The following is a 72,089-nucleotide window of genomic DNA, read 5'->3' as shown; positions in this document are numbered from 1 at the left end:
TCCATTTCACAGATTTTATTGTCATTTCTATTTTCTAGAAATTGGAGGATGGAGAGTAAAAATCAGAGCCACCGACAGAGCCCACAATAGGTCCCAGAGACAGCCATCCTGAGCACCCATGGCCACGCCTGTATGGTAACTACCTCTTTGTGAAAGGTGTCCTCTAAGGTCTTCTACCCAAAGTGTGGTCCTTGGATCAGCAGCTTTGGAACCCCTGAAAGTGTGATGGAAATGCAGAGTCTCAGGCCTCATCTCTCTTCTAGTGAATCAGAACCTGCTTTTTAACAAGGGATGCAGGACATCTGTATGCACATTAAAGCTTGAGCAATGCACTCTGAGAGACTCACTGCCTTGTGTCTGGGAGGGGAGTGGATAAAAATGGGCTTCCCAGGTAAGCTTAGCCAGTTGGAGGAGGCTGTGAGGTCATTTGACTGCTGCAATGCCTACCTGTTTGTTTGTTTGGATTTCCTAACACCTGACAATCAGAAAATTTTACAACTTCTCAGGCTCTCAGAATGGTATCTGGGTAAACGCATCTGACTTCTAGTCTGGAAGCCCTTATTGTCTGCAGACTGACCTCTGGGCATTGCCTTGAGTCCTGTGCATTTGATAGTTCTAAGGTGAGTTTCTGGGCCAAGTCCTGTCCACTCATCAAGCCTGATAAGGGATGAGGATTCAGTGATTCCAGATAGGGTGAGCCACTCTCCTAATTGATTCAAGATGCTCAATTGTGTTTGTGGTTACTGGATATCATAGGGCTCATTCTCCACTTATCTACAGCTCAGTGACTGACATCCTCAAGATGGAGAAGTGGCTTGATGTGTTCCTCCAGCTGCATATCTTGTCTCCACTGAACCCATTTTCCTTCTTGCAAAGTTGGCCAAAGCCTTGTGAAGCCTCTGCATGGTAGCAGACAACACGCTATCCTAGGCAGATCCACGGGAGTCAATTTTTGGTGGAAGCTGGCCTCAGATAGGAAAGGAAATTGTTGACTTTCCAGGTGCTTTGAGGGACTTGCTGGCCATGAAGGTCACTCTCAGGACTTGAAGGCACTAAGACCTAGGGAGCAGGCACCCAGGCTACTACAGCCCAGCTGGTGAGTCTGGCCCAGTTTCTCCATCTCTGATAAGCTACTCAGGCTGTCTTTTTTTAGTTCTTTAGATTTTCCCAACTCATGGGCTTCAGGCAATCAAAACCACCCATGTCACGCCTTCTCCTAGCTACAAAGTACCAAGGGGTGGCAGGCACAGCACCACCCCAGAGCACTATTCCACAGGCAATTTGCAACCCCTTAGCTCCATCCGAAGCTGCTGGTGTGGACAGCAAAGAGACACACACATAGTGGCATCTCTGAGAGCTCTAAGGCTATCCAGATTACCAAGAAGGATGGTTATAATAGGGTGAGAGGCTGCATTTCTCCAAACCTGGATGGTGGACATATGCCATCTTTTCACCCTACATGGTGACTCCAGTCCTGCAGTTGTCAGGAGCTTATAATGGCCCCATACCAGGAACTACATTGTGTATGACACCACCAGCTATCCCCTGACACATGGAAGGGAGTATCAGAAGAGGAATGTCAACATTGGTTCTTCTTCCTTAATTCCTGAGTAATTCTCTTCTTGCCCAAGGAAGCAGCATAGGGACCATTTGCCAGACTGCTTTCTTTGTTGATCTGTTTCTTTAACAGAGTTAAGGGCTTGGGCCAGACTTTGTATTAGGTACTACAAGTATAGCAGTGAACATGCAGACATAGTTCCTGCCTCATGGAGTCTACAGCTTGGTGAGGGAGGCAGACCTTAAATAAACAATCAGAAAAATAATTGCATAATTAAAATTGTGACAGAGAAAACACACAGAATGCTATATACAATGATTATTGGTAAACTAGCTTAGACAAAAAAGTCCTGATATGTAGCATTTGCCAAGTTCCAAGGAGTAAATACATCCACCATGGTTGATTTCAAGCTACCAGAAGTTGCCAGCTTACAAAATTCCAGAATATTTAGCAGTCAGCTCCCGTTAGCCAGTGTGAGCCAACTCCAGCACAACACTGGGTCATATAGAACATAGTAGAGAGGGACTGAATCAAGTTATGGTGGTTAGAACTTTCCTTATGAAGTGAAATTTAAGCTGAGCACTGCAAGATCAGCAGTAGTTAGCTAGAGAAAGAATGGGCAAAATACTTTCCAGGCAGAAGAAACAGCTTGTGCAAAGACTTTGAGGTGAGAAGGAACATGGTGTTTGAAATAATGGAAGAATTCAAATGTGGTGGAGATTAGTGGACCCCCAAACCAGGCGAGTTAGATGCTACTATTATTAACCTCATTTTAGACATAAGGAAACAGAGCTACAGATGGGGATAAGTACCAAGTAACTTGCTCCAGGTCATATAACTGCAAACTGGTAGAATATAGAGCTGAATCTAGCCAATCTTTCTCTAGAGTCTGCCATGTTATCACTACTTCCTGCTGCCTTTCAGCTGAGGCTGGATAAGTAGGCAAGGTCCAAACTATGCTAAGCTAGTGAAATTTGGGGCTTACTTTTAAGAACAATGTCAAATCCATGTCCTCAAGGCATCTCTCTAGGCTGGCAGTTCTTAACCCATTTGGTTAAAAGACCATTGTAAAATCTGATGTCAAGTATATACTCATCATAATGAATATGTTCAAACACGTACACAATTTCCATGTGGTTTCTGAGGGTTCACAGATACCCCGAAGTCCATTTATATCTCTGCAGTTGTCCAAAGACCGAAGGACAAGAACCTCTATAGGCTGTAGCTTCCGCTCCTGCTTACCTCTTGCCTGCTCTCTATCTTATGTATTTTGGATCTAATTCTTTCTATATGCCTGCCAACTTACAAGAAACTTCTTGCTATTCTAGGAACAAAAGATTTCATCTTTTATTGGAGTCCTGGGGCTATGGTATTTAAAATACCTCTAGCAAGAGTGTTGGGCTAGGAATATTGAGATGCTGGTTTTCGATTTTCATCCCAACTTGCTTCCCGACAATTTTATCCCCTGTTTCCCTATCCACTACGTGGAAATGTGTTGGCACCTATGTTTAATGCTCTCCTTGAAGACCCATAAACTGGGACATCCTTTGTCAAAAATATGCCAAAAATATTCATGAGTACGTCAATAATTCAATTTCCAATAAGTCCACTTTGTATGAATTGAATTATATTTCAGAGTAAATTCTAATATAATTATATTTTGCTCTGCCTTCTTCAGTAAATGCTCTTGAATTCAAGAGAGATATTGAGAAGAGTGTTGTAAGACCTTTGAAAGAGTGTCCCATTTAAGTGCAGAGTGTTACAATTATAATGATAATAATTTTGCTGCTATTCTATCATTGATCCTGACATTGTCCCTCCTATCCGTTCCAACCAGCGATTTTCTCCCTACCATCCAAAACAAGGAAAGAGAACTTTAAGTCAGCTACAGACAGAAAAATAGATCTTTGGGGTACTGTCTGTCGTGACAATCTTATGAGGTAGAGATAGCTTTTGATACCATCTCACATAAATACAGTGGCTCACATCAGTTCAAGAAAGCTCTAATTCTAATTTTCTAATATTCTAACAATTCTAATATTTCATTTTCTAATATTCTGGAATTTTGTGAGTTGACAACAGTTTTAGGTGGCAAAAACCAGTGGGATAAAAATATTTTGATCAGTCAGGAATAAAATACTGAGGAAGGAAGACATAGAACTGGATGCTATAGGGAAAATCAAATGCCTCTTTGCCCAACAGAAACATATAGTCTGAACAGACTATCTGGGAGGCTTTGAGCCCTCCTAAGGGTACAATCTTGATAAGCACTTGCCTTAGCTTGGACCACTGCAAGATATACATGAAGCAAGCATATGTTGACAAACAAACAAATGAATAAATGTTAAGGTGCTTCCTAGCTTAGGAAGATCACTTTCATGAGAATTCCAACCACTTGTGTCCAGGTTAGGAGAAAGGAAATTTCTCTCTGATGACCCTTTTGGAACTGACATCTATAAGGAGCAAGAACTAAAAGATGAATACTTATGTTCTCTTCTCTTCTTCTGGCCTTCGCCTCTGCTACTCTAGCTTCTTCTCTTGATTTGGTAGAAGATAAGCCGTGTAAAATATTGCTCAGTGGATCCCCAGTGATTTAGTGGATCTGAGAAAATTAAAATCATTTTCTCACAAAAGCTCTCATCTGAAAAAGCGACATTTGTCCATCTCCTCGCTTTGTGTTAGTCACTATGCTCAGTGCTTTGCCCACATTCACTCATTTAATCCTTACAACAATGTGAGGTAGGAAACTAACACTCAGAGAGTTTAAATGACTTTCTCAATGTCACACAGGACTTACGATTCCTAGACCTAAGTACTTTTTACTATATGAGAGGAATCCTTAAGAAAAGAATGTAGTGTTTGGTGCTCTAGGACATTTCAGTTGATGCTTGTCCTGAAGAGAAAACATACTTATCCCCTAAGATGAAAACAGTGGTAATGAAGAAAAAGATGACTTAAGTGCTCACTTCTCCTTTTGAACTTCAGATTTATCCACTCATAAAATGATTCAGAAGGAAATAATTATATTTTAAATGTTTCTTAAAGGGATTACATGTCAGATATGTTTGAAGAGGGCTCACAGCCTAGTAACAAAGATTTCAACTTTATCCTGGCACCAAAGACAACTGGATTTTAGGGAATTCTCTCCAACCACATCCCCCTATATTTAGTTCTCCCGCCACCCACAGATACACTCCATCACAAAGGAGCACTGATGCTGATTTCTAAGGTGCTGAATGGCTCAAGTGCTGACTGAATAAAAGGTGCTGGTGCAGGGAGAGAGAAAAATGCAGTGTCCAGAGCCTTGAGTCTGAATATGTGCAAAGCCAATAATCAGAGAATAAATATCCCTTGGAAGTAGACTGTGATTTAGCAAGTTTAATTTTTTCTTAGTAAAAAAGATGAGAGAAAAATGAGACAAGAAATAGAAGAATGAAGGATGTAGGGTCTAATTAGTAAAAACAATGTCAATGAATGGAACAAGACAGAAGACAAGTAGACATTGTGGATTTCTGACCTTATGTAGGAAGTCTTCCCATTTGTCTGTGAATATGTCTATTTTCGCTGGGACTGAGCAGCTGGTCAAAAGGGCAAAGAATCCCAAGGAACTATTGGTCTGCTCTACCAGCTGTGAAGCCTATAGGAGATACAGCCAGTGCTCTGCCTTATTCCCTGTTATTTACCATTTCCAAAACAAGCCAACCTCTCTTGTAAGTGCCAGGAACTGTGATTCTTTGCCTGAGGACTTTCTCTCGCCACTCTGCCTGCCCTCTAAGACTAGAAGGGTCAGGGAATTGATGCTCCTAGCTGCACTCAATTAACCTTTGTCTAATGACTCATGGGTGTTAATGAATAAATTCCCCAGACCCCTCACTCCTTGGGAGGATAATTCTGAATTTCTTGTTCTACATTGGAATTAAGCTCCAGTTCTTCACAATGCTAACTGTTGATAACTTATTCTTTGTTGGCTTCTTTTCCTCCCCGTCTCAATTTCCTTCTCCTTTACTGGTTTTATCAGAGATCACCTGATCAACTACTTATTCTGGAATCCCTGCCTCACGGTCTACTTCTGAGTAAACCGAAGATAAGGCAGAGCCTATTTCCAAGATCTCACAGTTGGCCAGTATGAATTAAGACACCCTCTAGAAGGTACAAGTTTGAAAGCTCATGCTATGTACAACCAAGTGGGGCATCCATATTCCCAGTGGTGAGGGATCATTCCAAGTTCCAATACTAGGCCAGTATTTTGGCCACTGATTCTTTGGACATTGTCTAATAGCACATAGAAGTATGACAGATCTGTGAATTTTTTTTTCCTTGAGAAACATTTAGGTTTGTCTTTGTAATATATCAAGCCAAAAGGAGGAAAGGCGGTTCAGAGAATTAGCCATGAGTTATGGAGTATAAAATGCCTTTCAAACCAGTCATTTTAAAATCTATTACATTGTAGAAGTCTGATCTGGGCGAAATAAGATGGGTGGTTTTGTTATTAGAAAACTGACACTCCTATCAGAACAAGGAGCACAAGCAATCATCAAGAAGCTATAACTCTCCTCTGGTGTCCTTTATCTTCATCCCTCAGGGCTTGGGTTTAGAGGATGGAGGGAGATAGTCTTTGGGCCAAGGATAGAATTCAAGTGTTAGCCTTGAACTACAACTCTATTTGAGGTAATTTATGAAGGAAATTAACATCATTGCTTTCCTTACTCTCATCCTACTCTACTGTCTCCTGTAGACTATTTTTCCAATATTGGCTTTGTTGTGCAAAGTGAACAGTGGTGAATTAAAGATGCTCACAAATTATTTGCTATTCTTCTCATTAAGAGGTGGAGTCTAATGCCCTCCCCTTGAATCTGGGCTCGCATTACTGATGCACTTGATAACTAGAAGTGATATGGGACTTCTGAGTTTAGGTGATTTAGAAGGTTTGCAGATTTCATCCAGGCCTCTTGGAGTACTCCCTCTTAGAAAACAGCTGCCATGTTTTGAGGAAGTCCAAGAATCCCATGGAGAGGCCCACGTGGAGAAGAGCCAAGATATTCAGTGGATAACCCTGGCTGAATTCCAAGTCAACTATAAGAAGTACTTGAGCAAGCCATCTTGGAAGTAGATTTTCCAGCCCAGATGACATTTCTTATCCTCATAAGCTTTTCAGAGATAAGCTGTCTCTGTTTAACCTGACTGAGAAAAATGCACATTAATAAACAAAAAAAATTATTTTTATTATTTTAAGTCACTAAGTTTTGGAGTAGTTTGTTATATAGCAATAAGCTGCATGCCAAAATAGTAAACAAAAAGCGATACCACACTCCTAAAGGGATTGTGGAGATTATGCCGCCAACTGAAAAATAAATGCAAGGATGATGATTCCCACCATGTCCCCATTTATTTCTCATATTTGGCCTCTGCAGAACATAGATGAATTTTGAAGAATGATAGTGGATTTTTAAGATTTCAATCAGGTGTTGGCTCCAATTGAAGCTGCCGTTCCACCTGGTTGTTCATTTCGTCCGAAAGGAGAGATGGCCAGAGGTATGAATTTACATTGCTTTATGGGCAATGGCTAAGGGTTTAAATGGATGATTAGGGACTTAAAGGAAACATGATTGGAAAATCCGTGGCAAGAAAGTCTGGGGAAGAAGTATATGGATAAAACTCCCTGAACGGGGACAGACTAATCCATGTGAATTCCACATGTGGTTTCATTGATGGAAAAATCAACACAGCTCCTGGTACTAGGTAAGTAGTATTGATCTGATAGATGCTTATTTCTCTACACCTGTTAATAAAGACAAGGCATTGGCAAATTATAGCCCATGGGCCAAATCCAGACTACTACGTTTTTTGTAAGTACAGTTGTATTAGAACACAGCTACATTCATTCCTCTATATATTGTCTCTGGCTGCTGTTGTACTACAACAGCAGAGTTGAGTATTTATGACAAAGGTGTTATGTCCCACAAAGCCTAAAATATTTATTATCTGGATCTTTACAGAATATGTTAGCTGCCCCCAGGTAAAGATAATCAGAAGCAATTTGCTTTCAGCTGGTATAGTCAATAATATACTTTCACTCCACACTCCTAGTCATGATCCAGTCCACAGGGACTGTAATTGTCTATCCATTCAACGAGACATCTTGCAGGTACACTTTGTTAACGATATCATGTTGACTGTACCTGGCGAGCAGGATGAAGTAACTATCCTAGATGTGTTGTTAAGATACTTGCATGCCAGAGGGCAAGAAATAAATCCCACGAAATTCAGGGGCCTACACCAAGTGAAATTTCTAGAGATCTAGTGGTTTGGAGCATGCCAAGATATCACTTCATGGTGAAGAACACGTTACTGCACCTGACTCCTCCTACCACTAAGAAAAAGGCACTATGTCTCATGAGCTTTTTTGGATTTTGGAGGAAACATATACCTCACTGGGCCTGCTAGTCCAATCCATTTACAAGTAACAGGAAAAACTGTTAATTTTGAGTGGGGTCCAAAACAAGAAAAGTCTCTGCAATAGTTCAAGGCTATCATGCAAGCTCTTACATCTAGATCCAGTAACTTCCATGGTGCTAGAAGTGTATGCGTTGGATAGAGATCCTATATGGATCCATTCACCTGATAGGTGAATCATAGAACTGGCTTTTAGAATTTTGGAGCAAAACTGTGGAGGTTTCTTCAGAAAAACTATTCTTCTTTTAAATAGCAGTTTGAAATTAGAAGTTTGATCATGGACCATCAAGGTATAATGCAACTTGAACTACCTGAAGAACTAAGTGTTGTCAACCCACCAAGCCTCTAAGTATGGTACAAATAACAGCATTCCATTATCAAGTGGACGTGGGTTATATGAGATCAGCTAGAAGTAAGTTGAGTCAGCAAGTGACCCAGATACCCATGGTCTCTATTCCTGCTATCATACCTCCTGGAACTCACACTTTTGGCCTCACTGGAAGTTCTCTGTGACCAGTCTACTGAAAGCACAAGATTTGACCTTGTTTACAGAAAGTTTTGTGTGATATCCTGGTATCATCTGAAAATGAATGGCTACATCACTATAGCTCCACTGTGGGGTGGCCCAGGAGGATCATGGTAAAGGAAAATTTTCCCGGTGGGCAGAACTTCCAGCAGAGGACCTGTTGTTCATTCTGTCCCAAAGGAGAGATAGTCAGACGTATGAATCTACGTTGTTTCATGGGCAATGGCCAATGCTTTACATGGATGATTAGGGACTTAGAAGAAACATGATTGGAAAATTGGTGATAAGAAAGTCTGGGGAAGAAGTAAATGGATAGAACTCCCCGAATGGGCACAAAATATCCCACTTGGTTGCTTAACAAAGCTCAATCTCAGCGTAAAAGGATCTTAATAACAGTCAAGGTGACCCATTCTGTGGACCCCTGTCAAGTTTCTTTCTCTAGTCACTTCTGTCCTTGACCAAGGGGTTAAGGGAGAAAGTAGCCAGGGTGGCAGAGATGGAGAGTATGCATGGGCTCAGCAACATGAATTCTCACTCACCATGACTAATGTGGCTATAGCCACTGCTAAGTGTCCAATCCACCCAAAGCAGAGCCCAACACTGAGCCCCTAAAATAGCACCATCCCCAGGGAATCAGCCACCTATCTGATGGTAGGTTAATTACATCAGACCAGTTCTATCACGGAAGGGGCACTCTTTTGTTCTTGCTCCGTAGAAACCTAGTCTTCATATGGATTTGCCTTCCCTGTCTGTAATGCTTTTGCCAAAATCAGTATCTGTCTTATTCACCATCATGGTATTCTTATGTCTTATTCACCATCACGGTATTCCACAATGCTTTGCTTCTGACCAAAGAACTTATTTTGCAGCAAATGAAGTGTAGCAACAGGCTCATGATCATGGAATTCACTAGTTTTACCATGTTATCCAGCACTCTGCAGTAGTGGAGTGGTTCTTTGGACAATTCGGTTACTGTGCTAGATGAATGGAAACACTTTGCCGGGCTAGGGTAATTTCCTGAAAAATGCAGTAAATTCTCTAAATCATCAACCAATATATGTTGCTATTACTCCTTTATCCAGGATTCACAAGTCCAGAAATCAAGGGGTGGAAATGGAAAAATCTCCTCTCACTGTTACCCCTAGTGATCTACTTGCAAAATTTGTTCTACCTCCCCTGCAACTTTGGACTCTGCTGGTCTAGAAGGCTTAGTTGCCAAGGGAGAGATGCTTCTGCTAGGAGATCCAGCAATGGCTCCATTAAACTGGAAGTTGATGCTGCCTACTAGTCACTTTGGGCTCCTCACACTAAAGAACCAACAGACAAGAATGGGGTTACTGTACTGGCTGGAATTGGATTATTACGGGACTATAGGAGTAAGAAGGATGTCTGGACAAAGGGCACTTCTTAAACTCTCATGTTCTGTATCAAAAGTAAATGGAAAACAACCCAATGCAGGCAGGACTGCCAAAGGCCCAGAACCCTCAAAAACGACACTTGGGTCACCTCAACAGGCAAGAAACCATAACCAGGTGAGGCGCTTGCTGAGGACAAAGGGTATATGGCATGAGTAGTGCAAGAAGGAAGTTATAAACATCAGCTATGACCACACGATCAGTTGTAGAAATTAGGACAATAAGAGTTATGAACATTTCTTACTTTGATGTAAATATATTTGGTTGTATATTAACCAATTCTTTTTTTCTCCTCTATCTACCATATAATACAAAATGTGGCAAAGGTAGTTATCCTTTATATTAGTGTGCTTGGGCTACCATATCAAAGTCCCACAAACTGGGTGGCTTAAAACAACAGAAATTTATTCTCTTACAGTCTGGAGGCTAGAAGTCCAAAATCAAGGTGTCAGCAGGGTTAGTTCCACTTGGAGGCTCTGAAGGACAATCTGTTGCATGCATCTCTCCTAGCTTCTGGTGATTTCCAGCAAGTTCTTTGGCTTGTAGATTCATCACTCCGATCTCTGCCTCCATCATCATATGACATTCATTCCTTTGTGTGTTCCCAAATTTCTTTCTTTTTATAAAGACACCAGTAATTGGATTAGGGCCCACTCTAATCCAATATGACCTTTTTAAAACTTGATTACATCTGCAAAGACCCTATTTCCAAATAAGATGACATTTACAAGGTCTGCGGTTTAAAACTTAGAAAACATATCTTTTTGGCAAACATCAATCTATAATATTCTCATATCTCAGTATTTACACTACATGATATCAAAGGATCTTAACCAGAAGAGGAATGAACATCAGCCCAAAATAGAAAAAGTAATACATGGTGGGGGGAAAAGTGAAAACACTTTTACAGTGTTTTCAACAGTAAAAGTGATAGTTGCATCTTTTTAGGTGGAAAAAGCATTTTCTAATGTCTTTGTCTGGGAGTTATGTATGGTTAAAAGAAGCGTAGACCAGTGTCAACTTGGCAATGATGGCCTACGGTGGTTTGGTACAGTATCAACTTAGCTAAATCAGCAACTACCTTTCACAGAATTCCCTTTCCTGTTTCACACTGGGTTAAGTTTAGCTGTAGGAAAACTTTACACGAGATTTGGAAGGCATAAATGAAGCAGCAGCCATTACACTCTGAAGAGGGCACCGGGCACTCTTGCAGCGAGCACATGTTGTCACCAACCTGGTCACTCAGCTTGACTTAGGGCAGCAGGTGTGACTGAAGCTCCTAATGCTCCTTCCAGATCTTCTCCATCAGCTTCACAAGTCCTGTTCCAGGTGTATGTTCAGATCCTTCTCCAAGGTCAGGCACACCACAGCAGTTGGCAAAAGGCAAAAGTGGGTTCTAGTTTCTCCAACTAATTCCAGTTCTTCCTTGCTCTCCTCCACTTCATGCCCAGGTTATTTCCCTATTAGCTCTGCTCACCCCCCGAGACTTCAGCCCATCATCAGATATAGAGGCAACACACTCTCACTGATTTCTTCACTAGAGCCCATATATGTCTAATCCCTAGAATAAACCCCTCATTCTATATCACCCAGTGTTCTGCTTCTGATCAAACCCTGATACGTGCATCTTGTGCCAAACATTGACAAAGGTTGTCATAGAGGAGGAAATTAAGAACCATGGAAAGCATTGGCATTCATAGTCTACCACCACCATAAAGACAGGAAGTCTCCTATAGGCAGGTTTAATTTTAGACACTGTTTTCTAAATACTTTATCATTGTCCATCCTTCTGGGGGCCAGTGCTTACTTGTCATTTTTGGCCCCCTCTTATGCCTACATCCATATATAATAACTATTTCCAATTAGAGGTTGAAACCAAACATCAACCCACATTTCCTGAGATTGGATGTTACGTGTTTGGGGAATAAAACATAAATATAATGTGTTGTGGCTTATTTACAAGAGTTCATTCAGAAATAAGGTGATAGCCACATTGCTTGATCTCTATTCAATTTGGCTTGCCAGACTTACCTTCCAGAAGATCTAGTTAGAGCAATTTATTAACATTCTATCTTAGTCAATTTCTGAAGTGTAATTCAGGTCTTAATTCTTTGTTCTGATACAATAGTCCCCTCTTATCTGTGGTTTTACTTTCTACGGTTTCAGTTACCACCAGTTGACCAAGATCTAGAAATATTAAACGGAAAATCCCAGAAATAAACAATTCATAAGTTTTAAATTATGCACCATTCTGAGCAGCATGGTGAAATCTCACGCCCTCTGGCCCAGGAGGTGAATCATCCTTTTGTCCAGTGGATCCACGCTATATATGCTATTTGTCTGTTAGTCACTTAGTAGCCCTCTTGGTTATCAGATCGACTCTGGCAGTATAGCAGTGCTTCTGTTCAAGTAACTCTTATTTTACTTAATAATGGCCCCAGAGCACAAGAGTAGTGATGCTCGCAATTCAGATATGCCAAAGAGAAGCTGTAAAATGCTTCCTTAAACTGAAAACGTGCAAGTTCTCGACTTAATAAGGAAAGAAAAAAATCATATGCTAAGATTGCTAAAATCTACAGTAACTTTTATGACAGTATACTGTTATAATTGTTCTATTTTATTATTAGTTATTGTTTTTAATCTCTTACTGTGCCTAATTTATAAGTTAAACTTTATCATTGATATGTATGTATAGGAAAAAACATAACATATAGGGTTCGATATTATCCAGTTTCAAGGCAACCATTGGGGGTCTTGGAACATATTTCCCACGGATAAGGGGGAGACTACTGATAATTTTTCATTTTTGTTTTACTATAACATACAATTTTCTGTTTCCCTTATTTTATTATCTTTTCAGAAGGTCCTCTTTCCTATTTACTGTCAACATGTGATTGCCAGATTGTGTACATTTCTGCTTTCCTGTTTCCCCTTGTATATGTCCTTCATTTGTCAGCTCCCCTGCCCCACCTCCCACCCTGCTTGTCCTTATGCAAAAGCAGCTAACATAAGCTCTTCATGAAATGTGGACTCTATATCCCAGTTAATCTGCATTAATTGGAAAAGTATTAACTGTTGAAATAAATATACTCAGAGGAGTTGGAGCTGCTCTTCTGTTCAACTTAAGGTAACATTGCCAGTTGTATCTGTTTTTTTTTTTTTATTAGATATATTACAGATTCATTCTATTAAATCATTAGATTCATTCAGCATGAAACAAGCCTTGCTGAACTCTCAGAATGATGCATGCATTGGTCAGTCAGAATCTCTGTCTTCTCAGAAAGACAACACTCAGTTATTTCCCAGCTCAGCCTAGGCGCCTTGTGAGGCCCAGGAACCTGGCAGTCTGTTTTCTAGAGCAATGGCTTAGTTAATCCATGTTATTTTCATGACGTGGTTAACATTCCTCATGAAGAAATGGAGGCTAAGTGACTCAAAACAGATTAGCAAAAAAGACCTGTGGCTCAGAATTCTTGGTATGCTGGCTGGCAGGATTCCTGTCTGCTCCAGGACAATCTTCTCCCCAAATCATAAAGTTTAAAAACCTAAATCATTTCCATATAGCTAAAAAAGAGAAACTGTATTGATTCTTCTCCTTCTTTTGTTAGAAAAAAAAAAAAAAAGAAAAGAAAAAGAAAGAAAGGGAATAAGCCTTACACTCTATCAAAAATTTAACATTTGGACTTAGAATAAACAAAAAAAATGCCTAGTAAATCACCACATATTTTAAATCACTAATTACGTATCCACACGACTCCTTAAATAAGCTCTAGCACCAAGAAAATTATTAGTCTGAAGAATAGAAGGCACCATAAGAGATTTACTTTTCACCTGATTAACACTTTGTAATAACCTAAAATAATTCAAAACAGCTTTCAGTGAATTCCTGTTAAATTCAGTCTCCACTTTCTTATAAAAGTTAAATCACTACTAGTAGAAAAGCTATTTAAAAAAATAAATGTCAAAAATATTTCGTTGTTAACATCTGTAAGCAAATGTTCACAAAAATATTTAAGTCAAATATAGTCACATAGAATTGGACATGCCAGAATTCTTCAACTCTTTTACTCACCCCAGGCAAATTTCAGTTTCCCATGAGCCTCTCCTATGGCCAAGTCCCTCTAGACATCCATTGTAATAGAAACATTAGGAATATGTTCTTCCCCTACTCCCACCCCACTCATCTGTGGATTGGGAACCCATGGAATACCAGCTATGTATTAACCAAGTGTGATAGAGAAGCCGTCTTTATGAAGCTGAGTTCAGTTTGCTGGCAAAAGAGTAGGAAATAGCAATTTGCTGCAGTGCACACTACGTGGTTAATGTTACTAGAGATGTCAATTGAGCAAGTGACAATGGGGAGGGGGATCATCAAGACCCCTAAATGGCAGATTGTCAGAAGTATTTATCAGATAGCCAATGGGGAGATCACGGAATTCTAACCAGTCTGACAATGAGCTGATCACCAAAGCACAAAGGCTGGTATAGAACCGCCTCATACCTTTAGGGCGACTTTACCTGAGGCTTCCCCAACGTAAGAGGGATGGCATTTGCAAAAGCGGACAGCAGGGCTATGAGACGGGCTGTGAGAAGAGAGGGGGTGATGACTGGGCATATGGATATTGGAGCTCTTTTGCTTTCTTGCTAATTTTCTCTGCTTTACACGGAGAACAGAGAATGTGTTCCCTTCCTCATTTCTCTTTCCCCATTTAAAAACATATGTTTATTTCCAATTATGTTACATGTACAAGTTACCGGACGTAGGAGATGCATGAACCTGAGTTGAGGAAAAGAGGAGGAAAAAAGACACATCCCAAAATAAGTTTCATTTATATAATGAAAATAAATTTTTACACAATCAACAGAAACACACCAAGTTATTTTTTTTGCAAAAAATATTTTTAAATAAATTTTTGTCTTTTTTTTTACATTCTGATATACATATGTAACAAGGTGTATGGCACTGTAACCAGATTCAAATCCAAAAAAAATTAAACAAAGGAAAAAGGTGGGAAGGAAAGAAATTGGTTTTGTTTAATTCTTTTCTATCTCCAAGCTGGCAAATTTGCACTATTTGTCTATCATCCGGCTGCCAGCTCACACTCATTTGCACACTCAAAACACCATATTATTGCACAAGAAGCCAGTGAAGGCATATGGTATAATGGTCAGTTCTTGCTATTTCAAAAAATCTCTTAAACCCAGAGAGAGGGGAAAAAATAATCCAGAGTATGAAACACACAAAATCAACAGTATTCTTTGTCTCTTTAAAGATTGTGAAGGGTTCTTAGACCACTCAAGCTGCCCTGATCTTCTCTTTGCACCAGTGAGCACAACAGGGCTTGGTTTGGTTGGGTTTTTGTTTTCTGTATGGATGGCCCAGGCAGATCCCAGGCCTTCATGATTCAGTGTCTTTTCTACTTACTTTTGGTTCTTTTTAAACGGTTTAAAGTATAGTATCGTCGGTCTATGAACCTGCACAGACTATTTAATCATAAACTCTACAAATAGCTTAAAAGGAAAAGGGGAAGAAACAAGTTTTATTATATTTTTATTATTGGCTTAAAAAAATTACTTCTTTAGCCTCCCTGCTTTATCAGTTCTTGGGAAGTAAATCTCAATGGCATCAAAAGTTAAATTCTTCTCACACTTGTTAAAAATAAAAAGTTTTTAAACAAGTTTTTTTCTGTTCACAAACTTTACCCCCATCTAAAAAAAGAAAAAAAAAGAAAAAAGAAGGAATCCATTCTCCTTCCTCTTCATCTCCAAATGGAGAACAGTAATCCTTTCCATCCAGACTATTATCACACAACCGTTTCCACGCCCATCAGCTTTGGTGTAAGGATTCTCGGTGTCACACCGTTGTTTAAGTCTTCCTCAAACTCCAGCAACTGCCCCATGAAGTTAAGGTTTGGGGAAATAATTGGTCGTTTGCCTTTGACAAATTTATAAGCATCAGTCATGGTCATCCGAGTGTGCTTCATCAAGTAAGCGATGACGATGGTAGCAGAGCGGGACACCCCAGCCTGGCAATGGATGAGAAGTCCTTTCCCACACTGGTGAGCTTCCTCTGGAAAAAGGTAGAAAGGCAAGAGGTGAAGGGAAGGAGAAAGAGAGATGGAAGGAGAGAGCTTAGCTTTTATCTACACTTGACAATGCCATATTTTGTAGAGAAAGAATAAATTAAAATGGTTTCAAACTCAAGTATAATTTACTGGTTGACTGTGTATGTTTATGTCACAACCTCCAGAACTGGCTAAAAACAATATTAGCATGAATAAGAGGCTACATTTCTACATTTAAAGAGAAGACTAGGTGAAGAAGTCATTCATAGTAATAGATTACTTCACAATCGATGGCAGCTAACTGAAGCTAGAACTACAACACAACTAACTTACATGTTAAGCAAGCTACTGATTAAGTAGATCCTTCTGATTAAGGATCTTAATTCCAATTGCCAGGTTGTGTGACTTATCAAAACTAGTGTTGTAACAATGTCTCCCCAACCTGTGATAAAGAAAAAAACATTTCTTGCTTTATACTGTAGAATTGCTCTGTACAGGAACTGGTATTACATGGGTAAGAGTTTCAGTCTTAGTAAGCTCTGACCAAGGTTAAAGGAAAAAAACTCAACTAGAGAGTTACCATGTTCAACTTCTCACCAGAAAACCCTAGTGTAGCAACGTTGGCTCAAGACTTATGATACTCAGGCATAGGGCATCACCTACATCTGAACTGTTCAACCCCCTCTGTATCCACATATGCCTTTCCAACACATCAATGATGTGGAAGATGGAGGAACTCCAGCAAGAGCTCAGAATCCCGAGCAACTGAAAGAGGCAATACGTTATAAGTTTTCAGATATATTAAAAGCTGATAAGAATAGCTTGTGGGCACTACCTGAATGGATTCTTAATGACACTTCTAGACTAGAAGGCATCCCAAAGAAAGCATCTCTGAAGGAATACCAATTAGATGAAGGGGATGGAAGGAGATAGAGTAAGGAAAGTAGTGATCTAACTTAAACTACTCCTATTGGCTACCCACCAGTGGACCAAGAAAGGAAGCATCATGCAAATTTTCATCCTAAGAATCTATAGATTCAGCTGACTTCTCACAGAGAATTGTATTTTAAGAAAACATCTCCCTTTTTCAATTTCGTGTCTTCAGCACACATATTTATCGACCTCCACATCAAGACTGGGAAGAGTGGTGATAAGAAGATGAGCTGCAAAGTGCTAGGTTTGACCCCCAGTTTCACCACACACTAGATGAATAATCTCGTGTGAGTCACGTTAATTTCTCAGATCGTCAATCCTGCTGTCTGAATAATGGGAATAATACTAACTAATGAGGCTCAGGGAAAATGGGAATAATATCACTCAATTCACGAATAAATAAAGAGGCATAGTTAAACCCTAAACCTAGACTCTGCTTAGTTTATATTAGACTCTAAGTAAATGTTATTATGTTTACAAAACTCGTTGTGCTTTCCCTAAAGCAAGACTATAAGATTTCATTTATCCAATGATCTCACAATGAAAATAAAATTGTGCCTATGCATGCTGTGACACTGTATTGTTGATCAGATTAAATACTGTTTATTTGTTTTGTTTTCCTTCTAAAAAAGGAGGTACGCCTGAGTAATCTATAAGGAATGTAGGTGCTTTGATTGAAATCCTCTTAGAACAAGCATATCTTATGATACTCATTAAATGGAAAATATTTTCCTAACTTCCTCCAACTGGAATTAAGTCTGATAAAATTGCAGTCATAATATCAATCAGGAAGTTCCTCATTTATTGGGTGACAAATATTTCTTCCTCAAGGGCTCAAGGTTTAGTTCAGATATTATTAGTAAAAAATATAAGGTATCTATGCGTCCACAAGTGTTGCCAGTTGGGAACTAACAGAGTTTCATAGACACTGTTGCAGTGTATTGTAGAAAGGCCTCTGGCCTGGGAGTCAAGAGCCCTGGGTTCTGGTCCCTTCTCTGACACTAAAATTCCTGGGACCTTGGAGAAGTCACTTTACTTTTCTCAGTTCAGTGACCACTCAGATTTTCCTCCAAACTGAATATTCGATGGTCTTGCCTTGAAGGCAAAATTAGCAAGGAAAACAGCTGAACAAAGCAACCAGAGCTGCCAATTCTACAGCAAATCCACCAAACCCAATGGCTATTAACCCAAGACTTTGTTTTCTGACAAAGGAGTGCCAAACACTAGTGTATTCTTCCTGATACAGAAGCCAGTAATGACCTGCTGCAATATTTAGGAAAGGGACTGGGTCACCTCTTTGTGGTAATAAAGGTTGGAGTCACTTGAAAAAAATTGTGAGTATCTGCTCGGTGCCGAGTGTTCCCAAAATGATCATGTGACCATTACAACAGTGCAAGGCTATACCAACAGCAAAAGTTAAAGGTGGAGGGCCGGCCCCGTGGCTTAGCAGTTAAGTGCACGCGCTCCGCTACTGGTGGCCCAGGTTTGGATCCCGGACGCGCACCGACGCACCGCTTCTCCGGCCATGCTGAGGCCGCATCCCACATACAGCAACTAGAAGCAACTAGAAGGATGTGCAACTATGACATACAACTATCTACTGGGGCTTTGGGGAAAAAAAAAAGGAGGATTGGCAATAGATGTTAGCTCAGAGCCGGTCTTCCTCACAAAAAAAAAGAAAAAAGTTAAAGGTGTATTAGGGTTAGGCTGTCAGTTGCCTCCACCTGGAGATAAAAGCGTGCCGTTACCAGAATTTTCCTGCCTGGAAACTATGCAGGTTACTCAATTTGATCTTTCCTCCTTCAGTGCGTCTGGGGTAAACTGTGTAAGGGAATCCAGCACCATCTCACTAGGACCCACATTTATGCCTTTTGCTCCCCAATGTTTAAGATCTGAGACAAAGCAGGTGGAAGGGAAAAACAACTCACCCCCCCACACTCACTTCTCTCTCCTCTGCACTGATGTGATGCATAAGGATGTTCACTACAGCATTGTTTCCCTGAGAAAGGGTCTTCAGAAGCAACCCTTCAGCCTCAACCTCATGTAAAGAGGCTACACCAATTGCAAATTAACTGAACTCAAGTTAAGGAAATGAAATCCCCTCCTATGCTGGATGAATAAGTCTTAGTACGGCGCTAGGGAGGTGTGGGTGAGTTTGGAGGTGGTGTCATAGTCACTACGTTTTCCACAAGGTGCTGAGGGACACTAGTAGACCAGATAGCCACAGCACCAGCCCTGCCCTCCAACTTCTTCCTTTCCATCAATTATTCTGAAATCATCTTATAGAACATATCAACGCTAACCCCTACCACTTTTTCACTGAGACCTTGAGGGACCAAGATTTCTAGCTGAACTGATCCCAACCAAGTAGGATTACTGTTCCTTTATATCCATCCTAATGGCTCCAATACACTTGATGAACCCATCAACACACTTGATGAGGAGAATAATTTGGCTGCACCAGGTGGCAGAGCCCGAAAACACCCCAGAGCAGCTTTTTTTCCAACACAGGCATAAACCTTGGACTTGATATCAAAGCAGAAGCCGGTGGGGAAAGGAAAGGGGAAGATGCGAAGTCCCCACAGGAGATAGTTACCAATGAACTCAAAAGCCTCTTCAAAGTACTGCCGCAGGTTCTGCTTGTTGCTGTCAGTGGCCGGCAGCCGCTTGTAGTTGAACAGGCCTTTCTCGTAGTGGTAGAGGGGCAGGTGAGTGGTGACGTTGATGATGTAGCCGATGTTCAGCCGCTGCATCGTCTCCAGGTCCTGAGCATCCTGCTCGTTGCCAAGGAACAGGAAGGGCAGGATGGGCGTCAGCTCTGCGTTCTCGATGTCGGGGGTGGCGGGGATGGACTGAGGTAGCATGCTCGAGGCCGCAGACGCACCGCCCCCCACCTCCCGGCACTCTTGGAGCTGGAGGGAGTTGTCACAGAGGTTTTCATGGTTCTGTTTAAAACTGCTAAGTCCACCTGGAACAAAAACACAGAAAACGAGAATGACTCTTCCTAGAACTTCGGAGCTGGCTGAAAATGCCACTTTCCCCATAGGAATGAGTGTGTGTTGTTACTTATATACATTTTTTTTTTTTATAAAATCAAAACAAAAATGAAAGTCCATCTGGAGACTAGGACAAGCTTCAGAGTATATTGACGGCATGCAGTACTTCGGAAATGTGCTCTTTATGCAAACTGGGGCATGTTCCTCTGGAAAGAGCTCCATGCAGCATCAGGAGATTTCAGCAGCAGCAAATTTGATCCGCCTCAAAGAGCCACATGCTCGGTGGCCTATATAGAACCTTGCACTTTGGGAGCTGAGGAAGGCACGGATGACCTCCTCGGGCAGAGAGCTTCTGCCAGTATCTCAGCACGGTAGGCGTATGTCTTGCATCCTTCATAAGCTCACCTCACCCAGAATGACAAGTTTGGTCCCAATACAGCAGAGTGGTTACAAGCAGGGACTTTGGGAGAACCAGATGACCTTGGCTATAATCCCAGTTCCACCACCTCCTGGCTCTGTGACTTGGCTAAGTTTATTTCTCGCTTTGTGCCTCAGTTCCCCCATCTGCGAAATGAGGCATCTACCTCTTGGTGTAATTGGGAGTCTGGAATAGAGTAATACATGTAAAGTGCTTAGCCCTTTGCCTGGCACACCATATCACTCAGCAAAGATCAGCTGTTTTTATTAATATTATGTATATTATTTCCCACAGGTGGAAGCAATAGAGGAATGCTTGGAAAAGAGAAAAATACAGGGAGGGGTGAGGTGAGCTGACCTTATGATCTATTTTTGATATTTTCCATGTAGGTCCCTGACTTTGTCATGTAGGTTGACTTTGGCAACCCTGTCTTCCAGTTGAGAGCGGCTCGGTTCCTTGTACCCTCCTTTCTGAGCCTTGCGTGTACATAAAACCATCAGGAAACCTCTAACAGATCTGCGAATACACACCTTTGAACGTAAGGTTCTGCTCTGCCTCTTAAGAATTATGAGTCTAGTGTAAAAAGCCTAAAACTGCACCAGTTTCCCCATTTTTAAAATGCAAAACTCCCCCTCCACAAGTGCAGCGTCACTTATGAGAATATATCTTAAGGAAATCAAAGATATTCAGCTAGATACATAAGGATGTTCACAACAGCAGTATCTGTTTTATAGAAAAGGCCAAGTGAGAAACAAAAACAAATATTTTTAAAACGGGAAAAGTTATTATATTCACCCAATGCAATATAATGTAGCCGTTAAAAGTTGTAAAAAGAACATGAAAGAACTAAAATATTTCTGTTTAACATTAAATGAAAAAAGCCAAATCAAAAACATTCACTCTGATGAAAAAGCTGAAGGACCAGGCAAAAAAAGAACACTTCTTTAATTTAGGAAATGTATGGATCATAGTTTATTGTTTAAATTTTTCCTTTAATATTTGTTAGATGCATCACACAGGTGGATAGACCCAAAGGATTATTACGAGGGTTAAATTATACAATATACATGGGAGGGCTGCGAAGTTGACATTATTACCACCAAATGGGCTCTAATTCTAATAAAACAGAACTAGATACACTCGGGCCTTCCCTTTGAAAAGAGGGGCAGGTTGGAGATGTCCTGTAAGTTGAAAGCCACCAGAACACAACATTTACCCCCATAGACAGATGCCTTCCATCTGGCTTGATAGTTTCAGGAGATAAAGGCAGGAAACACAAAGTGTGAACAGGATATGGGTGTGTTGAAGTCAGGACAGGAAATCTATCTGTCCACTAGTTTCTGAACCCAACATATGTCCTTCTCCATTTCAAGTCTCATCTTTGGCAACCACAGCAGGAAGCTCCACATTGTAACCCAGACTGAGTCTCAGGACTGTTCATAGCCAATACACACAGAGCCAGCCATGTACACCAGGGAAGTCATATTCTCACTAAGGTCCCTCAGAGACCCAAAGGTCATTCTAAGGAGGTAATATTCCAATCACTTCCTTCATCTGTAAGTGTCAAAATCCATCTTTGCTTTTTCAAAAGTAAAACAAGAGCTCTAAATTTATTTAATTGATTTCTAGAATTAAACTCTCCTCTTACTTATTATTAGTTTATTTTGATATGAAATCCTAGTAATAAAGTTTAGGCCCAAAGAGATCATTTTTAAAGTAGGCAGAAGGAATAAGAAACTAGCAAAACTTTACCAGTGAATACTCAAAAAAAAAAAATTTTGAATTACCCACTGCCACCATCACAGGCTCCCCAGAAGGGACTCCGAAGATTATTTTAAAATCTGCTCAGCTTTGCCTCAATAAAATCCAAGTAAACAGTTCCACACTGATCCTGTGATGGGAAGCTAATTCACTTTTTTTCTTAAGACAAAGGCTGTTGCTACACTTTTCCATCTAAGAAGAGAGGAAAGAATAAAACAAACTCGAAGTCTGTAAGTGGTGGGGAGAGAGGGAAAAAAAGAAAACCTTCTCTCTGTTCTTATTTAGGGTACTCAAGCTGTAATTTGTCTTAAAAGCAGCTAGTTTAAAAAAATACATGCCAGAAAACCTCACACACAGAAAAAAGCAGCATCCAGCTTTTTAAAATTCTGTCGCTACACCTCCTTTGCCGATGACATCAGCTAGAGGCTCCCCACCTGCCCAGTTGCCATAGCAGTTACACAAAGACATACAATGACATCAGTTGGCATGATATCAGCTCTTTGAGTGCAAACAATACAAGAAGAACTACTTTGTTTAAGGCCTTTGGTGCAACTGTGTTCTGGGGAGCCAATGACGTAATGCTAACAGGTGGCATGGGCCTTCCATTTGCCTAATGGGGGAAAAAAGCCCATGGGGGGAGGGGGAAGGAAATTTGAGACAGACAGACACAAAATGCTTCGAATCACAGGGGGTGCTCACGTGCAAAATGATGTGTATATTGTATGTTTAAGCCATGTGGGAACTCTGCTCATAGAAAATTTGGAGACTGAGCAAATAGAAAAGGAAATACTATAATTCAAACATATTAGCTGGACGAGGAAATACTCATTGAAGAGTATGAAGATACAGTCTCCTGTTCAATTGCCAGTCTGTTGATCAACTTAGGCATCAGTTCTCCTTAAGAGTTATGCGCATCCACAGATGGCGGTTAAAGAACTCTCTCTGGGGACAGTGCTTAAAGCAAAAGGAAGCAGTAGAATCTCACAGTGGTAGTTTTTTAGAGAGATGTCTGTAGGGAGGCTTGTTTTCTTCTCTTAGGGGTTTGGAACTGGAAGCTGGGAAGAAGGGCAGGGAAGGAGTAGGATTAATATGATTTTTTCTTCCAACTACTTTCCCTCCACCGTACCCCACCATACACCATTAGAGGCTGAACTGACTGATCACTTAATAAGGAGCTTTGATTATTTCATATTTGTTATTACTATATAAGAACATTACAACATGATAACTAGCAACTGAAGTAGAGGCCGTGTAGCGTGTGGTGAAGAGCAGGTTAGAGGCAGACCCAGGCTGCAACTGGGATTCGACTCACAAGAGCTGTGCGACTGGGTGCAAATCACTTCCCCTCGTAAACCCTCAGTTTATTAATCTGTCAAGTGAACATAATATCACCTACCCATAGAGTTGTGGTACAGGGAGCCTATGCAAACATTTTGATATATATCCAGGCGTTTGATACGCAATGTCTTATTACCCCAACATCATCACTGTCGCTGTCCTCGCCTCCACTTGATCCGTGCACACTGCAGTCCCTGAGAACCCTAAATGCAGTGCAGCCAACCCGAGGCCAGACTGCCCGGGTCTGAATCCCAGCACTGCCAAAACCTCCCTATGAGACCCTGCGCAAGTTCCTTACCTCTTGGTTGCTAGTCTCCCCATATATAAAACAGGGATAATAATAGGACCTACTCCATGCTACTGTGATGAGGATTAAACTTGTTAATTAAAATAAAGTACTTCGAAAACAATATTTAGCACATATTAAGCACTTTTTTTAAATTAGTTTGGGAAACTACCATTTTAAAGGTCTAAAAAAAAATTCTGCTTAATATAAAGTCTCAATGATAAGTAAACTACTGTTCTAGAGTTAACTTTTAAAATTTCATTTCAAAAGAACTAGGAACCGAGGTATCTGAGCAGTTTTAAAGTTTAAATAACATACTTTTATCATAAAGAAAGCAACAGCTCTTTAAACAAATATATCTGATTTTATTTTGTTTGTCCTAGCTTTCCCAATAAAGACTGCATGTCTTTGGATCCCTGGTTTTCCAGAGGAGGATTGAATGTTTTAAATAAAACTGCTCCCCTCCCTGCCTTCCCTCCCCTGTCCCCCAGACCCCACCATGCTGAGTGATCTCCTTAGGCACACAATTACTTGTAGTTATCAGTGTAAATATTTTCCAGGCATGAGCAACTGATGCTGGGGGCAAACATTTCCAAATCTTATCTCAAAACTAGGTTCTCTGCCAAAATGAGTATGGTTAGCGTGTTGATTCTGAATGGCAACAAAGAATACCCAGGACCTCTAAAGAAAAATACGTAGAAATATGACTCGCCAGTTTCTTCCAATAGGAGGTCAGTTAGGTGACAGTCCCACCAAAGCAATGGATTCTGGTTTTAGTGGGAACTTTCTCTTTGTAGATGTGTTTCAGCTCCTGTGGCTGTTTTGGCTACCGCGGTCTGAGAAACAGAAGAGCCCTCTGTAATGAGATTCAGAAGCAGTCTCTGGGTGGTGAATTAAAGAAACCCCATCCAAATGCAGAATCGATAAGCAAGAGAATTGCACATTCTAAAGATGGACAGCACTTTTGCACACAAGCTTTTTGGTTTCACGCTAAGCCGGAAAGTGAGCACCTTCTAGAAATTTAAGGAAAACTCTCACTGAAGGTCAGCAAATGGAATTAACACCCAAGGAAAGGTAGAGGGGGACTAAAACTGGGCTCTCCTACAAGCTTGCTGCAAGCATATTGATCACCCCTTTCTGTCGTCTAGTTTTTCTTACTGGGTGAGTGGTCTTTTAAAGGAAAATGGTACTTTGACGATAGTGGTTAAGAACATAGCCTGCAGCCAGACTGCTTGAATTTAACTTGCTGGCTCCCATCACTAACTAGCTATGTTACCTTGGGCAAGTTACTTAACATCTCTGCACCTCAGTCTCCATGTCTATAATATGGAGTTAACAGTAGTATCTATCTCATAGGGCTCTTAATATGGATAAAATGCTACATGAGTTAGATAATATTACAATAAATGGTAAAGATATTGGTATAAAATGGGCCCTAATGGTTACTGTTTTGTGGATCCTCCATGGAAACTGGAGTACATCAAAGCAGAGTCTCAAGATCCTATTTGCAGGTGGATCCTTGTAGAAGAAACAAAAGCTGGATAAACCAGAGCTGACATCACACTTCCAGAGCTGAAACTCGCAAAGAGGGAGTCAGAGTCACTTCTTACCTTTCAGGGCAGAAAATCACCCACTTTAACAGGAGAAGTTCTTGGGATACCAGCTAGATCCAGAAAGATTACTTCTACCTCTTGTTTTCTATGAAATTATCTTTATAGTCCATAGACACGATGGGGTATTTTATAGTAGGAAAGATTTCAAGTTCAACACCAGGTGGTGTCACCGAAACTGACTTATGGTCCTGTCCCCAGAGAACGTGTATTTTTTCCTAAGGAGAATGAAGGGAGGCTATATTAGAGAGAATGAGTCGAGTGAGGGTGCTGTGTCACTAGCTATTAAGTAAGAAATAAGGGGATAAAGAAACGTTTTTGTTACCCGGGGAAGAGAGAGACTTAGGCTGAGTCCACTGGTTTTGCTGGTGGGAACCATGAATCAGACAGCAGAATTCCTCAGCATGTCAGTTGATTGCTTACACATGAAATGTCCAACGTGTGAAAAGGCATAAGCAAGGAGGTACCATATAGCTTAACACTCTTAAAAAAAAACGGGATCTTGAGTCTAATTGAGCACATATTGTTTAGTTGGGCAAATATTGTTAAGTGTTCCAGAAAGATATATCTACACATATGTTAGTCCCTTGCCTCACGGGTTGTTTACTGTCTCGTCTCTGGTAAGAGATACAAGTTATCTTACAGATATAGTTTAAAAGCCAGGGGTCAGCCCTGTGGCTTAGCAGTTAAGTGCTCACACTCCGCTACTGGTAGCCCGGGTTCGGATCCCGGGCACACACGGACGCACCGCTTCTCTGGCCGTGCTGTGGCCGCGTCCCACATACAGCAACTAGAAGGATGTGCAACTATGACATACAACTATCTACTGGGGCTTTGGGGGAAAAAAAAAAGGAGGAGGATTAGCATGGATGTTAGCTCAGGGCAGATCTTCCTCACACACACACACACACACACACACACACACACACACACACACAAATAAATAAATAAATAAAAGCCAGCTCTAGGAGGCAGTGTATGATACATAACGTGGCAGAGAAAGAGCTTCCCATGGGATTTTAGAATAGTGGCTCTGCCACATGCCAGCTGTGTGACTTTGTGAAAGTTATGGGGTCTTTTGAGACTAGTTTTCCTTAACTGTAAAGTGGGGGTACTACCACTCCAGTCTGTTGTAATGACTCAATGAGACTGTGTATAAAACACCCATCCTGGTATCTTTAAGAAGGCATTCAAACCCTGTAGCTATCTGCATAATAACTGTCAATGGGTAGCAAAGATAACAAGCCCTCCAGGTGGTCAGAGGCAGCGGGATTACTGTGGACTAGGATGGTAGGTGGAAGTAGGTTTTGCTAGAGGTGAGACCTTGAAGGATGGTACAGTTGGATCAGAGAAGTAGGGAAAAGACCATCTGCCAGAGCCAGTCGGAGGCAAGGGAAAGGATGCCAAAGCAGAGGCCACAGGGCACCCCACCTGCAGCCCTGCCCTTGTAAAGGTCGTATTCAGTGCTCTTGGGTCCCAGTTTAGTCTCCACAAAAGCAAGAAGAAGTGGCACGCAGAATTGTGGTTTGTGGTCTCCGTTGGAAACCTCATTATATTTAGTTATTTATATCCTAAGAGTTCAACAGAATTGAAAATAAAAAAGATATCTAGGCTTACCAAATAGGCATAAATGCATTCCTGGCAAATTTTCTGGAAATATAAATATTTATATATCTAGGAATATATATTTATAAATGTACATATATATGAATGTGTATATATATATTCCTAGAAATTTTACAAATAGAGATAGAGAAAAATTGTGTGTGTGGGGTAACTTTTCTATATCTTCAATGCCTCAATTTGTTGAGGTGTTCAAAATTTTTCTCAGGTTCAGTGTATAAAATCTTAGTTTCAACACTTATTACATGTATACATGCAGCCTCAGTCCACAAATAAAACTGCACTTTTAATATTTATTCACTTTTTTCACATTTCCCTTCTTATGTATATCCAAATTAATAGCTTCAATAGAACTTGGGTTCTTGGAGAGCAGGACCAGTCTTATTTACATCCCTCTGTACACAGGACTTAGCCATATGTCACAGGAACACAGGTGATATGTTGATATGTTTGATACCAACAGCTGGAGGGAAGAGATATGGAGATAAGTAATCAATTTCTTTTGGTAAATAATTTACAAAAATTAAAAGATAAAGTAAAAGGTCTCCCCTTGTGCCTACTTTACCTGGTGACAAGTCATAAGTTGAAATTACTTCCAGAATTCCCCTCACAAAACTGTCTTCCCATAATAGACGGAACGTTACTCTTGTTCTTAAACTCAATATTAGTTTATCTAACCAAGTGGTATTTAGTAACGTTTTGAGAGAAAAAAAGAAAATTACTGAAACGTTTATTCCAGAATTTTCTTGAATTTTGAGTTAATAAGACAGGCCTTTCATTGGATTTTCTGCTGGACAAAAATCGTAATTTAGACTATTGATGCTTATCCAAAATAGACATTGCTTGTATAGTCATTGCAACTCAGGTATCTTACTTATTTTTGTTTCCCTCAGAGTATGTGTCATCCCTGTCACCTCAACAATTTGGTAGATTATAAAATCTCTCATTATAGAAATAAGCTAATATTTGACTATACTATACACGGAGAACTAAAAACAATAACTTTGGCTCCTACCTAATCTTTGTATAATTTGCAATGCAATGCACTTTCAGCTAAATTTTTGGTTCTATATACTTCTACAACTATTTTCAATCATTAACTTGTCCGGGGGCTCTTTTTTCTCATGTTTTAAAATACATTGCTTCCCATTTTGACCGATAAAATCTTGGTAATGCCCTCAACAGAATTTTTTAAAAATCCCTGTCTAAATCTTTACCTCAAGAAAGTGAACTGAGTCAGAAAGATCCAATGACTTAGGGAATGTGATTTACAAAAATTGAAAATGAAGCTTTAATTGTATGCCTTCCAAGAAATGCTGAGCATGGCATGTTTCTGTTTGAGTTTAAAAGACTCTTCCTCTGCCCCCACCATCCCACCCTCGCAGCTCAGAAGTTTCCTCTGGTGCATACAAGTCTGTTCACAGAATTGGGGCAGAAAAGGGCTGAGGATTAAATTTCAGCCTGCTAAAGTAGCCCAGTTGCACAAAAAAGGCAGCTTCTGGTTACCACCCCACGAAAGGAAGTGCACTTCTGATGTCCCTTCCTATCATGCCAACTTTAAGGCTTTAATGAGTAACCAGTGTTTAGCATACCACAATTTAATTTGTGTATATTTGACTAACACAGGCAGATTGTTTGTGAGGCTACTTCGCAAGTATGTAAATACAGCCTGTTCCTTTAAATCTGTTACCTCATTTATTTACATTAGAACAGAAAGCGCTGCCAGAAGCAACAGCTGATGACAGTCATGTAATTTTCCACAAAGACAACAATTAAACAGTTTTGTGTTCTTTTAATGAGCAGATGACTTTTATCGGAGCGAGATTCAAACTGTAGGATCTCCGAGTTCCCACAGCCAGGAAGCCCCTCAGGTTTTGCAGAAGTCCCTGCAACTTGAAGGAAGAGCACCCTATGGCCTCCTCTCTTCTTCCCTCCCTGTCTTTCCCTCCCTCTCGCATAAACACTTCTGGAGTGTCAGGGAAGAAAGCAAGAGAGGGGAGATTCTACCTGGAATACCTTTGATGCTTGAATTTCCAATGAATCCACTGAATATTTTTTACACTTATTTTTAGAGTCGAAGGTGGGAGTGGAAAGAGTGGTCAAGTTCCCCGTCTCCAGGCACACACAGTGAGCCCCTGTTAGTGCAGAGACCCCCATATTTACACCCACCCTCCCTATTCTGTCTCTAAAAGGTTTCAACAAGAACCACCTGGAAGAGAGGGGGTGGGCCTAACTGACTTCTCTGAGTCACGCCCTCTGCCTGAGGGGCAGAGAGAAGCTTTCAGCTCCTCCTCAGGCTCTGCCTGGCCTGGTTGAACAGTCTGTTTCTGCTGGGTCCAGTTGCCCCGTTCAGCCCCCCTCATGTTCCTGAAAACTTGAAAGTTCGGATTTCCTTCTGGTTTCTCTAACCCCCCAGGTCTAAAAGTAACTTAACTATGTTAGACCAACCAGTTCCCGGGGAGAAAGACACATCATGAACCCTCAGCCCAAATCTCTGGATTTTCTTATCAGACACACCAGTTATAGGAACATATTTTTCACTTATGTAATCTCTTTTGTCTCAGAGCAAGCCCTCCCAAACATTTTGGGACTTGAATGACATGCTGAAGATGTCCCTTCCTTCTCCCCTCCTCACTCCCTCCCCACGGGTCAGGGTCCAGTGGGAGGAGATGGATGATCAACATATAAACACACAAATAAAAAGGTAATGATTAATGATGACAAGGGCCATGTGGTGCCCTCCAGTTGCTGGGTGCTGTGAGAGGGGACTAATTAGATCAGCGTTCTTGGAAGGGCTCCCTGGGGATGAGAAGGGATTGACTGGTTTGGGAAGGGGGTGGAGGGGAGGAAGCCCAGGAGAACAGAGAGAACCACACTAGGACACTAGGACAAAGGCAGACACTCCTGAGGCCTGCAGTGACTCAAAGGGCCTAATGTGGTGAAGCATACTGAACAGGCAGGGGACAGAGTGACCAGAGGAGGTCACAGATGTCTGCAGAGGGCTTCTTAGGGACATTAAGCAGTTGGGATTTTATTCTAAATTCAGTGAAAAGCTCCTGAATGTTCAGAAGTCTATAATAGGTGATCAATATGTGTTTGAAATGAAAAGGGAGAGGGAGAAAAAAGTTAATTTACCAGATGATGCGATTTACCTATACTCCAAAACCTGGGCAAAATTCATACCCTTTCTTTCCCAGTGTACATTTCTGTTCCTGCTATGGACTGAATTGTGTCCACCCTAAATTCACATGTTGAAGCCCTAATCCCCAGTGAGATGATATGGAGATGGGGCCTTTGAGAGATAATCAGGTTTAGATGAGGTCATGAGGGTGGCATGCTCATGATGACATTAGTGCCCCTATAAGAAGAGACACCCAGAGAGCTTGGTGTCTCTACACCATTGAGGACACAGCGAGAAAGCGGCCATGTACAATCCGGGAAGAGAGACCTCAGCAGAACCCGACCATCCTGGCACCCTGATCTTGGACTTCCAGCCTCCCGAATTGTGAGAAAATAAATTTCTGTTGTTTAACTGACCCAGTCTATGGTATTTTATTATGGCAGCCCAAGCAGACTAATGCAGTACCACTTTAAATTTTAATTCCCATTAGACCTTACTTTTTAAAAACATAAATTATACTACTTACTTTCAAAGAACCACACCAAAACTTGTGAACTGTCTGAGAACCTGGCCCCTGGGAGCCAACCCAAGCTGGTACCATGTCTTAAAGTCAAACCAGAAATGGTCCAAGATCAGAATGGGGATGCTGCCTAAAGCATCAGCATGCCTAGAAGAGGCTAGCCCATGGAGTCTTCCAGAATCTTAGTTCCATGAGCCACTTGCAAGCAGAGAAGCACACTCCTTCTCTCAAAACATGTACTTCCTCATTAGTTACCCCCTCGTTTTGGATCAGCATTGACCCATGCCTTCCCTGAAGCATCTCTTGGGGCTGAGGAATATTTTAGTTGGAGACTTTCTGTGTATTTGGGAGGCTACTCTATAGCATGTTCAGGGCTCTACCTTCTCTGTTCACTAGAAAGCTCAATACTAGTTAATCCATCAAGACTGTTTAAAGGAGGGAAGAACATCCATGAGATCATACTGGAAGGCTACAGAGGGAAGAATGTTAACAGGAGAGTGTTATAAAACACAAAGCCGTATTTTCCCCAAGAGTTCAACCAGATACTCTCCATTATGGTTTAATTCTCTGAAGAGAGAGAAAACATTCTTTGCTTTTCAGTGCAGAAGTTTACATAATGAAGCCTTGCTAAACAAACAAACAGAGGAAAGCCCAGTAAAGCTATTCATCAAATAAGCCCACTGTACGAAAGGAAAACTCTTGCTTAACATCCATCTCCCCTGAGGACTGACATTTATCTTAGACCCCAAATTAAACACATCACAACTTCACAGCAAAAGTATGTTTCCCAATGGGATTTAAGTAGAGCCCAATTAAATAAATATCTAGAAATATCAAGAGCAAGCCTCAAGGGAGAGCATATTTCTACTGTGAAACATTCCCATTGGAAATTACATTCACGAAAGGTCATCTGGAAACATCCATGACAAGAGGAGGGAAAGAAACGCAGGAAGCAAGACAAGATTACACAAGTGAAGCCCGGGTGGGTTCCATTGCTAGGATCGTGCGTGGAAGTGCCTAGCCAAAAAAGCTGTATGCTATGTGCATCTTACTTTATGACAATGTGTTTTAATATGATCTGGAGGTCAAAGGGCTGTGGCTTAGGGAATTCAAGAAGTGGCAGGGGAAAGGATCGAGTGTCAACATCAAAACTTGAATTGTTTTACTGAACCAATGTTTTCAGTTCACGAAAGGCATAGCAACAACTTCCTCTAGTCACTGAGCTGAATTCTATATTTGGCAAGAATACTAAGCAAGCCTGAGCATTAACGATCAACAGCCAAAGAGAGCAGGCGTGAGCTCCCCTTGCATATGGATTCACCCAGCCGTCCATACCCAACAGTCAGACCACCCCATGAGGGCTGAGCTTGGAAAGGTCAGCCTGAAGCCAGGTGAGGTCTCCATCCACTGAGAGATACACACATGAGGTTGCATCAGGTCAAAAACTAGCATGTCCCCACCTAGTGGACCACCTTCTGAGATGAAGGGAAAAATAAAGCAACAAAAAGGCATCTCTGAGGAGGTGGGCTGGGATGATATACTGTCAACAGGGACTTAAGGCTAAGTGGAGGGCCAGCCAAGTAATAGTCAGTTCAACCTGGGACATGTGGAATGGAGAGCTGACCTGGGAAGCACCCACATCTGGCACCAGCAGACTTCCCAGCCACATCCCCTTGAAGCCATGCCTAACGTTGCTCAGGGTGGCAGAAGTCCTGACAGGACTCAGAACACAACCCAGCTTTCCACATTGAAGTGATAATGGCTTCTAGCTCTGCCACCTCTGTTGCCACTTACATGGAAGCAGGAGTTTGGATAATCTGTAAGTTTCTCCCAATTCTAGTGTTCTATAACTTCAACACAGCTTTGATAAATGGGATGTTAATGAACAACGGCAAGCATGAGAGCAGCTGTCATAAGATGTGTGAGGCCTGGGTGATCAGCTTCCCACGTCAGGGCCTTTGCACTTGCTGTTCCCTCTTCCTGGAACTCTCTCCCCCTAGTTCCTCACATAGGCAATTCAGACCTCAGATCAAATGTGACCTCCTCGTAAAGGTCTTCCCTGACATTCAATTTATATCGATCCTCCCCTATTGTCTTCAAAGCCCTTACCACTATGTGAAATTACTTGTTTATCTCTTCACCTGTTTATTGTAATTATTAAAATGTAGACTCCAAGAACGACGAGATGTTGTTTGTCTTAGAGGAAGCAGAGCATGAAAGTTCACTGCAGGGGCCCCGGCTGCTTCGACAACCTTCCAGCAGTGCGATCTTGGCAGAATTGCTTAACCTTTGTGTATACTAGTTTCCTCGTTTGTAAAATGGGGCTAATAACAGGAACCACAGGCAACAACAGAGCTACTGCGAGAACTTAATAAGCTAATACTGGTAGTTATTAGAAATTGTAAGTATTCACCTTTTAGCACCTAGAGCAAGACCTGATTTGTATAGTAGGTGCTCATTAAATATTTCTGGATTAAATGAATTTTGGAATGAGACGAGAAAGGGCCAGTTAATTGTAAAGCACCTATTATGTGTTGTTCAGTATGTTGCTAGGGGTTCAGGAGATTAAAAAATTTTTAAAAATATATAATCCCTGAAGATAAATGTAATGGGAGAAAGAAAGAGGGATGAAGGAACATTAGAGGAAACTTAGCAAAAGCACTGGCAGAAGGGATGTTTTAAGAACACACTGAAGATCAACCTGAAATGATGCTGTCTGGCTATGACTCACGCAAGGCTGTGCAGGGCCAGCCTAGTGAACGCAGCAGGAGGACTCAGAAATCCTGCCGCTCCCCTGGCTGGGAAGGAGGGCCAACAAGGCTCATGGAGAAGCAGCAGCCAGCAGGAGTGCCAGGTCTTAAATGTGACAAATAACCACGCCTGGGGAGGGCTGAGATCCAAGACAACTCACACCTGGTGGCCTTCAACCCTTTCTCCCCTCCCCAAGCTGCCCCCTTGGACATTCTGTATAAGCCATGAATGGTGGAGATGGATGGAAAGCAGCCATGAAAGAGAAAAGAGGGCTTAAGAGGAAGCACTCAGTCTGGGGGATGTCAGGGAACAGTGGGAGGGGCCCCCAGTTCACTTCAACACACATTTATCAAGCACTAAATATGGGCTGGGGGCATAGTACCGAGTGTACACAATCCAACAAGATCTGCTCAGCCCTCTCCAAGCTAGCTGGCCCACCCACTTAGAGTTGGTGAGCGGTAACAGATAGATGACTCAGACAGAGTGTCTTCACCACCCCTGGGGGCCGTTTCTTCTGCCTCCTGTGGAAGAGACACAATCTGGATCTAAAAAATCCATTAAGCTCTCATTAACTATGCACCTTTGGGCAAGTTAATTAACCTTAAGGGCATTTTAAAACACAATCATATCATAAGAGCTTTTTCTTCAAACACAGGAGTTTCCTCTTCTCTACAAAAGGGCTGCTACAGCCCTGGCTTTCTCACAGAGGTAACGTTATTGGTGCTCTCAAAAGATAAAGAAGGGGCCTCAGAGCCTCTGGTCTTCCAGAAAGTGAGACGCTCAAGGGCACATCATAAAAAGATAATGCCTAATTTTCTGTACCTCTTTAGTTGGGTCTCATGAACCTGCTCTATCCCTCTTAGAAACTGGGAGTGACCCTCCCACAGTTACTGCAAGTGGCAGGGAGAACTGCCTAAGAGTTAACTGTCCCAAAATTAAAACTGAACAGCTCTGAAGAGCAAGGCTGGCATAACTGCAGTGTGAAAAGTGCCCAGGGCTGGATCAAGTTAGATAGAAATCGTGTCATCCTGGGCATTTCAAGAGACCTCTTTTACAACTCTTAGAACACTTTTTTGTTTCATTCCTAGTTTCCATCGGTGAAGGAATCTTCCTTTGCAATAACTACAGAGTTTATGTTTGTCTTTTCTTAGAAATGTGCCTTCCAGGGCATCCCCAAGATGCCCTTGTAGGAGTCCACTTTCCAGGAGCTGGTAACATAAGACAGCCTTGCAGGGTGAGGGCCAGGCCTGAGCACAAACAGAAGAGTTAGCAGGATGACAGGCAAGAGACAGTGTCTATTTTAAGCAGGGAAAGAGAAACCAAACCAAAAAGGAAAAATAAAATGTGGGATCATGGTTTAAAAACCCAAACGAAAGCCCCCGAAGAAAACACTACAATTGGTTCAAACACAATGTTTATGAGATGTAATAGGACCCACACTACAAAAGTATGATTCTAGACAATGCAAACTATTTTTTAAAAAAGTCACAAAATACTCCTTACCCATATTATCACCCTACATCAGTTCCCTATACGGAACTCAATCTCAACGTCAATATTTAAGAATATCTGTTATCAAAGAGGTGCCAGCACACATGTATGTCACCACCACTCAGGTGGTGCTGTCTGGGAGATGAAGTAGAGGGGACCTCAAGAGTTGCAGGCTGGAGGGTCCTGGGCATGGTGGCATCAGAGGCTTCCCTGTCTCCAGACTAAGCGCAGTGGTCAAAAGCAGTTGCTTGAAGACAGTCATTTTACAAGCCTAGAATGTAACTGGCCATTGTCACCCATGATATGGGGTTAGAGAGATAAGCAAGTTAAGCTGCAGGACTTAACTTTCCCAATCACTGTGCCCCTAAAACATATATCCAGATGAAAGGCTGTCTATTCTGGCAAAACTGCAGTGCAATTCTGACACTAACGACAGAAAGTCAGCACAGACTCCACAAGTTAAGGGTTCAGTCCCCAATAAGACTGTCCTTACTTCAGACACCAGCCACAAGTCCAGGGGTTCCCAGGTTACCCACACTTCTGACCAATGGGCTAAAAATTCTGGGATTCCCACACCCCCTCAGTTTGGGTAGTTCACTAGAATGAATTACAAAACTCAGGAAAGTGCTGTACTTAACTATTACAGTTTTACTATAAAGGATACAAATCAGGACCAGCCAAATGAAGACGCACATAGGGCAAGGTCTGGGAGGTTCCTAAACATGGAGCTTCCATCTCTGAGGATCTATCACTCTTCCAGCACATCGATGTGTTCATTAATCAGGAAGCTGAACTGAGCTTCAGTGTCCAAAGTTTTTATTGGGGTTTCATTATATAGGCATGATTGACTGAATTCAATCTCCAGCCCTCCTTTCTTCCCAGGAGGAGGTCAGGCTAATACAAAGCCTCTACCCTCTAATCACATTGTTGGTCTTTCTAATGACCCATCCCTGTTCTGAATCATCTCGTTAGCATAAGCTCAGGTGTCATTAGAGGTTACCACCCAGGAACCAAGGACAAAAGACAGTCAAGTTCTCCATTACGCAACAATTCTGTAGTATCAAGGAGGGTGGGCTCCAGAGTTAGACAGCTCTGAGTTTGGCTTTCTTCTGTTACTTTGGGCAATTTAACTAACCTCTCTCAGCCTCAGTTTCCTCATCTAAAAAGGGATAATAATACTGTTATTACTATTTAGAGATCAGCACCATTCAGTGGAAATGTGTCACTAGCTACTATGCAACAAACTTTTTTTCTAGTAGCTGCATAGAAAAATGTAAAAAGAAACTGGTAAAATTAACATTAATAATATATTTTACTTAAGCCAACATGTCCAAAACATGTATCATTTCAACCCATAATCAATATTAAAACAATTATTTATTTATTCATTTTTCCTCCCTAAAGCCCCCCAGTGCATGGTTGTATATCCTAGTTGTAGGTCCTTCTAGTTCTTCTTTGTGAGCCGCTGCCACAGCATGGCAACTGACAGATGGGTGGTGTGGTTCCACAACCAGGAACCAAACCCTGGCCACTGAAGTGGTGAGAGGGCCGAACTTCAACCACTAGACCATTAGGGCTGGCTCTAAAACAATTATTAATGAAATATTTTACAGTCTTTTTTTATACAAAGTCTTTGAAATCTAGTATGTATTTTATACATGCAGCACATCTCAGCTTGGACTAGCCCCATTTCAAGTGCTCAGTAGCCACATGTGACTTGTGGCTACCATATTGGACAGCGCAGATAGAGATAATGACTGTTGTTATCCCCATTAAATGAGCTAATGCTCAGTGCCATTATCATCCCCATCATACAAATGTTAACTAAAATGTGTGTGAGCACACATGCGCACACATGTAGAGGCAATGACTAAAATCTAAGGTGCAATAAGCCGCACTGTATCAGTCAGCTCCTGCAGACTGAAATAGCCGTTTTCCTCTCAGAAGAAACTTTTCAACTTGGAGTAGAGAGGCTCTCAGATTGATTATCCATAGTATGCTCTGTTATTCCCATACCCCCACATCTCCCCAACACACATTTTAATACTGGCAAAATCAAGTGACCATGGACAATAGCTTTCAATGGGAAAAGATGCTCCTAGAGCAACATACAGCTGGATGGGGACGTCTCAAAGAGCTCTGAATGGGTAGGAGATGGGGAGGAAGAAAAACTGCAGGGAGGAGCTTTGGGTCAGTGAGTCACCGAGCAGCCACTCTTCATCCTCTCGGGCCATCTCCCAGAGTCACTGCCCAGCCACCAGCTAAGTGTAGCCAGCTGATCACCCCACTCTCCACTCCCTGGAAAAAGCTCTGCATTGTAAATCCAGAAGAATGTCACTAGCAGGAGATTGATTTCAAGGTAATTATTTAGGCAGCTTTGTAGCGTCTAATTCTCAAGCCCTAAAGCATTCTCAAAGTTTTTTTAAAAGAGGCAGATATTAATATGAAAGCTCTGTCTCTTTTAACGGTGGTGCCCCACCTTCAGCTTCTCCCAACTTTTGTAACAGAGAGCTGCCCATTACTCTGACATTCATCCAATTCATTCAATTCTTATAGGAGTGGGGGTGGGGGTTCCTAGCCACCCTCCAGGTAGGAATGAAGAGATTCACCTAATAAGGGCAGACAAATGCATTTTTACATAATATGCAAGATTAATTATAATAAATTCAACCCAATTCACATACTTTATCAAGGAAGACAAGCTAATTATCTGTCAGAGAATTAGCTCCTATTTAAAGGGTATTTTACCTCAATTTGGCAAAAAAGAACTAATGGGAATTGTCTTTCCATTCTGACATTCTTTTCACTGCATTTGCTTAAGTCCTCGGAAGACTTCAGCATTGCCCTAAAATCCCAGGGTTTAAAAAAACGAGGAGGGCGGGAAACATAAGCACATATTACTCAGCGTCTCACAAAGTCTAACTCTCTCTGCTGTTACTGTAACGATGTCCCTTTCAAAGTGTCTTATCAACAGGGTAAAACTGGGAGTGACTCATATTTATGAAACAAAGTGTTGTTGGTCCTGGCAGATCATTCTTTCCACAAGAGCTTCTGTTTTTCAATAGCACTGAGCGGTGCCTCCATACTTCCTCACTCTGCCCACCAAAGTAGAAACCCAACGTCTACAACACATGCCTTCTTAGGGTACCTGTGCTGTACACACAATCTGAATTTGTGCAAAGACCTGTGATCAAGGATAAAGCCTTCCCTGAAAACCAATAACTATGATGGGTAGTTGGCTCTCACATTCTAGAGAGAAAAGCAGGAGTGAAAAAGTGAAAGGAATTAGGATGACAAAAAAGATAAAGCCCAGGTGCCTGGCCCTGAGCTTCCAATTCCCTCCATGAGGAGTGGAGTAGATTCCAAACAAAGGATTCCCTCAAGAGGTTTCTCTTATAATATCAAAAACTTGGAAACAATCTTAATTTCATTAATAGGCAAATTAGTTAAGTAAAATGTGATACATCCATAAAATAAGACATGTTATGACATTAAAAGAAAATCTGTGATGACTCTACAGGAAGCAAAAGTACATGCGATATAAAGTAAAAATGAATTTCAGTTTCTATATGAAAAACTCTGCCAAATATGCACATATATGGCTAAAGAATGAAGAGAATATGTAAAAATGAAACTGGGCCAGTAAGGGAGATTAGTATGTCATCTGTTTTTTTTCTTTCTAAAATTTTCTTAATATTCCAACAAGGGGTATATAATTGAGTCTTTGCAAAGACTTAATTTTATAAGATTTCCTTACATAGAAACAGTATATAATTTTCCAGTATGGCACTGATTCAGAAAAAAGTCCTGATGTAGTTATCTATCCACCCCATAAGAAACAGTGGGTTTTTCCAAACCTTTAGACAAAAAGATCTAAAAAGCATGGAAGAGTTGTTTCTACCTATATTGCACCAGTGGTGATGTCAATTCATTTTACTCAACTATATCAGTCATATATCCCTTGGATATAAGTAGATAATGATGAATTATTATGGTAGATACTTAGTATTACAGTTACAGTAAATTTTTAATGAATGTTAGTTAATATGCGTCTGGTCTTGTTCAAAGCGCTTGTACCTATATTATCTAGTTTAATCCTCAATTAGTCCCATGAGAAGAGTGTCATTACTATCCCCATTTTACAGATGAGAAAACTGAGCCACACCAAATTTAATTTGCTCAAGTTCCTGCTTCTAATAAGTGACAGAGTCAGAATTCAGACTCAGCAACCTGGCTCTAGAACCTGTGCCGTTAGTCTCCATACTATACTCCCTCTGCCAGAAAAGATAGAAATTCCTAACAAGAAGTCTCAATAAAAATACAAATCAGCAGACCGATTCATTGAGCAGTTGCTTAATAAGCTCATTACAAACACGGAGTGACCTGGCCAAACACTTAGACCCACAAGATTTGCTTATTTAATAACAACTCAGATATAAACCAAACGATTATACTCCCTCTGGTATTTAAAAAGAAATTACTGAACTGAGAGTTAGGAAACATGGATCCTATGGCAGTTCTGCTACCAGCTACTTATATGTTCTCAGGTAAGTAATCTGTTTCCACATCTGTAAAATGGGGCAGTCAGAACAAATGCTCAACAATTCTGCCTGAATGAATTCTGCTTCTAGCACAGTATTCCAAGGGGTCCGTTCTGCTATCCTTCAAGGGTGTCAATTATGCTTGTTCCAAGATCTGTCCCTGATTACCTGATCTGTGTCTGTAGGCTTAGACTGTAGAAGGGAGGAAGAAAGATAAAAAAGGCGAAGAAAGAAGAGAAAAACAATGAATAGTAAGTAGTTTGAAGAAATCCCTGTTCACTTATCCCAGAGAATTAACTTTCCCAAAGGATAATGATAACGTGCCAGAGATTCTTTCTTCAAACACTTGAGGGGAAGAAAAATCTACAGTTAATATCCACACTATAAAATGGCTAATGAATATAAAACATAAGCAATCAAATACCTTTGGGTTTTAGAGTCTTTGAGGTATGGTCATACACGCCCATCACATATTCCTTCTTTCTCGCCATATCTAACTTTGTACCTATCTTTCTTCTCATTCATCTACTTTCCACTCTAGAAAGTAAGTGAGTATATTAATACATGCAGAAGAAGGAAGCATCACCTTCTAGGCTACTAAGAGAATGCATTCTAAGGTTCTCCACACTGAAAATGCAATGAGCAGATGCATAAGAGCTCTATGCTCAGGCTCTACCTGGCACCAGCTGAGTGATCTTGGACGAGTGCCTGGACCTCTCTGAGTCCCAGTCACTCATATGTAACCTGGAGCATTATCATGAGATATCATGCTCCGAGCACAGAGTCTGGCATATAACAAGCATTTCGTAAATGTTAGAGATAATTATTGCAATTTTCAAAAGTGTTTTTAACTGATTTATTACTCCTTAAAAGCCTCTGCCATGACCAAAATGTGAAGTTGCCGAAGGCTGGGATATAATTCAGGGCAAGGTCACCAGGAAGCCAGCTCTTCTCTGAGGACAGAGTAGGCCAACTCTTCTCAGCCTTGGAATTTTCAGTTGAGGATATACAAGAAAATGAGGGGGGAGGATTATAACTTAGAGCACCTCAGAGATAAAGCACAATTAGAACAACCATAAGGAATGAGATTATAGCTCATGTGTGAATAAACATGTGGCCAGCCTGGAAAGAACTTGAGTATTGAGATGATGAGAACTGGGTTTCAATGCTTGTTCTCCAACTTACTAGTTAATAATGTGGGGGGAAACATTTAATCTGTTCCTCAGATTCTACATCTGTAAAGCTGAGGATCTAAAAACTCTCTCAAGAAGCTGTGCTTAGAACTAAATAAGACACATAGATGACAGCCCAATGCCCAGCACCTAGAAAACATCAATAACTATTAATTTTTTTCCAAACTACCTGGAAAGTAATTTTCTAATTTCAGGGATGATAGGTTGGTCAGATCCAGAGCAGTTACATGTGATTAAATGGTGTTCCACTGTCAGATTAAACTATCACTGCATGAGAAGCCTAAGACCATTCTTATAAAGTCTCATCATAAAAATGTGCTATTTTAAGACTAGAAATACAAGACCCAAGAAAATGTCTCCTATCCCTTCAAGGAAGCCCCTCTTAGAAGTCTGTGTCTAGTCTTATTATTTTAAGAGGGAAGCAGACACTCTGTAATAACTAATGACAGTAACTCACAGTCTGGAACACTGGAACATGGGATTTGAGTCTAGGAGCTAGGAGATACTGTCACCCTGACCCTGAGAGTACCCTCTGCCCTTATACTGTTCTGTTCTCTCCCTCCCCCCCCCCCCCCGCCCCTCCTCTGTTTTCTTCCAGTTTGTTTTTTCTTTTCACTTGTCAATAGCGACAGCTGGTCATATTTCGCCCAGTGGTAGTGGACCTCAGGGCCATGATTCAGAGAATGTGGGATTATTTCTTCCATAGAATAAATACAAATTATTAAAGAACTGGATAGTGATGTTCTGATGCAAAGCGGTGTCTGCCTCCTTACCTAAGGACACAAAATAAGATCAGTTGAGCTCACGTGATAACCTGAGAGGTTTACGCTCCTCACAGGAGGAACCAACCTGACACTACCCCCTGGATCAGGCAGCTTCGTCTATTTACTTGATTGAGAAATGGGCAACAGATGCCTGAAGGGGTCCTTTCTGGGTGGTAAGACAAAGAAGATGAAACCCTCTGTTGAAGCACTCAGGAAGAGTTTGGATTTGTTTTGTTTTCTATGTAATTTGAGTCTTAGGGGGCGAAAAAAAAATGAGTAGGCCTTCACCACAAATAAAATATTAAGGGCAATACAGATAACTTGATGAATCCTCAAACGCTTTTTCTTCTTGTTAGTGATCTTCCCCTTTGCCAGAGGCAGAGCATGGGGTAATCGCCTTTCACCTATATGAAAGTACCAGGCTGCACACAGCTCATTTCCTTATCCAAAAGCATAGCCTCGAGGTCCTTTTTCTTTAAGTTACATAAAATATGGGTCTCCTTGGGGCGGGAAATATATATAGATATTTTTATATCTAGATATATTTGGAATACATATATAGTGGAATATATAGAGATATTTTCCCCCAAACTTGTAAGTAATAATAGATGATACAGACATAAGCTCCAAAAAAAAAAGGATGCTAGGATCTTCCTTTTGGTATATGGATGAAAACATCTAACGAGTCTAAGACTTCATAATCAGAAAAGACACTACATCAATTTGAATAGAAAATGTATATTTTTAAATATTCTACAACAAAATTTAGGCTGTGGTTCATAATCATTCCTTCCTCTTCCCTCAATTTTTCTGAATAAGTAGGGTTATACGATATGAATGTAGAGCATGCAGTATATGGAAACACAGCCACTGAAAATTTGCCCAAGAGAGACTCACATGGTTTAGGGGAAATAACGCAGGCTTTGAAATGACAGAGACTTGTATTTTCATCCCAGCCCTGTCCCTTAGAGTGCTTTTTAATTGTACTTGCAAACTTTTTGTTTTTGGCCAGCCAAAGCCTTGTCTTTGAAATATCATTTATAATGCTTGTTTGCTTACCATGTCCTCTTTTCATAGATAGCATGCAGGAAAAAAAATCAACACAGGCCTTGTTCTTATCAGCAACATGTCCAAAATCACTGAGGTCCGAGTTACAAAGTTCCACTCTGATGCTCGGAGGAGGCCTGTCGGCCCGGAGCTTCCGAGGCAGAGAGAGAATGTATATTTCCTTTTCCCTTAAAAACCAACAAATAAAAAAAAAAATATTTCTTGTCGGATCAAGAATCTGGAAAGAAATTCTGTTGGTCCATGAAGATGTGCTTAGAAAAGGCCAGACTCTATTTTGAAAGGGAAAAAGAAAGGAGAAAAATGCCAAATGCCACACAACCATGTACTTCCTAGGAGAATGACATTTCCTGAAGATGAAGCGCTCCCTAAACAAGATTGTGTGGCAGAAGAGGATGAAGAATACAAACAGGTCCATGATCTTCAAGCTGGAAAGGATTTGGAACACTGGCCTGGTCCGTATATGCTATCATTCCAGCATTTAGATTGTAAGGGTTATGACAACAGATACCCCTCCCTAAGATTAGATCCTAGAACACAGAAGGCATCCAGTAATATTTGTTGAACTAATGAATCTCTTCTACCCACAAGGTGGTACATCCATAGAGACCAACCTACCAAAAAGTCCCTAGAAACTTGAGACACTTGGGTACAGGGGTGCATTTTGATAGATATTTTCCAGCTCTTCCTTAAACTATTCAATTCCCTAGAAGATGGGATTAAATCAATGTTAGTAGTTGTCCCATGTTTCTAGGACTCAGGAAAATAACAGGACCATCAGCTGCAAGTTTCAAAAGATCTTAAACTTAAGTCCTTAGAGTTCTGGACTGAAATCTCAAAGTATCAATCCTCAAAATGATTGATTAAATATGTTATTTTATGTTTGCATGCTATACATTAGAAACTGTTATCATTAGATAATAACACACACACATATCAACCTATCAACCTGGCAAGACCTATTTTAGTACCAAGAATTAAGGCTCTAAAATTAATCACTCATGTGACCTTGGACAAGTGATATACCTCTCTAGGCCCCATTTCCGTAACTGCATAATGAGAAGACTAGACCAGATCAATGGTTCTCAAACTTTGCTGCACATTAGAAACACCTGGGGAGCTTTTAAAACTCTTGATGGGCAGGCTGCACCCCAGACCAATTTCATCAGAATCTCTGAAGGTGGGACTGAGTGCCATAGGTTTTAAATCACCCCAGGTGATTCCAATGAGCAGTCTGCAGTAAAAACTACTGGGCTAGGGGAACTCAAAGGTTCCTTCCTGTTCTAGAAACTGGGATTCTTGAGTTTAAAAAAGGTAAGATGACCTCTCCTGGGATTAAAATTTCTACCCCTACTGTGTAGTGTATGCTTATCTACCTACTTGAATTAAATTGTCTAGGCACTGCAAATCAGCACATTTTTATGCCCAAACTTCTCCCCAGCAATGCCAGAGCAGGGAGACTGGCTGCTCATAACACTGAGGCTAAGGACGCAGGGCTGGCTTCTGGTCAGAGACTCACGCCTTGCTCCTGAGGGTGTGTGTGCTACAAGGCTGTGGCAGAGTTTTTCTGCTCCTGTGATTTTGCCAAGACTCCCTTCCCCTACCCTGCTCTTTCTAATCTAAAATCATTATCTACCACTTTCAGGAGAGGAGTTTCTTGAACTTGCCCTTGACAAGTCGGATGGTTAACTTAACTGATCTGAATTGGTAAGGACAAGTGGTTCATACTTAACATGCTCTCACAGTACTGTGCTTTGAACACCTGCCGTCCCCTCCCTACCGTGTCTAACGTAACAGGTTCTGAAACAGCATAGGGGGAGGGAGCAGGGCCAGGGGCCTGATTTATTAAGAGCTGTCTATGTGCCAGGCATTGTATGTACATTGTCTCCGTTCATCCTGTGATGTTAGAATTTTACAACGTACGAAAACTGGAATTCTGAGAGGTGACCTGAGTTGCCTAAGGATATCTATGGTTGATCAGTGGAAAAGCCTAGATTTGAACCCAGGTGTAAGTGAGCTAAACTCCACTCTGCTGAGCCCACAGTGAATGAGGAGCAGATGGAGCAAGGACGGGGATGGGAGAGAGCTCACATGTATCTTTCCACTTACATTTTAATGAGGAAGCAGAATAGGATATCCAAAGGCTCAGAGATAGTACAGGCAACTGTGACCCAGTTCAGGGAAAAGCTTCAGGACTCTCTTAGAGAAACGAGCAGGACTTTCAATGAATCACCTCCTTTTTCCTTCACACTCCATCTCATCACAACTCAAAGCTTGGAGAATTTTGCAAAATGAAGCACACCTCCCCCTCCTCCTTCCACCTACCCTTTTATAGTCAGACTACAATCCTTATTCCAAAAATAAATCAGCCTGATGAGAGGCCAGAAAAAGCAAAGCTTAATAGTTTTATCCTTTCATTATTTAGTTATGGCACATTAGTTGGGCAGATTTATCACCACGTTTTTACAAATTCCCCTACAAATAAATAATTCCAGGATATGCCCAAATTACTCCAGCCTCTCGACCCAACATGCTTTTGTAATTACTTGGCACTCCAACTGTATGCTACTTAAATTAGGTAACAGTCACCAAGTTATTTTTAGGCCATAGCAACACACACACACACACACACACACACACACTCCGCTAACCTAGCTTGTTATTCGTACTCCTTTGGAAGAAGAGCCAAAATTACTTTTTTACTGGTACCATCATTTCTGTACAACCAATAGTAATAATAAAATTAAGCTACATTTATTGAGTGCCTACCACATACATATGAGGAACTGTTCTAGACACTTTGCACACATTACGTCATTTCATTCCTAAACTAACACTACGAGCTAGCTACGGTTATATCCTCTTTTTGTAAATGAGGATATTAAGGAAGTAAGGGATTAAACAATTTGCCCAAGAGTGCATAGCAAGTAAGGGGGGAACAGAGACCAGAGCTCAGACAGACTGGATCCGAAGTCCTGTCTGAATTTCTCCACCATTTGCTGCAAGGCTAATGTTTGCCGTGTTTGAATGTTAAACAGAGGCCTAGAATAACAACAGTAAGTTTGTGAATATAGATATGGCTTTGTTTCACATATCTTAAAAGATTCTCATAACATCCCTGACAGAAAAGAGGAAATTTTTGTTTCTGCCACAAAACAAAGCAGAAACAGAAAGAATATTTTCACAGGATCTCTGATTTCTGAGTATAGCCATTCACTTTGTTATCAAACTCAATATTGCCTACAAATGTTCCTTTCAGAATCCTTTTTGAGGATGGAAAAGTATGCAATCTATGGTGTTCATTTCTCAGGAGTTATGATGGAAAGTTTTAGAGTATAAAAACCAAACTCCCTATGTTGTTAAATCTTCCCTGTGTGTCAGCTTCCTGAAGTGATTCTCCCTCTCCTCCCTGCTCCTCAGTATATGCCTTTGGTACAGAGGCAGTCCTGTCTGAGGCTGAAGCAGTCAGCCAGTCTTTGTTTTATGACAGCACAGAGCAAGTACAGGCACGGGCCGTGACATATTCGTTTGTAAGGGGGAGCTACAGACCCCTAAGGAGGCACCTGGAGGCCTCTCCTTCTGAGGGAGGGACGCCTCTCCGTAGATCTGATAGCCAGTTAGTCACAGTAGAATTCTAAGTTTGACAAACTCTCAAAAATGGGCATGTGACACTGAAGTATTTAGGAGTGAAAATGTTATCTCTACTCTACTATAAGATATTCCCAGCCTTATTAATTTTAAAACACCAAGTTTAACATGAAACATTTAAATACATTAAAATGTTGTCTATACTATAAAATATTTCAACAACCAAAAAAGGAAGAAAAAGCAAATAGGGAAAATATTAATAATTGTTTCATCAGGTGATAGGTATATAGGTGCTCATTATAGTCTTTTCTACTTTTCTATATATTTGAAAATTTTTATAATAAAATTTTTAAAGGCATAGACTGTCTTTAAGGAAGAGGTGACAGTAGACTTTCCTTTCCTACATAGGTAAATGACAAATTATTTCCCTGAACCCAGCCTTGCTGAAAAGAAAGGGAGGCTTATAAACATCGTAGTAAAGATGGTAGCTCTCGTTAGGGAAGGCCCAGAATTGTCTAGCCTTCTTATTCAGTTTGCTTAGAAATCATATTAAAGATCCACTTTGGGTAAAACAGATTGTAATTCTTTCAAAGATTTTGCAAATCCCTAGATATTTATGCATTTGGATCATTTTTGCCAGGTTGAGTAGAATCAAAGGTCTGATGCCATTTATTCTTCGGAAGATGAGAATAAAATATGGATTCAGACACAGGTCACCAGAGGGAGGGGACTGTAAATTAGAACAGTAACTTAATCCCAGGGGCCCCTGCGCCTCTGATCAGTTTCTTCCCAACCTGACACAGCATTACTAAAACAGTAACTGAGCAGCCGCTCTACTTGACGGGCAGCACCAAAAATGGAGAACGTGGCATTGAAACAGGGGGACTTAAAACTTGGACAGAGAGGGTAGCAACCAGTGTTTACAAACATAAACCAGAGAATCAGATGGGCCAGCCATAAATTACCTGAGATTGTACTGAAATCTCTGAAAATAGTGAGGTCTTAGAAGTTTCTACCTTCAATTCTAACTACCCCCACCACCATATCTTCTCCACAAAAATCATTCACTCCAGAATGGTACCACTACCACTCTTGATAAAATAAAATCTTACATCACCAAGGGAAGGGATTACTAAAATAAACCCCAGCAGAGAAGCCAGACCAAAATGGTCTGCTTGACCCACTCAAGAACCTGGGAGAAGTTTCCGGCCATGCCTTCTAAGAGATGCCCACCCCATTATTCACCTCCATGGTGAATAATGGTTTACCCAGATGAAAGGGTAGCTAGATGCACTCCATTATTGATCTCTTTCCCATCTTGGTCCCAATTTTAGGCCATTCCCCCAACAGAGACCAAAATAATAAGGATGATAATAATAGATAAAGTAGATCACAGACTCTTTTGTTCCTAAACTACATATTTTTAACCAAATTCCCAGATATTTGAAGAAAAAGCCCCCAAAGCTACAAATAATCCAACCTCTACCACCAGGGCGTCTTCCAGGTCGACCGCCGCTGTGTCTCACCAACCCGAAAATGACGAGCCCTGACGGTGGCCACCCAGGGCGCCCAGTGGTGAGGTCAGCAGCATGTCCAGCCCCGCCCCATTGAGGCTATCTTACTCACTGACACTGAGGAACAAGCCCAGGCTGCCCAGATTCTCAGCTGCATCCACAGGAGAGAGGGAGAGGAACCCCACTTTCATCAGGGGCACCCAGGAGATGCATTTCTCAGTGATTGACAAGCCACTTCCATACACAACAATGCCCACTGCAAAATAGAGGGCAGGATCTACAGCTCCTCCTAATCACCCTCATGTTCAAGTCCAGGGTCATCTTAATTTGTAGTGTTCGATGCCTGTTTTCATATCATGCAGACACAAAAGGCCTGCTTTTTCTCAAAAACATCTACTCTATATGAGCAAAGAGATGATCATCAAGACCACTGGCTACACCCTCTCTTTGTTCCCCAAGACAAACTACCACAAATGGGAAATTTGTAGATCGTATTTTCTCATCCAAAAAAGATGAGACAAGCCAAGATCATGGTGAGAGAACACTAGCTGGGTAAACCTACGGGGAATCACTCAAAGGCAACCAAACAAGAATATATAGCAATAAAATACAGAGCTACACAGAGGAAGTCTGAACATATCTGTAACCCCAAGAAAACCCATCAACAACAACAAAAAATGCCTGGGAGCTGCTGGAACTCTCTGGATATGACCTCCATGATGTACTCCTTCCCGTCAGAGCCCAGTGACCCTAGGGAAAGTGGTGCCTTTGTGGTAGTTGAGCCCAATGAAAACAAGCTTGAGGAGAGAAGTGGAGGATGAGAAGGGGAATTATATCAAAGGAATTCAGAACCATATTTCCAAGAACACGACTTAACAAAAGGCAGAATGCATCACTGGGAAGACAAGAAGGAGAATGCCAGAGCTGTCTCACAAAGACAAAACAACTAACTTGTTCACCCCAATGGCCTGTTACAATTTAAATATGCAAGGTATTCAAAGGAACTCAGCAACACCTTTGGTCAACACACTTCAGGAGAATGGGTGGTGATGTGGCCCAGACTGTGTACCTTGGCTCAAAATGAAAGAGAAGAGAAGAAACAAGATGACTATCTCTCACCACCACCACCACTGGACAGAAGACACCAAAGAGGAAGAGTGATGTACAGTGCCCCAAAGCGTGGTATCTGAGGGCAAAGAGGTGCAAGTGATGGACACAAGAGGAGGGATCCCCCTGCTAGGTTAGGCAACATTGTGTGGGTAATTAATTCCTCCTGCCAGGGCTCATTAGTGCTGATCTCACAGTTATTCTGTATCCAAGGTACTGGGGCAAGTGACCCACCACCCTATCCTGCGGGGCGCCATGAAGCCAATGGTTGTTAGGTGACGTCAGATTGAACAAAGTCTTAGGAAGTATTTCATAAAAATGACTCTGTCCCTTTGGAGCTTTGGCAAAGGAATGGATGTTTTTGGCGAACTTACACTCTCTGTGGAGCCTTACCGTAAGGATCTCTGACCTTCTCGACAGTCGCTTTATAAACCATTTAAAAGCCAAGCTGGTCAGAGAAGTGAGAAAGAGGAAGAATTTCCCACAAAAAGAGCTGGTACCTGTAGGCTTGCTTGTGGTTGACCATAGTGGCTGCTTCCTCTGTTCCATCAGCTTGGGTTAAGTCTGTGAGACAATAACTTTCCAACTAGTTATTGAAGGGAATAGAACTACCAGACCAAGCATGACTTGAGATACCAGCTGGTGTTATGAAGCCCCTTTTTAGAAAGACGAGAAAATAGTGTCAGAGAGAAAATAGTCTCAGAGAGTCTCACAATGCAAATTAGAAGATGCATCAAGACTGGAACCCAAATCTTCTGACTTCCAGTTCAAGGTTGCTGGGTGTCTCTCACTCTACCTAAATAACTAAGAAAGGGCATGGAAGGGAAGACAAGAAGAAAGTCTATTTTGGTCTTTTGTAGCCAAGATAGGGAGAATGCTGGTACTCCTAAGAGAAAACCCAGAGACCCCAGACTAATCAGGACTATGCTTGGGAAGGGAGCAGGGGCATTACCTTTCAACACCAGAGGTTCTTTGCCTTCTCTCTTCAGGGACTCGAGGACTATGTGAAGTGGCTGGGAGGGCATCACTCGGCTCGGCTCATTGGTATTCTCATCATAAACTATAATTTCTTTGGAAAAGATCCTCTTGAAAGAGTCCTTGCCTTCCCTACAGGAAATCAAGTCTAAGACAGTGATCTTGCCCTGTTGCAGTCTCCGCCGACTGATCTTATCTGCACAGTTAATGTGGACAGCTCCTTGGATGTGACTCTTGTTGTACTCCATGAAGGGCCTGCAATCAATGATGACAGGGCCCTGGCTTGGCAGGTGACTCTTGCTGCATTTGGTCATCTTCTTCGCCAAGTCATTGGGGTAGATGATTTTGATGCTGGCTAGCTGCTTGGGGGTCCCTGACACAGGGCTGCCCACCCCAACTGATGGACTTAAAGAGCCTGCATTCTCATTGTTGTTGACCATCTGGTTGACAGGGCAGGTGGCAGAGGTTCCGATGGCGGTGGTGGCGGTGCCAGTGGCAATGGCTTGGGTTTGGGTCTGATTGTCCTTGTCGTAGGTTGCCACAGTGCAGCAGCTGGCACTGCTGCATCCACAATTCAGGGAGCGGGCAGAGCCGCTGGATGAGGGCATATACGTCAGATTCGCAGCCTTTAGGGACACAACGGTGGTGGCGATGACAGGAGGGTGGCTGTTACTGCCTGGGGTGGCAGAGCCAAGGTAGCTAGAGTCTAAACCAAGGTTGAGATCCTGAGGTCGGACGGGCCTAGACAGTGCCACTACTACCCTGTCGTCTAAGGGAGACGGAGGCATGAGGAGGCTGAAAACTGGCAATTCAAGAAGAACTCAAGACAGTCTGTAAAGAAGGGGAGGGGGAAAGAAAGAATAAAGTCACGTGACACAAAAGGCAGTCTAATCCAATCCCTAGGAAAGGCCTTTGCATCCCTCTGAGCAAAGTCATTCTAAGTGCCCTTTATTAGGATGCTGGCAAAGCTTGAAACTCATTTCTATGGATTCAAAGAGGATGTAAACCTGAGGACCCCCATCTATTTGGTTGCTAAGTCCAAGGTTAAATGTAGAGTCTATGCAAATGTTGAGGAACAACGTTTCATGGACCTACATCAAAGTTCAGCCTTAGAGAAACTAAAAACACAAAGAATTAGAAAAGCTGAAGAAAGAAAGGAAGGCTCTTAAGAGGCAAGTATTCTGGGCCTCATCTCTTGGGCAGAAGTATATTGCAACCATTTGAGAAAGACTCATTTTTCCACCCTTGCATACTTTCCATTTAATTCCTTCACCCACTGCAAAGGCAGAGGAATGACCAAGAGCACTGGCATGGCTCACAGAAATATACAGCAGCTAAATATACATCAGGGGTGGACGTCAACTTTCTGCAAATCAGAATGAAACTATCCCCCTAAGTGAATCTCTTTCACTAGGAGCTATTCTTGTTTTCCATTTTACTGAGTCCTTTGAAAAGCACAAGATAGTCATGTTAAAACCTCCCATGTTTCCTGTTAGCCTATTATAAATTAATCTGCATTTCCCTTTTCATTACAAACTGGTGTCCTAAAATGAAGCCTCAAGTCAAGGAGCCAGATCTGGAAACCCCAACCCTGGCAGATCCATCACCCTTTACTTTCTTGCTGTGTCCACCCCCCCACACAGACACACACCCCTCTCCTACCTTTAAGGAAAGGACCACTTCAACCCTCCTCCCTTCTTCATTTCCCCACTGGCTATGCAGCCTAGAGCTTCTCACAATGGGAAGCAGCCACTGTGCATAATATTTCAATCTGGCACATATATCCCCCTCTTCAAGAGGAAGGATTCCATAAAGAAGACTTCTCAATTAGCCCGTCCCTGTTAAAGGCGGCAGTGAAGTGTTGCCCATCAGGTCTACCTCCTCTCTCATGAGAGAGCGCCTGCAAAAAGACAGTTCCTTCCTCCCTGTAGGCACAGGGACACTCTACAACCCAGCCTTGCTGGTTCCTCTCCTATTAGACATGCACACAGAAAACAAACCAAACCCCATGCCAGAGTCGCTCACCTAAACGAACTTCAAGAGATGTCTGGAAAAATGTCATCTGTCATCCGTCTACATACGAGTATCACCATTCTCTGACACAGAGCCAAAGTGTCACAGGCAGAATCCACACACGCGCGCACGCACACACGCACACAAAGAGGGGCACGCACCCATTGCATCTCCGGATCCCCACCGACTCAGGTTTCTCTCACCCACCTTTGGATGGGAGTGAAGGATACAATCCCCTCCCTCCCTGCCTTCCTCCTTTCATTCCTCCCTTGCGTAGTATTTTTTGAAGAGCAAGTACTATTCCAGAAGCTATAACTGTTTCCCAGCTGGACCAAACAGTGAAAGTCTTTGCTATTGTGTTACCTGGTAGAGTACGTCCCAGGATCAACAGTCGATTTCCTTGGAGAGGGACGCATAAGCGTGTTGACGGAGACACAAGCTGGGACCTCCACTTCCACACACAGTGCGTGGCTCACACACACACACACGCACGGAGTATGTAAAGAGATCCGCATCCCTGCAGCAGAGGGTCGGGCGTATATATTGCCCGTGAAACCATTCCAGACTGGCCCAGGGAACCTCTCACAGAAATACTGAGCTATCCCCACCCCTCGCTAGTCCTTCCACCTCTAGGCAGGGGCTGGAAAGACAATTAAGTGGTCAGAGAATGTTCCTTCCCCACTCCTGGGGCACTCAACATCCCCCTTCGCAACATAGCGCACTAACAAGCCCCAGGCATTTAAAACTGCCGCAAAGCATCCCAACAAACCTCGTCTTTTCTTCGCCCCAAATCCAAGTAGACTGCAGAGAGAGTAAACGCACAGGGCAGCGTGAGCCAACAGCCTGAACCCTGTAACCTCACCTGCTGTGGCTCGCCCGTAAGCATCGCAACACACACACACACACACACACACACACACACACACTCACAGTCACTCCGCCTTACACTCTCGGACTCTCAGGAGTAGCCGCAGTGACTTCCACTTACTTCATAAATAAGCGTAGCCCTCCACCATCTGGCGCTTCGCTTCGGCTATGGATTCGCGCATTCAGCTCCCATTCACTTGGCTTCATTGATCTCCAGCAGCAACATAGTTACTTTCTCTTTTGCTACACTGTAAATGTAAGGTTCTGAGGGGGCGGGCCGGCTGACGACCGACGGCACGCTGGACCAATAGGAATCCGAAGAAAGCTGACCGCCACCTCACAGCAGCCCACGGCCAATGGGCAGCCAGAGGGGGAGGAGTCGGGGGCGTGGCCTCGTCTCTTTAAGGAGGGTTTATCCGACGCCGCTTTGGATCCTCTGTGTTATAACACGGGAGGTGATGTCATTGGCAACCAATCAAAAACTTAAAAGGGCCAGCCGGAGCCCGCGCGGAGCAGCTGCTCTCTATTTACATGTAAACCGAACCGGCTGGATGCAGTTAACCCTTTCCGGGGCTGAATTGTCAATGGGCTGGACTCCCTGCTCCGGCTGAAACTGGCTTTGCCCACTTGACGGGATCCCCCTGCATTCCCTCCCCCGGGGACAGACCACGCTGTCTCTTTACTTCTCCTTCCTACTCTGGACGGATGACCAAAAGCGGCGGGGTAACTTTCTAAAGGCAAGAGACAACGAGAACAATCACTGTCCCCAGTGGGAAAACCGGGTTCTCCGAGTGGCTCGAAGTGAGTTGACAAACCCCAACCCAAGATTCACGGACGTCCGGAGCCGCCTGCGCCGGGACGGAGCCGAGCGCGGCCGGGGGCGTCGCTGCTGCTCCGGCCCGCAGCCCCGGGCCACGCGCTGGGGTCCCGGCAGGGAGGCTCGCCCAGCCTCGCCGCGGCCCGCGTCCTCGGGGCCGCCCCGCTCGGGCCCGCGCCGCCGGGGAGCGTCGGCCGCCCGCCCGCAGATGTCGCTGCCCCTCTGGCTGCCCTGCTGCTACCCGGCGCGGCCCCCGCTGGCTAGCCCACATCTGCGCCCCGGTCACGCCCCCGCCTCTCCCGCCGGCTTCCCGGGGCTCGACCCGGACGAAGCACGAGGCAGCGCCGCCGCGGAGGGCTGCTCGGAGGCGGCGGTCGCGGCCCAGCCCAGAAGCTGCAGGGGGCGCACCCCGAGCGGCGGCACGGGCGCCACCCCACGAGGCCGGACCTCCCGGGGCTCGCCTTGCGCTCGCCACGCCCCCGGGCCCGGCCCCCGGCCGCCCGCGCCCGGTCTCCCGCCTGGCGCGCAGGGTCCCGGCGCCGCGCCCGCCAGCCGCCGCCAGCCTGCAGCTCGGCTTCCCCGCGCGCCCGGGCAGGCACCCGCCACCCCGCAGGGCCCCAGGCGAGCGAGCACAGCCAGCCCGGCGCTTCCCAACAGCCGCGGCTGGCGGAAAGGAGCCCAAGCCGAGCGTCAATAACCAGATTGAGCGTGGCCGGCGAGCGTCGAGGGGGCGGCGCCGCCCCTCTGGGTTCCCCGCCCTGCGCCGTCTGCGGAGTCGCTGGCCCGGGCGCGCCGAGGAGAGAAGTGGGGGGCGAGGCAAGGCGGCCTGCACCTTTTTAGGAAAATATCAGGGAAACTTCGGGAGAGTTGTCTTGCGGTACGAAAAGGAGTGGAGATGCCGAGATCGACTAGGGAGAGTCTGCGACCAAGAACCCTAAGGAAACACAGTAGAGCTTTTTCCTGTTCCTCCTCTCCTGTCTCAGAGAAGAGGGGCGAAAGAGTGAAATAATTCCAGAGGAGCGATACATTGTGAGCCCTATAGAATATCTGGCTATCGTTTTTCTCTCTTACCAGATTGAAGATGTTTGGAGACATACTTCAGGCTCCAGGCCTAAGTCGTCAGCTAAGCCGCAGGGACATACTCATGTAACTGCTTTAAGTGCCGATCTGAAAGCAGAAGATGCCAAACCACGGCCCACAGGCCCACTATGCTCAGTGAGCTATTAAGAGAAATCTCTTTGGAATATATACATATATATATATTCCAAATACATATATATATGTATATATGTATCTTTTTAAAAAAATAATTTTCACATATCTGCATACATGTAAGCAGTCCAGCTTTCGTGCCTGTGTTTCAACATGAAGTAAATGCATACAATCATCTTAAACAGAAGAGGGCTTTGTGTAGCCTCTTCCACACTCACATACCAACACACATACACATTTACCCCCTTAATGATAACTAATGAGTGATTAGGGCACACCATTCTGTCCTTACACCTTGGGGAGCAGCAAGTCCTGGACAGGAAGGTTGGGCTCTGGGTAATTTCCACAGAAATCAGGAAAGAACTTCCCAGAGGGTCTACCCTGGATCTATCTGGAGCTGGAAGGCTGCAAGCTTGCCTTTCCCTGACCACAGATAATTATTGAAAAAATATTCATTAACTCAGGGTTAGAGAGTTCTGGATATAAATTCTGATTCTGACTCTCATTTGTTGTGTCTGTTCATCCAGAGTCACTGTGTTCATTTACCTATCTGTAAAATGGTTATTTTACAAAAGAAAAAGGGAAAAGTTCTGATACAAGTGCTCACAGAAAAAAAGATTCTCTGCTGATAAAAGGCATTCAGTAAAAAAGCACTGTCCTTGCTTCAGGAAATGGGGTGTCTCTATTTAAAGATACTTATGATCTATAAACTATGAATTCATTGCTAATGCCTCAATATCTAAGCCCAAACAAAGTAGGGATTTATACAATTGCAAGAGTTCTTAGCAGCCTTTCCTACGAGGCCCAGAAGGGGAAAGTAACTTCAAAAAGATAGGTAACTCATTTAATGGGATGATTATTTTATTACAGTTTCAAACTAGTGGATTATTGTAATTTAGTTGGTTAAGAATCTGAGACATCCAAGCTGAAAAATTGGGAAAGATGGCAAAATTCCTCATCATTTATCAAACCTGAAATGTGGAATAAACATGTCATTAACATATGCAAAGATGTAATTATTTTTTAAATTAAGCATCTCTAAGTCTATAGTCTATATTCAAATTATAGAGTGGCAGAAAAAATCAGATTCCAGATTGATATTTTTTCAGATGCTACTCGTCTATGCTTCTTTTGTACAAAAAAGGTATTTTGTTCCTATTTTTTGAATCATAAATGTGAAAATACTGTCTAAAGTACTCCCCTTAGATTTAAATTTGTAATACCAGTCAGCCAATGGCTATGAACCTGATCTGTATACAAATAAACCAGCGAAGCCTTAATGTTCAACTTTAGTCCCAAAGAAACAGCAAAGCATCTTCACTGTATTTGAATGTTCTAACATGATTATACTGAGCTATATCTTTGTTCCTACGAACAAACATTGTAATAAAAATATTATTTCTTTCAGTGCAAAGTGCTGTGTATTAAAGCCAAAAGATGAAGAGAATTTAGGGCAACAGATAAGATATGATATGGATACTGTTGAACAAATGTATGAATTAAATGACTTTTTTTGTGTGCACTCAAATGGTTAAGTGTGTGGGATGATGGCAGAAGATGGGGACTGGGTGAGAGCCAGGTTTTCAAAAGAATCCTCAAGGTGAAGGTGGATTCCTGGTGGTACTGGATCTAAGGCAGAGAAAGGCTTAGAGAAAACGGAAATAATAAATCCCAGGATAGAGGTGATATTAAATCAGGAAGAAGCAGGGAATGAGCTGAGGGATACAAAAGTGAGGTGGTATGCAGCTGAGGTTGTTGAAGCCAGCCTGAAACATCCTGGGACACCTTCCAGCCCTAGAGAGGGGCTGATGAGAAGATCCCCTGAAAGACGTGGCCCCTGCGGTGTTTGGTGGGGTGATGGAAACATAAGCAGGCTCATCGGCTTGTCTCACTATCCTTAAGTTTGGACACAGGAGGCCTGCAGATCTTTTTCCCTTTAAATCCATGGATAGGGTGCACTTGTGACTCAGGAAAAGTCTCTGGATCTGTGTTTTCCAGTGTGGAAGCCACTTCCGCATGTGACTATTGAACACCTGAGAGGTGGCAAATCTGAATGGAGATGTGCTGTGAGTTTAAAATACACACTGGATTTTGAAAACTTCATATAAAAAATGTAAAATATCTCATCTACTTTTATATTGATTACATGTTGAATCGTTTATATTTTGGAGATGTGGGGTTAAATGAAATATGTTAATAAAATTAATTTTACCTATTTCTTTTTACTTCTTAGAATAGGACTATTAGAAAGTTTTAAATGACATATGCAGCTTCCTTGTTTCTATTGGACAGTGTTGTTCTAGAACCTATAATGGCTCCTTTGATTTGAGGTCACCTGAGTGTCAAAGGCACCAAAACCACAGAGTGTTAGACCTGGGAGGAACATTAGAGCTTATCTCAGCTGGTGGTTTTCAAAATGTGTTAGGATAAGCCAGAGGGAGAAGGGATGCCAATGCAAGTGGGGGGATTAAAGTGGGAGCAGCCTTGAGCTGGTGGAGCTCTGAGATCACATGCCCACCCCCACCCTTCCACACTCAAGACAGATAGACACATTCTATTCCTGAGACTCCAAAGTAAGATTTCATTTGAAGAAAGGATTCTGGTTCATTTTTTGTTCTGTTTTGTTTTTTGGTCCTGGCCCTTCATTTTACCTTTAAGGCAATTTAAGGCCCAGAGAATGGAGACGGCGTGGCCAATGTCATGCTTGACCTCAGGACTTAACCTCATTTCCAAGTCTAGCAATAGAGGAGATGACTGACTGGTTGGGGGAATTAATAAGCTCCTGTCTCAACTGAGGCGAGCAGGTGCCCTTTCTAGGCAGTTAGCTTTTCCTCTCCTTCCACTCGCCCCCCAGCCCCCTCCATTTGTGACCTCACGAATGCCTACTGCTCTTGGTCCAAAGAGAATTTTGGCTAGGCCCGCATGTGTGGATCATTGACACAAGCTTATTTTCTTTGTGCAAATGACAAACAAAAAACTAAATCACTGGCAGCAGTTCTCCAGCAACACCTTGCTCTGTGATGGATGGCCTATTATTATCATGCATTACTACATCAAAGACTGGTAACATTTTCCCCTTTGCCAAGCTGGGCGATCATTTTCTCATTAGGAAATGCCATCAGGCCCACAGCCCCTCAAACCCAGGTGGCTGTGTCTGACGGTGTTGGGGAGAGTTATTGGGGGATGTGAAGACAAAAGGGAAGCATGCACCCTAAGTATTCCTAAAACTTCTTAAGACTTGCTTCAGGTCTAACACAAAGGAATTAATCCACCTTCCCAGCAACTCCTAGTAGCTTAAGATTGTACCGCTTCTGGACATAACAAGGTCCTTTAGATTACCAAGTGTGCCATAACGTGCCTTGCTGATCTTTACAATTAAACATTGACTGAACTGATTCTAAAGATCTAGCATTTGGGAAAGTAATAATAACAGGTAACATTGATTGAGTGTTTTGCTTTCTGCCCAGCTCTGCTGTAAGTAATTTACAAGCATTAGCTCATTCAAATCTTCACATCCACATCAATAAGGAGGTATCTTTATTAGCCTTAATTTAAATGTGAGGAAACAGAAATACAGACGAGGTAAATAATCTGCCCCAGGTCACACAGCTAGAAAGCAGCAGAGGCAACATCTGAACCCAAACAATCTGGCTCTAGAGCATCTGCTTTTAACCATTATGTTTTATGTAATTCATTCTCTTTGTGATTTTATAAACTTCTCTCCTATCCCCCTCAGCCTTCAGACTCCCAGGATATTTTTAATTGCGTCTTCATAAGAATTTGCTGTTTATGACTCTGCTTCCCCCTAAACTTCTCCAAGTCCATTACGTCTCCATGAGGTCTCTCTCACTGCTGCATCCTCCATGTTTGGGACTGGATCAAACCTCCGTTTTGTTTCCAGAATCCTCCCAAATAGTGCTCTAAACTTTGTCAGTGTTTGGATTTTGCTGCAAGCTGGACTGACAGAGCTTATGACACCTCTATTACCCAGACCATGTCTTGTTTGCCATCCCATCCCTAAGACCTGGCACAAGAGCTAGCACACAGAATGACCTCAGTAAGTTTCTGTTGAATGAATGAATGAATGAATGAATGAGTGAATGAATAGCATTTTTCTTATACATACCCCTGAGTTGTTTTTTATCTAGAGGCATACTCCAGCTCATCTGACACCTTTCTACTTACTGATTTGGTCTTCTGTGATAGCTGGAAGTTTCAGGACTTCTGATCCTCTTCTGAATTATTTATGCAGATATTAACCAAATGTCTGTCTCTGGGGAAGCCCTTTGTTTACACATCACTTGTTTGTTTTTTTACCGTGTTCTCCCATCTACAGTTTAACTCCAATTTCTTTTTTCCCCCTAGGATTTTATGTAAATATCAATATCTTTCTCATTGTGATCCATCTCTTTATAATCCATATAATATTTGTATTTTTGTATCTGTCATTACTCCTCCGTGCTTGATCTTCATCCACGCTTAGGAAATCTCTCCCTTCTTGTTCACTGAGTTTCAACAGAACGAAGGTATCTTCCTTTTCCCTTTCAGCTTCTTCCCTTTTATAGCACTCAAAGGCCTCCATTTCCTTGTGTTTATCTCCCTGACAGAGGGCCTGGCCAGCATTTATTGTCTAGCATGTGACGGATGCTGAAAAATAGCTTTTTTGAGAAAGAGGCTTTTCATTAAGGACCCACGCCTGGAAGTCAACAAGTTCTTCAAGTTCCTGGGAGTTGGGTGACGTGCTCCGAAATGAAAGCTTCTCCCCATTCTAGGCTAGATGGGGAGCTGCGACCCAAGAAGTCCTGTTTCTAGTGTTCTGTGAAGGTGGTCCACGTCCCCATGGACTTCCCACCGGGGAGAGTGTTCAGTTTTGACCCCTGATTTATGTGCTAAATAAAGCAACCACTTTAGAATTGCACTCTTGACCTGCAAAGGCCATGAATGTACAAACGTGGTGGATGAGTCCCTTTCTGGGTGGACTTAAGTGTCCACTGTGTGCTGGGTACTGAGCCACAGTACCACCCTTGGCACACAGTAGGTGCTCAAGTGAATTCAAGTCAGGTCAGGTCAAGTCAATGCAAGTTATTCAACAGATGAGAGAAAAACCCTTATTGGAGTTGGCTAGACTTTTAGTTCAAGTAGGAATCTTAGAGAAGGAAGAAATATTATTTATGCTATAAACTTCCAGCTCACAAAAATTTAGAATTTAAAGAAGAGAAGTAGATTGGATCAGAAAGTGGCCAAATCAAGTGCTGAAGCTATTTTTCTTTCATCTACTGATGCAGAGCCTGGGATGTAGCAGATATGGGTGACTGAGCAACTCTGTCCCCTTTCTATAGGAACACACTAAGATGCATAATTCACAGGGAATTCTTCACCACCTTCATGCTTCAGTTTGCAATTCCTGCTCCCAGGAACCAGGAGAACTGATGCCACTTGATAAACTGCTCTTCTGAACTTTAAATTGGATTAAGAACAGCAAGTAGTCCAATGAAGTGATTTCTCTATATTTTGCACAGAACAGAAATGACAGTAGATTCCAATTTCCTTTTCAGTGCACAGTCCCAATTTTCATGTAATACATGAGTTCTCCAAAATATGATCTAGAGAAATTAGAGACTTAGACACTTCACTCATCAAGATCACCTGGCATATTCTACCGATGGTTGCTTCTAGCCTATCTAGAATTTGTGACTGCTTTCCTTAAAGATCAAACTCTTTCCTACTTCCCACCCTCCAATTGTCAAAATTATTTGTGGAAGGAAAAGGAACGATTGAAAAAAGGAAGGAAGGCAGGCAAAAGGGAGACTGAGACGGTTGGTATTTTTTTGCTTTGTTTATAAATTTTTTGCCTGTATTTTTGACTACAGGTTAGGAAGTGTATTTTGGAGCAGAAAGAGGGCAAGGAGTGGGCAAGTAGAGGAAATGTTGCCTATTCCAAACCTTTTTGTTTTCACAAGCAAAATAGGCTAGAACAGAATCTGGCCACAGAAAGGGGTTGTTGAATACTTTGCAGCCAAAAAAATGTGGCAGCACTTCTCAGTCTGGTTGTCCAGGCAGACACTGGGCACACACTACTGGAATGGGAGGGAACCGATAGGGCTGTCAGTACTGGTGTGTCTCTATGACAAGCAGCTCTGACTCAGACAGCAACTGATTGCTTCTGTGCCAGGCCAGGGGGCTGCAAAGATGAAAGAAGCCGGTACTGGCCCTCTGGGAAAGCTGAGTGAGATCATGTTTAGGGATGTTCAAGTGCATTCCCAGAGATACTCAATTCAAACTTAAGAGAACCCCAAAGACAAATTTCTCTGATCCCACAGTATGAGCAGCAGATTGTGCCTCTGTCCTGTGAGGATGCAGGGCTTTTCCCCTTGTGTGTTTAAGCTAATTTATCTCCATCTGTGATGTTTAATTTCATGTGTCAACTTGGCTGGGTCATGGTGCCAAGACAGTTGGTCAAACATTATTTGGGATGTTTCTGTGAGGGTGTTTTTTTTTTGGATGAGATCACTGTTTAAATCAGTGGACATTCAGTAAAGCAGATTGCCCTCCGTAATGTGGGTCGGCCTCATCCAATCAGTTGAGGACCTCAATAGAACAAAAAGAGTAATCTTCCCCAAGCAAGAAAGAATTCTACCAGCAGATGGCCTTTGGACTTCAACTGCAACATTGGCTCTTCCTAAGTCTCCAGCTTGTTAGCCTATCCTGCAGATTTTGGACTTGTCAGCCTCCATAATTGCATGAGCCAATTCCTTAAAAGAAATCTCTCTATATAGATATAGAGATAGAGATATATACATATTATTGGTTCTGTTTCTCTGGAGAATCCTAACTAATCCATCTTTCTTTCCCTTTGTGGACAGAGCAGAGAAAAGCCTGTATTGCATCAAGTGTTAACACATCTCCATTCCTGTCCTATGTTACTAAAGACACACTGAATTGAGTGCTTCATCATCTTGGAGTGCCTTAATTTCCAAGAGTTTAAAACTGCTCTGAAAGGGTGATGAGGACACACTTAATAAATCTAAGACACCAAAAATATTTTATTAAAAAAAATCTAAGTTGGGTTATTGATAAAGAAGGATAACAAATCCCCCCCTCCCCATAATTTATTAGAAGAAAGTAGAAAATCCCAATGAGGCTTCTGGCTTTGGGATTCTAAAGCAATCTAGAGATTGGAAAGATAAAAATAATCCTGAGATACGTTTCTGAGCCTTTGATTTGTGTCCATTCAGCCTGAAGGAAGAAAGATATGAACATTTTTGCTTTCCTTGAAATGCATATTTAATCTTTATCTAAACATCCTGAATTTTGAGCCCCATCAGGAGTTTCCATAGTAAGTACAGCTTGCTTTCCCAATTTTCTATCATGTATTAATAAAGCCTTTTTAAATCCCAGAATTAATGTTGACATCTTGTTGCAGTTATTAATTTCTTGTTATTTTTGCTTTCCCAGGCTAATCGACCTACGGGTGAGTTATTATAAGATCGCAGCATAAGGGCCTAAGGAGTGGATTTCTCAAAATGAAGAGGTCACAGTTCACAAAACCACATCGGAGACAAAAATCTACTCTATTTTTGCAGCTGACTAATGTTGTCAGTTTTGCTGGCTTTTTATCAGGAATGTGTGAAGTGCTTGACCGTGAATCTACAGTTCTCCACTTCATCCTCCTTGGTTTCTAGCAGACAGAAAGCTCCCTGCCTATTATCTAGACCAGAGTTTCTCCAACTCTAAGTACACACAGATCACCAGGGTATCTTGTTAAAATGCTGATTCTGATTCAGTAGTTGAGGGGTGGCCTGGAGAGTCTACATTTCCTAACATGATTTCCAGAGACTTTGATGCAGCTGGTCCACAGGCTACACTTTGCTATCTAGACCCACACTGTCCAATACAGCAGCCACTAGCCACTAGCCGCATGTGGGTATTTGAGCACTTGAATTGTGGCTAGTCTGAATTAACATGTACTCTATGTATAAAATGCTTACCAGATTTTGAAGATTCAGTAGGGAAAAAGGACAAAGTATCTCATGAATAATTTCATATTTATTACATGTTGGAATAACATTTTAGAAATATGAGGTTAAATAAAACATATTATTACAGTTACTTTCCCCTGTTTCTTGTTACTTTTTTAAATGGAGTTACTAGAAAATTTTAAGTTACATATATTGTGGCTTGCATTATATTTCTATTGGATAGTGCTGCTCCAGATCAACAGAGCTGACCCTAGAGGTATTTATGAGGGACAGTGAATTCTTTACTTTTTTGATTAGTTTTCACCAGGCACTGAATCCATCTCTTACTCCATCTCCTTAGAACTATTGCTTCAGTATCTGCTCCCGCACCCATCTTCCTACTCTTTCCAAAGTCGCTACCAACACTCCTTGGCCATCTAAGGTCCTATTAGTCAGGGTGTATACTCTCTAGCAAGGCCTAGACAAAAATGACCTGGAAACCCTCTCAAAAATTCATTAATGAGACTCTCTTTTGTGTTCCCAAAAAAGTTTGTGACACATATACAGCATTTATAAAGGACCAAGTCTCATAGCAAAGGGAATGGGCTTTAGAATTAAAAGACCCTAAAGTTTAATTTGATCAATTTATTAATTAGTTAATACAATAACCTACTCTGTGTCTATCTTTTAGGTGCTAGAGAGTCAATGGTGAACAAAATTAACATATTATCTACTATAAAGAACTTACAATTTAGAAGAGAAAATAGACATTAAATCAGAAAGCCTGTGAATAAACAGGCTTGTATAGGATTGTACAATATAATCCCAGCTTCTCTTTTGTTTTCTTCTGTGAATATTCTTTACCCTTTCTGAGCATCAGTTTAATTTTTGGAATGGGAATAATAACATTGCTTCCCAGGGTTTCGTGAGGATTAGAAATAGTGATTATACTTGTGAAGTTAGCATAATGTCTGACATAGAGTAGGTAAGCAGTGAATACCTACTGACTGGCTAAGTAAAAACGAGCAACCCTGATCATATTTATTTGTTTGCTTATTTATATGCTGCCTGTGATGGTTAAGATTATGTGTCAACTTGAATGGGCTAAGGGATGCCCAGATAGCTTGTAAAACATTATTTCTGGGTGTGTCTGTGAGGATATTTCTAGAGAGATTAGCATTGAATCAGTAGACAGTAAAAAAGATGCCCTCACCAATGTGAGTAGGCACCATCCAATCCCTCGAAGGCCCCAGTACTACAAAAAGGTGAAAGGAAGGCGAATTCTCTCTCTCTTCTCCTGCTCTTGGACATCAGAGTTCCTGGTTCTCTGGCCTTTGGACTCCAGGGCTTATACCTTAGAACCTCAGCCTCGAACGGACAGTTGCACCATCAGCTCCCCTGGTTCTCAGGCCTTTGGACTCGGACTGAATTACACCACAGGCTCTTCTGGTTTTCCAGCTTGCAAACGGCAGCCTATGGGACTTCTGGGCCTCCATAACTGCATAAGCCAATTCATGTAATAAATCTCCTCTTATATATATCTATATACATCTATATAAGACATATATATCTTATATATATCTGTATACATCTTATTGATCCTATTTCTCTGACTAGCCCTGACTAGAGAGCCCTGACTAGCACATTATCTCTACAAAATCTATATGTGGTAGCTGGTTAGGTTGCTGTCAAATTGCAGACGGTAGGTGAACATTTGACTCTCGATGTAATTCAAGCTTCTTGAGTATATTTCCTAAACCCATTCTTTGCACGTAAGAAGCATTCAATGAATGTTTCTTGAATCAAACTGTACCCGGAAAAGACATTGCAAGTATCCTAATACAAACCTCCTCATTTGCAGAAGAAAATAGAAGCCAGAGTTGAAGTGACTTCCCCAGGAATACACTTTCAATAATAGTTCTAGAAAAGAATACACTGGTCATATCTGCTAAGTACTTGTGGAAGGAGAAGAATTTGTGGAAAAGCAGTCAGAGGAGTGAGGGAAGACCAGGGGAAAGAAGACCGTAGAAAGGAGTGAGTTTCAAGAAGAGAGAGTGGCAAGGTGTCAAATATGATAGGGGACTTCAGCAGGTGGTGATCAGAGAAGAGAGCTGGGCAGAACAGCTGGGAGCAGGTTGTGGAGAGGCAGGGGGTGGGAGCCAAGAAGCAGTGGAGGTGACAGTGTCAAAGACTCCCCTTTCAAGAAGTTTTGTGACTAGGAAAAGGAGAGAACTAAAGAGCTACATGCAGGAAGTAGTACTACCAGGAGACTTGTTGTTTGTTCTGTTTTGTTTTGCTTTAGAATGGAGGACTTTGGGCACTTTGGAGGCTGAGCTGTTTCTGGTTGAAATGAGATGTAGATGGTACCAGACAAGAAGAGGGCAATTGTCAGCACCAAGTCCTGGAGGATGGAGGATGGATACATGGGTCAACAGGACAGGGGCAATTATTAGCCTTAGAAAGTGAGAGGGCATCTTTGCTTCAGAGATGAAAAGGAAGCGTGAATAACGTTCAGTTATAAGCTTAGGGGCGAGAAGGAGAGTTGAAGAAGTGAAGAAGGAGGGAGGACAGTCTAGGGAGAGTAAGGAGGGCATCATATGCTGATGTTCCACCTCCACTTCCAGCCCAGACTCTCCTGAACTCCTAACCCAGGCTTCTCAAAGTGTGGTCTGTAGACTAGTGCGGGACCACACACTGTTTGTTGCTGCTCTAAATTTAGGGGAGGAGTTTGTGTTGGAATGCAAATAAACATGACTAGGCACACAGTTTAGTTCAGCTGAATTTTCTCCTCTCTTTGAAAGAAGCAGAGCATGAATCTGCCTTCTGGCAGGGATCCCTTTCTCATCACAGTGCACAGAGCAGGTCCTTTTGGGTAACACTGATACGTACAATCTCATGACAGTTCAACTTCAATACCCCATAGACGACTCCCACCAGGCTGAACCCATCGCCTTCCCTCCTAAACCTGCTGTGGCTCCTTTATTGTCTTCCTCAGTGAGTTGGCGCCTCCCGCACCAGGTCTCTAAGCCAGCACATGGGGGAAGGTAGTTTACCCTACACCTCCTTCACCTTCCTTGACCAGTCATTTACCAGCCTAGTCAATACTCTCCCCTACAGAGCTCTCAAGCCCGCTCTCTTCTCCACATCCTCATTATGCACAATCTACTCTAGACTACCAAAATCTGGCTTGGATAGTGCCACAAACCACAGGCAAGCCATCCTCCATGCTGCTGCCCCAGTGAGCTGTCAAAAGCCCAAATTTAAACATTTCACTCCCCTGGTTAACCCTTCAGTGGCTCCTCATAGTCCGTGTAAAAAGCCTGGAGTGGCTGACCATCCCCTCCTCACAAGCCAGGCATTCTGAACTACTGGCATTTGCCTTTTCTTCCACCTCTGACTATTCATGCATGTTGCTCCCTTCACATGTGATTTTTTGTTTACATGTCTGTCACCTCAGTTCCTTACCCCTAGGAATTGAATCTTTGTAACACCAACACTTAGCACAGTGTCTGGAAAACAGTAGGCTCTCAGTACATGTTTGTTGAATGAAGAAATGAAATCAAGGCAGAAAGGGGCAACTTAGTTGACCTCATCCGGAGCAGAGGTGGTGAAAGTGGGGTTATGAAATGCTTCCTGAGTATGGTCAAGTTGGTCTCAGTGTCTGGACGGGGCTAGGCCTGTAGATAGAGTCACAGAACTCCAGTGATAGAGATGGGAGGCTGTGGGGCTGGAGGTCAGGAAGGCCATTACTGAAATGCGTCCGCTGGCTGTGGCTTCTGTCGATGAATCTGGTACATTCACGAAAGCTCTCCTGGATCACATCGAAAGCAGCCATGGCTAAGATCATCTTTCAGAATGTGAGTCCTACCACCTGTGCATGTTGTCAGCTACCCTTCATTTCTAGGCTTCCCAGTTTCTCTCTCTTCCAACCTGAATATCACTATTCTCCCAACTCCCGCCAACACCACTACCATTTTGGCTTCTGCCCTTGACTTAGACTCTATTTGCTTACCATCCCATTTTTGTCTTTACATTCCTTTAAGACACGACTTGCAGACTCCAGCATAGCAATAGATGGTAAGATGGCCCCAGTTCTGACATCCTACCCTGGTCTTTAATGTTCCATGTGCTACGTTGTCACTTTATGCCACTAAGAATGATAGGTAGGACAGAGATGGGAGGCTGGGATGTGGAGAAACTGGCACAACCATTGGGAGCCAAATAATAGATTATGGCTGGAAACTCCCATCTTGATTTGGCTCAAGGGCCATCGCTATATTTGGCTGGCCCCTGATTGACATAATTATTATTGTCAGAAAATAATTTTAGAAAGAACTGAAAAGGAGGACATGGGTGATGAAAGTTCTAATAATAACATTTCTAAAAAGTCTGGGTTAATGACTCTGTAACTCAGGTAAAAGAAAAGAGGCTTCAGGTGTTCAGGGATTAGTACCTGGAATTGAGCTTGGAAAAAAAATATTCTGTCAGGGAGTCAAGTAGGGCAGGGATAGGTCATGTGCCCCTAAGAAATCTTGTGGAAATTGACAGAGATGTAGCTCATTTTTACATTGAAAGTTCCTCTAAAAATTTTGTGAGTAAAATAAAGCTTCACAAAGCAGATAAGGTTTTCAATTCATTGAATGAGCATCCCTCATGTGCTGTACTAGTCCCTTTGAGAGATTCCCACGGGTGTGAGCAGGGTTGATCTGAGCATTGGCTTAGGCATTCTGGCTGTTTAGAGCCAGCATCTGCTTTGATTAGGCCAGGGTCCAACCTGATTGGCTGATGCCCTACCAGCTGTTAAATATTTTGAATGTCACCCTGGGATATCAGACAAACTTTCTGTCCTAAAATAGCTTACAGTTTAGAGGGTGAGACAGGCGCACAAATAACTCCAGGGTGACGCTGTGTCATAGTAATGGTTACAATCGTATCCCCCGTTGTCCTTTACAAAGTGCTTTCACACATATCGCACTTGAACTTCACAGCAGCTCTGCGGTGCATGCTCCCATTCTCATTTTGCAGATAAGAAAGCATGACGTTCAAGGAGGGCAGCGGTCTTTCACATTTCCCTGAGCAAGAACCTGTCCTGACTTGACAACATCTGATTTGCCCTTCGTTGCTCACCCACAGTGCTGTGTCTCCCTATTTAAAACAAGAGATTCGTTGAAGCAAATAATCATCTATTTCATGAATTGTCTCTTGATTTCTAAATACAGATTTTCATACCCAAGTAACCACGTGAAGATCAGCATTGCAGCCCTGTCATCCTGATAGAAAGTTTAAAAAACCTCATTCTGAGAAACAAGCTGTCACGAAGCTCAGGTAATATACATGGGGGAAGCATAGCCTCACCTTCAGGCCCTTAGCTAGGCAGTTATGTGTAAAACAAACAAACAAAAGCAAAATTGAACAGAAAAGCAAGGGCAATGGGAGAGTGGTTTGCAGAGGGAAGAACAAAAACAAGCAAACAAACAAAAGCTTTGAAGATAAAAAGTATCCAGTGATCTGGGAGTCTGACTCACCCTCTTGAACAAGCCACAGTGTATGACCATAGCTCAGCACAGAACAATAGCGGGTGTTCCTCATACTGGCCCTGAGGAAAACAGGTTAGACGTTAGTGACAGGAGTGTTGATGTCTATGTAAAGAAGCTTGGGTTTTCTGGAAATCACTCATGCAGAGTACTTGGTTCTCCAAGGGGCCACATACACATGAGCTGCCTTTATATACATTGTTGCGAACAACAAGCTGATAGGCCATGGGGAGGAAACTAAATATCTCTCGAGCAAGTGATGCCTGGAGTCTATTTAATCATTTGTCCAACCCTCCTGATATAGGAGGATGTCCAGACCTGGGTCTTAGAGCTGGGACTCTGGTTAATATGCTGCCTTTTCTTCTGCGTCTGGCAAGCATCTTAGCCCCATTCCATCCATACTAATCCCCTGAAATGATTTCCTTCATGGAATGTTACAGAAATACTATGTCAGGATGGGAAGGGGACTTAGAAATTTGTTTGATGCACACCCTCTTTTTCCAGGAAAGAAACACAAAATTTACAAAAGTGAAATGATCAGTTCAAAGTCACAAGCAAGGTTAGTTACAAAATTAATATTAGAGTCTACAGTGTCTGGTTGTTTTTACTAGACATTTGTTAATTTCAATGTTTGGACCAGCCTAGTGGAACTAGTAACTCCGCTAGGTATTATGTGCCAGACACAGAAATTAGGCCACCTTATTAGGACCTGCTCACTGGGACATCTATACGGGGTGGATGTCTGAAAAGTTGGCATAAACACACTTTTGATGATTTAGATTCCATTTTGCATGTACTCAGTGATCTCTCTCTGGTGCATCTTTGAAAGGACTCCAGAATCAACTTTTTCTGTGAAGCAAAGAAGCCGGTTACAGTGAATATTTGCTGCCTGATTAATTCTTTTGACAGATCTAACTGAGCTTATCTTCAAGGCCAGCATACCCATATCGCCGTCATCACCTGGTGCATTTTGCTCACAGATTAATTCATTTTGCTGCAAGAGGTGCACCAACTAAACCCTCACAGGCAGGAGCATGTGTCTGTTTTGTTCAATCCCGAATGCCCAGTCTCTAGGCGTGCCTGAATGCCTAGTTGCAGGCCTGGACCACAGGAGGTGCACAACAAGGATTTGATGACCAAATAAATGAATTGATTTTCAAAAAGGGAATCTCGGGCCCAGCTCACCTCCGTCCCAGTGTCCACCTTCACAGATGCTCCTCCTGACTGAGTCTGCTCCCCGTGAGGAGTGTGACTTCACAGCTGCAAACCACCACTTCCCTTCTGCCCTGGCACCTAAGACAGCCTGGCTTTGTCATCTCCTTCCCCCGGACACTGAACAACCAGCCCACCAGTCTAGTGGGGAGGTCCCTGCTTCCTATATTCCATAGCAGCTCCAGGGACCATCTTCTAGGCCTCCTCGGAGTGTGTTTTCTTCTTCCTGCCATAAGCCACCCTGCTTTGGCCCGCCTTAAGGGATGAAGGAGTTATCTCCATCCCTCATCTTGGGGAGAACATCCCCATCCAATGCCAAGGAGTCTGAGCACCACTTCCACAGTGGTGGAAGGTCCTCTGGCCCTCTCTGCCCACCAAGGTACAGAGCTGCCCTCTTTATGAACAGCAGCTTAGTTTCCTGTGACCCCTATTAAGTCGGAAATGCCCCCCTCCCTTTGTGAAGGTCATCCAGAGGTTACAGAGTGTAACGCAATCACTTGGAGACAGGATTTGGTTGAGAGCGTGGCCTTGGGAATCAACCGACCTGAGGTCAAGTCTGGCAACTTCTACTTCCTGTGTAAACTTGGTCAAGTTACCTCATTTCTCTACAACTCAGTTTCCTTATTTGTAAAATCGGGAAAATACCAGAACCTATTTCACAAAGTAGAAGTAAAACTTAAATGTGAAAAGTTGTTCAATGCCTGGTACACATTATAAACGCTCAATAAATTCTTTATACGTATGAGAGGGAAAAAAATAAATGATTTGTTATTTTCAGAGGGTGGCAATGCAAATGGGGGAAGTTGAAACAAGGTCAGATACTCCATCTCAGAAGCAAACAGGCTCTGGAGAAAGACTAGGGATGGTGCTGCCCAAGGGAGGGCAGCGGGAGCCTGAACAGGTTTGGAGGGAGGGAGGGAGAATGAAGAATTGGAGAAAGAAGAGGAGATAATGGAAGAGTAAGAGGAGGAAGGTATATTCTAAGCTTCCCAGGAAAGAGAACTTTGGAGAAGACTCTGCATATTTTAAGCAGCTTTCCTGACCAGTTCTCTTCATCCCCCAGAGAAGGGTATGGCCCTCGGACTATGAGAATATACAGCCTTTCTCTTATTTTGTGATTTTATAATTTTCTACTACGGGGCTATAAACTCTGCAAGAGTAGCAACTCTGCCAGTTTTGCTTACTGGTGTACCCCGATGTCTGGCATAATGCCCCCAGGCTAGACATGTGACTGCATATAAAGTAGCCCAGGGTCTCTTACTTTCTTCTTGCAAAGATTGAGCTTCCAATTATTGATTAAAAATGATTATTGAAGAGGTTCAAGTAGTTAGTTCCTTTCACTGCTGCTCTTGCTATGAACACAGAACAATAAAAAATAAATAAAGTTAAATGTTGATTCTCCTAAACTTCAGTTCATTTTGGGTGTTAGCCTCCTGTTCATTTATTCATTCAATAGTGTGCTTGGCTCAGGAGAGAAACAGTCAGGGCTGAGACAGACCCTGGCCGGTTCCACAAGTCTCAGTTACTCTTTGTCTGCTAGGTGGTAGGTATCTCATCAGGGTAGTCCCCAGGCAGACAAAGGGCAGGCTGAGAGGCCTGGCTTCTTGCCCCACCACAGCTCAGCTCCTGGGCCATCCACTGTGTTGCTGTGTGCCCAGTTCCCGGCACAATTCTGACCCTAGATAGGAGGTACTGCACCCCAATGCACATGCCCCACATCATCTGTGCTGCTCAGAACGTGGTTCTGGGTCTCCATCTCCAGCTCATTCCCCACTGAGGCTGTGTTCTTGTACCTGGACTTTGGATTTGGCCGCTGATCTCTGAGTCCTTGCTCTGTCAGCTCCCAGTTCCCTTCTAGGACTACATGTTGATTGCTCCTAACAATAACAACAAGAGTAATAATAGCTAATTTTTTTTGTGTGTGTGAGGGAGACCAGCCCTGAGCTAACATCCAAAGCTGATCCTCCTCTTTTTTGCTGAGGAAGATTGGCCCCTAGCTAACCTCTGTGGCTATCTTCCTCTACTTTATATGGGACGCCGCCCCAGCATGGCTTGACAAGCAGTGCCTTGGTGCGCGTCTGAGATCCGAACCTGCGAACTCCGGGCGGCTGAAGCGGAGCACGAGCACTTAACCACTTGCACCACCGGGCCAGCCCCAATAATAGATAGTTTTTAAGCATTCACAGTATACAGTATGCCAGCCATGGTGTTCAATAAATGCTTTCCTCGGGTAGCCTCATTCAGTCTTCACAATAATCTTGTGAGGTATTAGAACTATTTATTTCCATTTTACAGATTCGGACACTGAGGCTAAGAGAGATTAAATAACTTACCCAAGGCCATATGTCTGGAAATGGCAAAGCCAGCCCCCACCCAGATAACTAGTCTCTCTGTCTCCTTGATTTCTTCCACTCCCAGTCTATTCCCCTTACAGAATTCTTCTTTAAAAGAGGAAAGTCTCGGGGCCGGCCTGGTGGCGCAAGCGGTTAAGTGCGCGCGCTCCGCTGCGGCGGCCCGGGGTTCGCTGGTTCGGATCCCGGGCGCGCACCGACGCACTGCTTGGTGAGCCATGCTGTGGCGGCGTCCCATATAAAGTGGAGGAAGATAGGCACAGATGTTAGCCCAGGGCCGTCTTCCTCAGCGAAAAAAGAGGAGGATTGGCGGATGTTAGCTCAGGGCTGATCTCCTCACAAAAAAAAAAAAAAAAAAGAGGAAAGTCTCAACCAGCCACTCCCTTGCTAAAAATACTTCAGTGCTGAGCCAGCCCTGATGGCCTAGTGGTTAAAGTTCCGCAGGCAATGCTTCAGCAGCCCAGGTTCGGTTCCTGGGCGTGGAACCACACCACTTGTCTGTCAGTAGACATG

The 72,089-nt window shown here is 42.5% G+C and overlaps 1 protein-coding gene across 1 annotated transcript; it reads right to left on the bottom strand.

Moving 5' to 3' along the window:
* Positions 1–14,771: 14,771 nt before the first annotated feature.
* Positions 14,772–53,301, bottom strand: DUSP10 (dual specificity phosphatase 10). The gene is made up of 4 exons (XM_058533671.1): positions 52,614–53,301; positions 49,590–50,443; positions 19,547–19,918; positions 14,772–16,022 (listed from the first exon to the last, which is right to left on the bottom strand). The coding sequence occupies exons 2-4, from the start codon at positions 50,398–50,400 to the stop codon at positions 15,757–15,759; spliced, it is 1,449 nt and encodes a 482-aa protein (XP_058389654.1). The 5' UTR covers positions 50,401–50,443; positions 52,614–53,301; the 3' UTR covers positions 14,772–15,756.
* Positions 53,302–72,089: the final 18,788 nt, after the last annotated feature.

This window comes from Diceros bicornis, chromosome 38 (assembly GCF_020826845.1).
Source record: "Diceros bicornis minor isolate mBicDic1 chromosome 38, mDicBic1.mat.cur, whole genome shotgun sequence".
NCBI classification, from domain to species: domain Eukaryota; kingdom Metazoa; phylum Chordata; class Mammalia; order Perissodactyla; family Rhinocerotidae; genus Diceros; species Diceros bicornis.
This window is presented reverse-complemented; position numbering and strand designations above follow the sequence as displayed.

Excerpts from the sequence above, each read along its gene's own strand:
- DUSP10 (XM_058533671.1), bottom strand. The coding sequence starts at position 50,400 with ATGCCTCCGTCTCCCTTAGACGACAGGGTAGTAGTGGCACTGTCTAGG. Across the intron at positions 19,919-49,589 it reads AGAACCTCTGGTGTTGAAAG|GTGGACTTAGCAGTTTTAAA; the intron begins GTAATGCCCCTG and ends TTTTTGTTCCAG. Across the intron at positions 16,023-19,546 it reads AGAGGCTTTTGAGTTCATTG|AGGAAGCTCACCAGTGTGGG; the intron begins GTAACTATCTCC and ends ACCTTTTTCCAG.